The following is a 72,089-nucleotide window of genomic DNA, read 5'->3' on the forward strand; positions in this document are numbered from 1 at the left end:
AGAAAACTCCCTGAAGGCAGACAGCTGCCTCAGGAAGCTATAGACCTGAAAATGCCCAAATAATGGTTATAAAAGCTGAAAAAAAAGTCCATGCATCACATTCAATCACCTGAAAATATAGCTGATAAAAATGCTGCCCACAGCTATTTAGTTTTATTTTATTTTATTTTATTTCTTAATGGAGGTTTCATCCCGCCATTGGATGAGGTTTGATGAAAAATGCGAAGGCCACATGGGTGATTAATCCATCCGCCAACTGTAAGGTTGGATGGGCCACAAAAAAGCAGACAATTGTGCCATTAATGAGCTTAATTGTTGGCAGGCAGGCTTCTAACTTTTGCATGCGCCCAGCCAGTGAAATATCGTGCGACTGCACAATGTTGTCAGAGCTCACCTGGCATCTTCCCCTGCAATTTTACGCTTGATCGGGTTGGGCACGCAGGATGTAAAATTCAGCCCATAGGTTTGACAGGGCAGATGCTGAGAAAAAGTTTCCACTGACAGGAGAATCATGCAGAACACGGGGTCAGACTCAAAGTAAAGGGTCAGCCATTTAGGACTGAAATGAGGAAAAATTTCTTCACTCAAAGGGTTATGAATCTTTGGAATTCTCTACCCCTGGGAGCTGTGGATCCTCAGCCATTGAGTACATTCAAGACAGTGGTATCTTTGGTATGAAGGGGATTAAGGGATATAGGGATAGCTTAGGAAGGTGGAGTTGAGGTTGATGATCCACCATGATCTTATTGAATGGCCTACTCCAGCTCCTATTTTTTATATTCTTATGTAAAGATCAATATTTTTGCTTTCTGAAAAGAACAGATGGCAAAGCAGCCATCTGAGAGATGCAGCTGTGTAAAATTTGCCCTTATAAGAAAACTTATCCATCTGAACACTGTATTATCATTATGTAATATATTGAACAATATTATACACATGATGAGTGTGTATAGGCACATTCATGTAATGTTTAATGTAAATTATGCAATATATGAGGTAAAACATTCTTGATATTAGAGTGCAGAACTGCAGTGCGCTTCTTGGGAGGGGGCCCAATTTGGGACAGAACCCAAATCTGCCAGGTCTCCTCCTCAATTAAATTGTCCCCACCTACTCTGGCCCCACCACCAATGGGCACTTCTTAAGCAGGCTACCGTAATGTCAAAGAGTGACTTGGGGTTCTACCCAGTGCTCACCATGAATTCCACCCAGCAATTACCTGATAAGCCCTGCAAATCACGAATGCTCTCTAGTGGGCCAAGCAAAGTACACAACAAAAACCAGACTGGAGATACATGGTAAAGTTAGCCCCCCACCCCCATTTCTTAAGGGGATTCACTATAATTGGCTAAGCCCATTGAAGCCTCAGCTGCCCCTTGTTGGGGCAGCAGCATTACTTTGGATTTTGTCTCCTCAGCAGGGCAGATCAGATATATTGACTCTTCTATCATAGGCAGCCAGTCTGAATATATTAATGACCTTTCAAGAACATTTGGGATAGAGTAAGCGACACAGTGAAATGGTGGGTGGAAGTCTTGCTTCGCCACCTTCATGCCCCCTACTTCTCATTGTAGTTTCTCCTGCTCTGAATAACCAATGGCACTATCATCTATTTTAGGGCATTTCATCACACCAGGTTATGTAGTTAAACCACTGCTCACTGAAGTAAATCATTTCTTAGCAATTTGTGTGTAATATTGGTATCAAGGTTTGGGTTTCAAAAAGTCACAGCTAACAGTTAATAAAAATGTGTTGGATATATTTAATGCATTTCACCTCTTGTTTTTAATTTTTTTCTCTGTTTTTCTCTCCTTTTCTCCTGAAGGTGCTAATAATCCACAGACAATAAGTGCTGATCATCTTCCAGGTTATTTTATACCTTTTCAAATCATCAATGACTGAAACAATGCATACATTTTAAAGAAGGAAGGCCTAAGTTTACTTTAGTTATCAAGAATATCAAGTAATTAATGAGTTTTTACTGTTTCCTTGATTAATAAAAAATGTGCTGACCCCCAAATGTGGAAAGAGTCAAACACTTGATCAAATGCAAAATTTAGTATATTTTAGCATCTTCATTTCAGCCTTTCTCAATTACAGTTTAGGATGAAATAAACTATATAGTCTGTTGATTTAATTACAGAGACTGTTTTACAATTAATGAATAAAAGATTCACAAACTTGCAAAATCAGCACCAATTCCTAAGCAAAAAATATTTACATTTACAGTTCTCTGATTGCAAGGTTGCATATTGTCAAGAATTCACTAAACAATGGATTATTTCCTAAACAGTAGTGAATCTGTATGAATTGGTATTCAGCTTATATTTTTATGCTTTGCAAGTAGGCACATATATGGAACACAGAATCCCCTCCTTGGACCATGGAAGATGATATGCTTATCTCCTGCATATACTGTTGGCCCAATATACAATACCATGGATTGCAAAATGCAAACATCAGGTTCATTAAAGGCCTGTTATTGTGTAAAAAACATTGACAATATAGGTCCCCAGTGATAACAGATTTAGTAGCTGCTGGTAAACCCAACCATCATAATTACCATTCCATTCTTTGGTGATAATAGATGGCAAGCTAATGATTTTCAGTGCCACACCATATAATAATTTATTTTAGAATTAGTAAATGCAATCTATCACTTTGTACAACATTAAGCACTGAAAAGGGAATCAATAGGATATTCAGTGAAAATGTTCATCCTGCCTTTAACTTGACATTTGCAGTATATGTCTATTATCTGCAGGTGAGGTGGAAATGTTCATATTTCAGACATGGGACAACAGCAGACTTCACTTTCTAGTGAACTTCCATGATGTACTACATGATCACGAGTGAAGAAAAAAATTGATGAATAATTGTAACACTGAATGATAGGTGACTGCCACTTGTGTTGCAGTTGTCGTGTCCATTAAAGGCATATCATAACTTTAAAACATAAACTATACTCAGTGTGGAATCGTCTGGACTTTACTTTTCTTTTTAAAAAGGACACTGACGGGCTGCGCAGACAGCCACTAAGAGTCATTGGATTTGGTCTGTGAACTAAAAAAACTGACACACTGTCTCAAAAAGACATATTGCAGACGAGAGCTGTCAATGTCCTCCTCCTGAAGTCGTCCAAAACGGTATTCCTGACTTGAATGGGTCATTCTGAAACTAAGGGCAGGATTTTTAGGATGGTGGGGTTTCCCTTCCTGCTATGCGAAGAGCTGGCAATGAATACGTCCCCGCCAATACTGGCTGCCTCACAGCCAGTTAACATCAGGCAATCTCATTGGCCAGCAGCTTTCTAGTCTAGCAGCATCTAAATTTGCAGTGGACAGCAAACAGTCTCCAGAGTCTAATCCCCGAGAGTCCAGGACCAGTTAAGTGTGGGGATCTTAGTGTGGGGAGGAGAGGAAAAGCCCGGGCTGCGGAGGAAGTGGGCAGAGGGCATTTGCTACGGTGTTGCTGGAGAGGCCAGGAGGGACGGAGCACATGCAGAGGCCAGATTTTGTTGGGGGAGGTGGCGGGGGAGCACCTGATGTTGAAAGGAGGCTGTTGATGGAGGCACCCCTTCCTGCCTGATGCCTGAGCAAAGTCATTTTTCGGGCTCCCCCCTCGCCCCTGAACTCCTCTCACCAGCCTGAAAATTGAAGCTGGGCTGGAAACATCATTTAAGTGGTCATTAATTGGCCACTTGAGAGCCTCAACTGCAGCAAAGAGGCAGGCTTGTGGGTCTCGGCCTCACCCTACCCACCATAAAATTGCAGAGAGGTTGGGACAGGCATGTGACTGGGTGGGAAGGCCCACAAGAAATTTATGGGAACCCCCCCCCCCCACCCGCTGCAAATCCACTGGTGGGGCAACATAACATTCTGCCCAAATAATATAATTATCCCAAACCCCCAGTGTAAATGGCTGTAAATAATAAATCAGGTTGTGGCTAATCAAAGTAAGCCTAACACCTATCATCATATTTGGAAGGGAGCTGTGAGAAACCACATGGTAAGGCAGTAATGTTAAGCACTGTTTGCAAAAAGACACAACACAACTGTAGAAACAGTAGCAGCACACAGGGCAGCAACAGTTATGCTTTAAGAACTGAGACTGTAACATAGTAAAGTTTCCAAGCCTGTTCCTTTTCAAGTCCACCAATGTGGCAAACTGATCTCCTGGCAACAAGACTACAAGTAACTAACTTCGTGACCTGCAGAAGGCCCATTTCTTCAAAAGATTCCTGCAACAACTCTGGTATTTGACTTCAGCTATTGAATACATCTAACTACACTTCAGGAGTGAAAAACCTCTTCTTCATCCAGCCTGTTCTGAGTGTTTACCAAGACTAGCCAATCACGTGAATTACAAATTATTCTTTTGCTCATAACTTGTAAAAGTGCACTATTTTCTTCAACCGTATTTTCCTCAAGTACGTGTATGTTGTGCGAGTGGCGAGTAAGTGACGTAGTGCTAGATTTTGGAAGTGAACGCGTAAATAGAGAATCATCTTTATTTAAACTCACAAACAGCTTGCTGATGGTTATTCAGATTGTGCACGCACTAAAGGTTGAGAAGCACACAAATCTTCCTTTTCATAAACATACTCTGATTATGGACAGTAAGGGAATGGAGGAAGGGTTTTAGTTCTCTCTCATCTTTCTCCGCAACATAGTTCAGAGCTAAAGGAAGAAGACCTGCATTTATTCAGCATCATTCATAACCCCAGGATGTCACAAAGTTATTTGCAGCTCATAAATTAGTTTTCAAATGCAATGACTATTGTAGTGAACATGGAAGCCAATCGATGCACAACAAGGCCCCACAAACAGTGATGAGAGAATGATTCAATCTTCAGCTGTAAGTTTTTTGGAGGCATAAATGTTGATTAGCATGCCATCAATAAGTCTGCAGCTCTTCTTTGAATAATACCAGGGGATCTTTTACATCTGCCTGATAGGGTTAATGTCTCATCTAAAAGGTGGCAGCTGCAGTACTTCCCCAGCACTGCACTCAAACCCTAGCCCAGATTATGTGCTCAAGATGCTGGAATAGGACTTGAAACCATGATCAACCGACTCAAAGGTAAAGGTGACATCTGCTAAATTTGAACACCATTGTGCTGAATGTGCTAACATAGCTGAGGTAACAGTTGGGACTCTGAAGTTGTCTCAACATGCATCAAAAACAGGGAGGAAGATATTCTGCTTTGTAGTGTCAAGAATTTCAGAACATCTGTGATATCTTTTGCAAATACTAATCTACACTCAATGAGTGGTGGAACTGTCTGTTCTGAGTTTGGATCCTTCTGTCTTGGACTCTAGGGGCAGAAATTTTCACTCAGTGGATGCGCCCGACCCACTCAGCCGAGCGTGTCACGCGATAGCTTCAGTTGGCAGGCATGGGCTGGAGTCAGCAGCACGCCCCCTGACAATTAAAAAGTCTGTTAAGGCCATTAAGTAATCAATTAAGCGAAATTTTTCGCTGCCTGTCCGACCTAACGATTGGTGGGCAAGCGAAAAGGCCAAGTGGCCATTGCAATTTTTGGAAGCCTCATCTACGGGCGGGATGAGGTTTCCAAAAGCAAATAAAAATAAAATAAAAGTTTTACAATTGATTTAATAACATGTTCATGTCCCTGTTCATGTGACAGACCATAAGGAGACGTTTGATTACATCTTTATTTTCTTTATCATTATTTGTTATATCTCTTCACTTCCGTAAGGCAGCTCTGTGCCTCAGGGAGATTATGAAACACTCACTCGTGTGCATGCGCGAAGTCCACGGTCGGCCCACTCGCCCTCCTCCTCCACACAGGCAGTGCTCAGTGCTGCTGCTCGCATTTCACGCTGGGCAGGCCTTAAGTGGCCCACCAGTGTGAAATTGTGGTGAGGTGCTGATCACGGGCAGTGGGTGGCTTCCTGACCGCTCCCACCGAGCCTGCCCACCAAGGGCAAAATTCTGCCCTAGGTGTGGGACTTGGTTATTAGACAGTCAACATACTCTGGAATCTGCTTAATGCTTGTTTATTTGTACTACTTCTAAACAGGTTACAGTGTAGGCATGTAACTCTTAGGCATGATTCCAGTCTCTCTTTTGAGAGTCTAACATGACTGACTAGTGTCAGTAGCATATCATTATCTACATCATACATTAGCAAATCCCATCTGTTAACCCTTTATACTACACCTCCCCAGAAGTTTGCTGTCCTACTTTTTAACAATAACATAGAACAATCTCTTAACTATTTACATTGCATTTCTGCAATTCCAGTTTTTACAACTACTGATTCTACAGAATTCCAACTCCTACTCTTCCCTTCCCCAATGCAGAGTGCAGGGGGGTCCAACCACTCTCGGTACTCTCAGCCTGGAGGGAAACTGGCTTGGAGACATGAGAGCTTTCTTCTGCATCCAGTAGGACATCAGCATCTGCAGAATACGACAACACTTTAGCATTATTGCTGTCAGCATAGCTGGGAAACTGAGTGTAGGTTTCAGGATGACTGATTGCAAGGCCAACAAAAAGTTTTCAATGAAGGACTGATAGAAATGAGAAGACTGAAGAGAATTGCCCTTTGGACACTTTGGGACTAGATGAGAAAAACATAGGTCATTCTGAGGACCTTGTTGCTCCCTTGATGGACTCTGGGAAGAAGTTTCAGAAGAGGAATGATCTTCACCTCCCAAGAAGACTGTCACAGACTATCATCCACTGCAGCATTAAAGGCTAAAAAGGCATTGAAGATTTGAGATTTCCATGAACCTAGACAATGAATGAAAAAGCAACCAACTTCCTGTAAGGCTGACAAGAAAAAAAAAGATGATTTCCCAATTATTTTTGGGACGACTATCTACTTTCTGTAGGCAGTAGAAAGAGAGCTACACTTTGCTCTGTATGAGGTTGCTCCACTATGAGCAATGGGAAGAGCTGATGACAATATGGAGACAAACATCCTCATCTTTTGTAATGAGTCAAATTTCTTGTAGACAGTCAACTCAGAGACAAGATTGCTGTACAGGATCTTCAGCTTCAGATATGGTAAAGATTCTGTCACAGCTTCTGTGCTGACCTCCAGCTCTGAAGAGAAGACTTCCAGCTGGGAGTGAAGTATGGATGTTAGTTGACATTCACCCAGGACAGGTATCAGCTCTTGAGAAGTGTGATATTCTATGGACTCTAACTTGGCAAAGCATCCTCTATACAAGACTTTTCATTGACTATAGGAGATAATGTAGGCAATACATCAGTAGATTCATAGGAATTAAGATTTGAATGCGGCTCAGCCATTCGAAGCACAGCTGATTCCTCAAAACTGACAACAGAGAGATCATAAGGTGCATCTAATAATGGGAAAGACAAATCATCCTCTAAGACATCAAACTCCAACAGATCACTCAGTACTGCAAGGGATCATTCCTCATCACTGACTAGGAACAGTCAGCTCAGGTCCAGCAGGTCGTCATGGGGACAGTCACCATCTGCTGCAGTGCCTTCTGTATCCTTCACCTCTAGCCTTGCTTTGTGAAGAACTGAGAGATTCATCACTTCCTTCTCAGCCCTGGGCCTAGTGGATGGTGTCTCTGTGAAAGAAAGGAGCTTGCTGATGAGTGTATAAACTTCCTTTGCTTCTGAGGGCTGAATTTCCACTGCTTCTAAATAAAAGGTTGAAGGTTGTTGCATGAAAGGCAGTGCCCAGAATTTTTTGGCCCTGTTGGCGTCGGGTGTCATGGCGGGCAGAGGGAGGCAATATGGTGAGAAGGCCAAAAATCAGTTTCACACCATGAAGCCAGTTTGTGATCGTCTGCTCCACCCGTCAATGGCGGGCCGCGTTTCCTGCCGCTGCACATCATTAACCTAATTTCAATACTTTGGCATTTCATTACAAGCCCTGCTCACCGGAATCATCCCTCCCATGCTGGATCATCCAGGCACATCAACATGCAATCACGCTGACATGTTTCACAACCGTACATAGCAAGGTGTACCTGGTGAGCTGCACTTCGCCTTGGACTTCGAGGAATAAGCATTATTTGCTTTTGTCCAGGATTCCTAAGAGTATGCTTACCTTGTTTCAGGCAGCACTAGCAGTCATCAGCACCAGACTTCACAGGCAGCACCACATCACTTTTAAGGGGACTTACGGGCAGGACTCTACCTGCCAGACCAGCTGTAAGGCTTTTCAATGGCTGCAGGGCTAGGGCTTGCATGGGGAACAGGAAGAAGTGGCCTCAGGCCAGGGAAGTAGCTGCAGGACGAGGGCTGTACTGGGGAAGAGGGGTATCCCAGGGTGTGCGTATGAGGGTGGTGGTCGGGTGGGGGCGGGGGGGGTGGGGGGGTGGGTTGGGTGGGGGGCGGAGTGGGTGGGCACATGTTGATCTGTGCAAGTGGCTTCAAGCTGGTGAGAGCTGAGGAGGCAGTCTCCAGAGGAGATGAGGCCAGATGGTGATGTGAGGGAGTATGTGAGAGAGTGAGTGGTGATGTCCCTTGAGCTGGCAGTGAGTGAGATGCCAGTGAATGTGAGTGTGTGAGTTTAGAGTGATAAGATGGTTGCCTTACCCTGGCGGCACAGATGAGATCATTCATCCATTTTCTGCATTTGATGGCCAACCTCTTGTGTGCAGCATTGGCACTGACCACCTTTGCCACCACCTCCCAAGCTGAAGTGGTGGGACTGACGGGCCTTCTGCAGCCAGAGCGGGAGTAGAGGACATTGCGGGGGTGGGGCTCCACTGTGTCCAGAGGTGTCCCAGGGATGTGTCACTGAATCGGAGGGCTGCAGTCTTCTTGGCTTTTGGGGACGTTTTTACCAGAGCAGTCTTGGGCTGCAAGCATTGTGCAGGGTTCAGTTTAAATGTTGCGCCCTGCATGAGGAAATGGCAAGGTAACAGCATGGGGGGGCAAATCAGAAGCTACCTGTCAGTGCGTATTTCCTGTGCCTGCATAATTAATGAGGTGGGAATGGGACAATATGGCGCGAAAATCAGCCATTGCGGCCAGCAAGTAAAACAACTTTTTTCCAGCCCGCTACCTCACTTTGTGCAAATCTGGGACAATTCTGCCAAATGTGTCATTCAAATGATAAGCATTATTTGTTTTTTTTAGAATCCCTAGGAGTATGCTAACATCGTCAGTCAATAAGGACGGACATTGATTGTAAAGGACATAGAGAGAATCACAGACCTGTCACCCTGTATAGTTAAGAGGATCAATAATCCTGCCTTTGATTGGAAAGCCTATGCCACCTGGACCTTGTAACTTGTTACCTGATGGATAAAGGGTCAGTCACGGTCACATCTGCTAAAATGTTAACAGCCGCTTCAGTATTAACTTTAATAGAAGAATTGAAGCCTTGAACTTGAACTGTAACTGATTGGTAGACTGGATTAATATTATTGACTTCCCCAAGGAACTCTGTAGGGCCATTCTTTAACTGGACTTCCATTTCTTGGGAGATATGTGTTTGGTAAGTACTTGCTGGTCTGCGGCTTTGATTAAAATTTCTGGATTTGCAGAAATGCTTGAAATGACCAGTTTTTCCACACTACAAGCATCCCACGACTCCTGCTGGGCAGTCTTGGCATTTATTCTTGGTTTTGGCGCCACAATGCAAGCATTTCAAAAGGGCTGCCGGCTTGGAATTTCCCACACTATAAGTTTGTTTGCAGGGTTTCTGTATGGGTGGGGCAGCTGCCCATCGGCCTAACCAATATACGGAGTCATGTGAAGCTTCAGATTCGCCATAAATTATAGCTCAGTTCACCGCTCAGGGTTGAGGCTGCATCCCGTGCTGAACTGCCTGCTCAATAATGAGGTTCTGTGGCAGATTAAAAAAAGTATCAATGGCTTTAATAATAACTCAGAAGAATATTATCTGGTACTGCATCTGCTGCATTAGGAAAGGAACTAACTTGGAACTTTGTCTCTTTTTCATGAACTGCTCAGTAATGGAGAAAATGGCGTTTCCATAACTCTCACTGCTGGCCTCTCTGTAGGCCCTCAACACAGTGAAACGGGTAGGGTAGGGCAGGGACTGCACACTAGGCTTGATCATTGTTACCTCTCTCCAGAGTGCCCCATTCTACCACCAAAATTTCTTGAGCTGCTTTCAAAGGTTTCTTCACTCGGTGGTTCCTTTGATAACACACAGTAAAATAGTACTTAAGACTTGAGCTCCAGAACTTACCGCACTCTTAGCCAACCTATTCCAGTACAGCTACAACACAGGCATCTACCTGGAAATGTGGAAAATTGTCCGGGTATGTCCTGTACACAAAAAGCAGGACAAATCCAATCCAACAACAGTGTCATCAAGCAGCACTTGCTCAGCAATCACCTGCTCACTGGCGCTCAGTTTGGATTCCGCCAGCGCCACTCAGCTTCTGACCTCATGACAGCTTTGGTTCAAAAATGGACTAAAGAGCCAAACTCCAGAGTTGATGTGAAAGTGACTGCCCTTGACATCAAGGCAGCGTTTGACCGAGTGTGGCATCAAGGAGCCCCAGCAAAACTGAAGTCAATGGGAAGCAGGGGGAAACCATTCCCCTGGTTTGAGTCATACCCAGCACAAAGGAAGATAGCTGTGGTTGTTGGAAGTCAATCATCTTAGTTCCAGTACATCACTGCAGGAGTTCCTCAGGGTGATGTCCTAGGCCCAACCATCTTCAGTTGCTTCATCAATGACCTTCCTTCCATCATAAGGTCAGAAGTGGGGATGTTCGCAGATGATTGTACAATGTTCAGCACCATTCGTGATTCCTCAGATACTGAAGCAGTCCATGTCCAAATGCCGTAAGACTTGGACAATAACCAGGCTTGGTCTGACAAGTGGCAAGCAACATTCACAAGTGCCAGCAATGAGCATCTCCAACAAGGGAGAATCTAGCTATTGTCCCCTGACATTCAATGGTACTACTGTAGCCAAATTCTCCACTATCAACGTCTTGGGGGTTACCATTGACCAGAAACTGAACTGAAATAGCCATACAAATACTGTGGCTACAAAAGCAGGTCAGAGGCTAGGAATTCTGTAGCGAGTAATTCACCACCTGACTCCCCAAAGCCTGTCCACCATCTACAAGGCACAAGTTAGGAGTGTGATGGAATACAGTCCACTTGCCTGGATGTGTAGCTCCCACAACACTCAAGAAATTTGGACAAAGCAGCCTGATTGACTGGCACTCCATCCACAAATATTCACTCCCTGCACCGCTGACCCACAGTAGCAGCAGTGTGTACCATCTACAAGATGCACTGCAGGAGCTCACCAAGGCACCTTAGACAGCACCTTCCAAACCCATGGCCACTATCATCTAGAAGAACAAGGGCAGCAGACACATGGGAACACCACTGCCTGGAAGTCCCCCTCCAAGCCTCTCACCATCCTGACTTGGAAATATATCGTTGTTCCTTCACTGTCACTTGGTCAAAATCCTGCAACTCCCTCCCTAACAGCACTGTGGGTGTACCTACACGACAGGGACTGCAGCGGTTCAAGGAGGCAGCTCACCACCACCTTCTAAAGGACAATTAGGGATGGGCAATAAATACTGGCCTAGCCAGCGATGTCCACATCTCGTAAATGAATAATAGAACAATAATAAATAAAGAGCAGAGGAAGATCTGGCCCAAGGTCTGAAGTGAGAGCAAAAGTGGAGAAAGACCTGTGGGAGGATAAAGAGTGGTGGCCGATCATAGAACAGCAGGAAGTGCGAGAGCTGAGTTAGATTGACAAGGGGAGAACGAGCCGGGGGTTTTGGAATGAATCAGACACGTTCAAAAAGGAAAGAAAAATTCCAAGTGTGACATCACATGAAAACAGGTGAGTGATCGGTCGTTGAGTACTTCATTTTTTATCTCTTCTTTTCTTTCTCTAAACCAGGCATTCGCTTAAACTAGGGGCAGGAAATTGAAAATTTCAACTGGGGTAAATAAAATAGTAAGTGAATTAAGAATACAGTCTAAGCACAGAGGAGGTCTAAAGGTGTTAATTAGAATTAACAGTTTGCAGAAGGTGTTAACTCAATTATAAAAGAGGGAATGGAGATTTTTTAGATAATGAATGGGCAACTGTTGCTTGCAATTCCTGCCCCATGCAAGAACTTCAGGACTCTTCATGTGTCCCCAGCTGCTTAATATTAAGCTCAGACTTTCAAAGCTTGAGGGGCAGTTGCAATCGCTGTAGAGCATCCAGAGAGTTACCTGGATTGTATGTTCCAGGAGGACATGCGGAGAGAGTTCAGTATAGTAGAGGATGGCCGTCCGGATATGTAAGAAGAGGTAGGAAGAATAGGAATGTTTGGAGCATGTGCCACCCAGCATTGGAGACTGCTAGGAGTGATGAAGGAGTGCAGTTCAGATAATGGCAGGAGATTTGCCAACGTGACACCACTATTTAAGAAAAGGTTTAAGGACATTCATGGTTACCACCTGTTGCTCAGTTTAATGTCAGTGGTAGGTAAGGTTTCATAAACAGCGAACAATTTAACAGGGACTTGGGGAGTTTTGAGTTTATTAAGGAAAGCCAGCAATGATTTGTAAAAGGCATATCATACTTGACTAACCTAATTGAATTTTTTGATGAAGTAACAGAGAAGGTTGATGAAGGGAATGTGGTAGATGTTGTCTATATGGCTTTGAAGAAAACATTTGACAAGGTACTACACAAAAGGCTGGTTAACAAAATTGAGGCTCATGAAATAGGAGAACCAATGCCAGCTTGGATGAAATTTGACTTGACAGAAAACAGTGAGTTGTGGTAAGTGATGATTTTTAATCAGTCTGAAAGATGATAGCCAGTGGTGTTCCCCAAGCATTAGTGATAGGACCACAGATTTTTTGACAGGTCAGGTGGCATCTGTGGAGAGGGAAACAGAGTTAACATTTTAGGTCAAGACGGCCTTTCAGCAGAACTAGGGGAGCCAGCATGGATTTGTATAATGCGGGTCATGTCTGGCAATCATCAACTGATTTTTTGAAGAGGCAGCTAATGTAGTGCAGAAGGGAATTTTTATGAGTGTTATTTAAATAGAATTCCAGAAGGCTAAGCCCCCCATAAAGGACTGTTAGCTAAAGTTGAAGTCCATGGATTATTGACCGCTTAGCAAATTGGCTGAGTGGCAGGTGCAGTGAGTGGGGAAAATGGGCAGATACAGTAATTGGCAGGACGTCCTGCCAGTGGTGTTCTGCAAGGATCTGTCATGGCCCTCAAATATTCACCCTATTTATTAACAATTGAGGTGATGGCATAGAAAGCCACATATCCAAATTTGCTGATATCATAAATATAGGTAGCATTGTAAACACTGTAGATGGAAGCATAAAATTACAAAGAGATATTGGTAGGATAAGTGACTGGGGAAAACTGGCAAATGGATTTCAATGTAGGCAAATATGAAGTCATCCACTTAGGACATAAAAGCAATAGAACAGGGTACTTCCTACATAAGTAAAAGCTAGAAATGGAGGTCCAAAAGGACTTGGAGATCGAGATAATAGGTCACCTGGAATTTGACACCACCCCCACAAACCTCCCTCCCCACACCCCCTGCACGCCTCACCAACCCCATGGGAGTAGACAGTCAGGCAGAAGGGCCATCTGATGACGTCTAGAGGGGTCATCAGGGGGTGTGGTGCCAGTCATCTACCCATTTTCACAAGGTGGGTGTTGGGCATCCTGTGCACTGGCAAACAAGAAGCTTAAGTGGTTAATTAATGGCTACCTAAGGGCCTTTTCTCTTCTTCTTCTGCCGCTGGTATTTTACCAGTGGCGGGAGGTGCTATGCCATTGGGGGAGGTCACCAGGTAAACCCTGGTGGTCTGGGTGTGGGCTGGGTTGGAGGCCCTTATGTTTCGACCCTTGTGCCCAACAGAGGACCCCCAATAGTGATCACTGCCCACACTTGTTCCTCCCTGCTGCCCTTTCATTCATGGCCCCCACAGTCCTCTCAATGGGGTTTGGCTGGCTGGCCCTGGTGAAGCTGCCTCACTTACTTTGCAGTCCAGCCTCCATGCTGCTCCTCATCAGGGAGTGACTGCAGTCCCAGCAGTGGCCAATGCTACACGTGGTGCTGCTGAAACTGGAGAACTGCTGACCATCTGATTGGCTGGTAACTCTCAGAGGCGGGGCATCCTCTCAGATGGGGATGAGCCAATTAAAGCCAACAGCCGTAAAATCGGGGTGTGACTTCCCGGCCCCGTGAAGGTGGGCTCACTCCCTACTTTTAAGCGAGGGCGGGTGGGACCACAGTTTCCAGAAAAATTTTCGGCCTTCATTAAAATACAAGTACAGAACATAATCAAAAAGGCCAATGGAATGCTGGCCTTTATATCTAATGAACCATAATAGAAAGGGGCCAAAATCAGCCTTTAGCTCTACAAAGTCCAGGTTAGAGCACACCTGGAGTATTGTGAGCATTTCTGGGCACCGGACCTTGGGAGGATGCATTAACTTTGGAAAAAGTGCAGCGTACTTTTATTAGAACGATACCTGGATTGCAAGGGTTAAATTATGAATATGACTAGGGTTGTATTCCCCAGAATTTAGAAGAATAAGGGGTGACTTGATCAACATTTTCCAGATATTATGGTGGAATGGATTGAGAGAAACTATTTCTTTTGGTTGGAGAGTGTAAGACTAGAGGGCATAGTCAAACAAAGTACAGCCAAATCATTTAGGAATGAATTTAGAAAACACTTCTACATAAACAGGTTGAAAATCTCTTCCACAAACAGCTAGACAATGCTAGAGGAATAGATATTTTTAAATCTGAGATTGGGAGATTTTTGTTAAGGGACATGGGGCAAAGAGAGCTAGGTTGCAGATCAGGCATGATCTCTTTGAATGGGACTGGTGGAACAGACTCTAAGGACTAAAGGCCCTACTTGTATTAGCACAGGCTGGATTTTACAGTTCCCTGACGGGCGTGGTTTTGGCGATGGGCACATGAAATATAAAGGGTGACTCGCCCACTGCCTTCCCGTTCCTCATAAAACAGGCAGCCCGCTCGCCATTTAAAAAACAAAGCAGTACACCCCACCCCCAGTAAAATTTAGCCCTTTGTTCCTAGCATGGAGATCCTACATATCACCAGAAATCCTATGTGCATGATAAAATGCCACTTAATTTTTTTTATGAATAGGTAAAATGTCTCCTTTCTCATGTTGGTTAACATAGGAAACATAGGAACTTGGAAGCAGCAGTAGGCCATTCAGCCCTTGAGTCTGTTCCACCATTCAACTAGATCATGGCTGATTATCTACCTCAATGCTACTTTCCCACACTATCCTTATATACGTTGATGTCCTTAGTATCTAGAAATGTATTGATCTCTTAAACATACTCAATGACTGAGATTGCTCAGCCCTCAGGGGTAGAGAATTCCAAAGGTTCATCATCCTCTGATTGAAGAAATTCCTGCTTATCTCAGTCTAAGTAGCTTGGCCCTTGGTTCTAGATTCCCCAGCCTTGGAGAAACACCCTTCCTGCTTCCACTCTGTCATGCCCGTTAAGAATTTTGTAAGCTTCAATGAGATCACCTCTCATTCTTCTAAACTCTAGAGAATACAGACCCAGTCTCTTTAATCTCCCCTCATAAGACAGTCCTGTCATCCCAGGAATGAGTCTGGTGAGCCTTGGCTGCAAGCTTTCTATGGCAAGTATATCCTTTCTTAAGTAAGGAGACCAAAACTATAAAAACAAAAAAACTGCGGATGCTGGAAATCCAAAACAAAAACAGAATTACCTGGAAAAACTCAGCAGGTCTGGCAGCATCGGCGGAGAAGAAAAGAGCTGACGTTTCGAGTCCTCATGACCCTTCGACAGAACTGTCGAAGATACTCCAGGTGTGGTCTCACCAAGATTCTATACAATTGAAGCAAGACATCTTTACTCCTGTACTCAAATCCTCTTGTGATAAAGGCCAACATACCATTTGCCTTCCTAATTGCCTGCTGCACCTACATGTTAGCTTTCAGTGACTTCTGAACAAGGACACCCAGGTCCCTTTGGACATTGACACTTCCAATCCCTCACCTTTTACGAAGTACTCTGCACCTCCATTCCTTCTACAAAAGTGGACATCCTCACACCTACCCACATTATATTCCATCTGCCATGTTCTTGCCTGCTCACTAAGCCTGTCCAAATCCCCTTAATGCCTCTTTCATCTAGTTTTGTGTCATCCACAAACTTGGAAATATTACATTTAGTCCCCATATCCAAGTTATTGATATAGATTGTGAACCGCTGGGGTCCAAGTATTGATTCTTGTGTTACATCATTTGTCGCAGCCTGCCAACCTGAGAATGACCCATTTATTCCTGCTCCCTGTTTTCTGTCCGTTAACCAATCCTCAATCCATGCCAGAATATTATCCCCATGCCATGTGCTCTAATCTTGTTTACTAACCTCCCATGTGGGACCTTATCAAAAGCCTTCTGAAAATCCAAATACACCACATCCACTAGTCCTCCCTTATCTATACTGCTAGTAACACCCTCAAAAAACTCCAACAGGTTTGTTAAACATGATTTCCCTTTCATAAGTCCATGTTGAACCTGCTCAATCAGATTTATTTTCTAATTGTTCAGTTACTGCTTCGTTTATAGTAGATTTTAGCATTTTCCCTACTACTGACATCAGGCTACCAGGTCTGTAGTTGCCCATTTTCTCTCTCCCTTCCTTCTTAAACAGTGGGGTTACGTTTGCTACCTCCCAATCTGGAGGTACCATTCGAGAATCTATAGAATCTTGCAAAATGACCACCAATGCATCCACTATCTCTATAGCAACCCCTTTCAACACTCGAGGATGTAGATCATTGGGTCCCAGGGATTTATCAACTGTCAGTCCCTTTAATTTCTCCAATGCTACTTTTTTATGAATACCAATTTCCTTCAGTTCCTCATTCTCACCAGTTCCTTGGTTCATTATTATTTCTGGGGGATTTCTTGTATCTTCCTCCGTGAAGACAGACACAGAGTAATTACTTAGCTTCTTGCCATTTCCCTATTCCTCATTATAAATTCTTCTGTCTCTGCCTTCAGTGGACCCACATTTGTCTTTGCTAATCTTTTCCTCTTTGCATACCTTTTACAATCAGTTTTTATGTTTCTCGCTAGATTACATTCAAATTCTATTCTCCCTTTTTTAAAACAGTTTCTTGGTCCTCGTTTGCTGAATTTGAAAATGCGCCCAATCCTCGGTCTTGGCAACTTTATAAGCCATTGGTTTGGATCAATCTTCTGTCAGCACAAGCAATCTCTTAAATTCAGAAGTACAGTCCAGAAGGAAAGTATAGTTTCTATTAGGCCAAATTAAGTGAGCAAGGATTATCTACATAGATATCATTTGTTTGTTTACTGATACAACAGTACAGTTGTGATGTTTCAAATCTTTCCAGCCCACCTTTAAATCTTCAGGATACCCTGGAAAATAGTGATGGCTACACAGGGACAAACAGGAATGTTTGGCCAAAGGATGAATCAGGATCCAAGGAATTCTGGTGATGAAATGAGAGTATCATGCACTCTGGATGATGTAAAGGGAGGAGATAGAGCACTTTATGGAACAACAACAGTCCTTGCGATGAGCCCTCAAGGTGCGTTGCATCCAGCTTTAGACGACCCAGAATTATTTTATTCTTAAGGCTGGCAGAAAGAAGTACCCTTTTAGTCCTTTTACAGAATTTGAAATTAAAATTAAAAGTCTTTTGAACCTCTCCTTTTTATAAAAATGATACTTGATTTGCTTCATTAGTCATTTAGTGACATTGCAGCTGGAGTATTTTTGTACTAAACTGTGTGCAAAGTTAAAATGAATGTAACTACCTCCTTAATAATAAAACCGTGTTCAAATTCAGCTTCTGCTCGTGCGGCAATAACCAGTTTCTTAGCCAATTACACCATCTAGTGGCAAACCTGCCCACTTGTTTTCTAGTATTCACTTGAACTTAAGCCATTTTAATGGCCCAGGGAAGCCTGTGGGGACATGATACTGGCAATTACATCAAGGGCTTTCTTGCCATGAAACAGCTGTGGACGTTTGTGGGGTGTGAGGAGGAGCCTCCGGGGAGTAAGCCATCCATCATGTGCACCCTTTTCTGTGGCACACCACCCAACTGAAAGTCCTGGAAAGCACAGCATGTTCCACTGCTGCAGTAGTAATTGGGACGGTTGGCGCTGAATATAAAAAAAAGTTATCATCCAAACCATAATCCTAAATTGAATAAGCAGTAAGGTATTAGTGATGACTTATGGTCTCAGGAAGCTTTGGCTAGCTAATCATTAATATTGGCCTTAAAGTAAAATCACTGGATCCTAGGGAAACCAGTAGCGCTGGATAGAAAATTGGAAATGAAGGGTAACCATAAATGAGAACATTTCAGGCAACAAAAGATTATGATCAACGTAGGCTCGTTGGAAAAAGAAAACACAAAATAAAGAGTTGATCAAAAGCCCTTTGGAATACAGAATATAGTAAAATCATTGTAACTAGATAATTTCCCTTGAAAATATAAAGACTTGAGCTGAGGTGATTTGATCCATTAGGAATTTAAACTAAGGGCAGGATTTTCCCCTCCATCCACTAAGGGCGGCAATGAGCTTGAAAAATGGAGTTTTACACACAGGCCACAATGGGTGGGTTTTCACACCATATCGTCCACTTCCTCTCTCATTAAATATGCGTGCATGGGAAACGTGTTAGATCATGGATGGGCAGCCTCTGATTCACCTGTCCTGCCGCCATCGATCCCTCACTCCGGGCACCATATCTAAACAGCACCCGTGTCCAGCTTTTTCAATGCCTGCAGCCCAGGACTGCTGCAGGAGAGAGAGATGGCCTCAAAGGGGGACAAGACGGCTGTGCCTTAATTCAGTGATGCTTCCCTGGAACACCTGCTGGACACAGTCGAGGCCCGCTGGGATAACCTCTACTCCCGTGATGGTCGGAGGAGGTGCACCAATCTCACCACTCTGTCTTGGGAGGTGGTGGCAGTGGTGGTCAGTGCCAACACATCACAGAATAGGTCAGCCACCCAATACAGAAAGGGGATGAATGGTGTCATCCATGATGCCAGGGTAAGTTAATCAGTTCATCACTCTCGACTCACAATTCACCCGCCCATCAGGTATTCACTGGTATATCACATGCTGCCAGATCAAGGTACATCACCACTCTCTCTCACACACACCTTCACATAGCCATCTGACCTCATACCCTCTGCAGTTCATGTTGGCATCCCATGTATGGTTGCACTCACCACCCACACATGCCAGGCATCCTTATCACCACCCTGGCATGCATCCTGCTTACACCATCCACCTGTCTTTATGGAGGACAAGCTCACACACAATGAAAGGGGGGGTGGAGTGGCCAAAATCAAGGCCCTCACTCCCTACGAGAATCGAGCCATCAAGGTGGCCAGAGAGGGTGAGGGCCGTGCAATGTGAGGTTGGCGGCACACACACAAGTGAGAGGCATGCATCAGCTCAGCCCTCAGAGAATCATAGTGTGAGTGCATTGTCCAGTTTTAGAGTCACCCTCCCTGCATTACTTATCTCTTCTTTCTTTCATAGGCACTTCTGGAATAAGCTAGGCCCTCAGCTCCAGCTCCGACAATACCTCCAGAGGGAAATCATGATAGAAGGCCCATTACAGCGTTCACCCGCACCCTCCAGCATCACAGAGACACATGCCTCAGTGAGACCGAGTTCTAAAGCAGCCTTGGGGGTCACAATCTGGTGAACACAGCACACAATCTGACATGCAGAGGCAAGGACATCTGAGCTCATTGGCACTCGGAGGATTGTTGGAGGACAGGAATCTGTGGAGTCCTAGTCAGTTGACAAGTCTCCGGACTTGACCCTAAATCAGTTGCCAGAGCTGCAGTGACAATCACGGGAATATCGGGGAGGGATATCAGCTGCACTCCTCAGATTGCAACAGGCGATTGAGGAGACCATCCGCATTCAGTCTCAGGCGATAGCACCGACATGCTAGTGCACCAAGGTCACACTGGTAGGATGGTGGCTGCCATGGAGACCTTGGTCCAGCACATCGGCCCTGCACTGCTGCAGGAGCAGTGCTCCACCACCATAGCCATTGGTGGCTTCGATCAGTGGCCATGCGAGGGTGGGGGTTGGCACCTAGATCTCACTCCAGCCCTTTCTCCTCAAGGAGTCAGCCAGGGGCCCTTGGGCGCCCATAGGGAGGAGGACCAGCAACGGGGGCCATTCACCCAGGTGACTCTGGGACTGTCCAGTTGATCCCAATCCACTCTTCCTGTGACCCGATCACCTCCAGCTCCACAGGCTGAGGAGGGTGCCCTTGCCCCACAGCAGGACCCCTAAAGTTGGCCAGGGCCCCCCCAGCTTTTCACCCTCCAGAGGGTGCCCACCAAGGTCATCACAGACAACATGGCACAGCAGTCAGCAAGCTGCCTCCACCTCCACTGTGGATGTCGGGGAAGTACCTGGACAAAGCGGTAGGGTTAGGAAAGTTAAAAAGATTTAGGAGAACAGCAGTGCTCGGGTGTTCATAACATGTATATAATGTATACAAATGTAAATAGAATCGCACCCTTTTCACATCTCCTCTTGTGTATGCCTCCATTTTATGATGAACTGTGTTGCTGTCAATCAAGTATGTTACCAAGGTCCCTCCCTCCCCCCCACTTATCGCAGATGGTACTATCATGGGTCTCATGTCTATGTGGTGTGCTGTGTAGTGTCACCGCAGCATGTGTCCCTTTTGCACATCATTCCCAATATCAGTGTGTTTGTGGAAGAAACCTCGTTCACATGTTTTGCAGGGCCATGTCATGTTTATTCTTGGCTGTGTAAGATTGAGGCTGAGGTGTTCTCCTTACTTGCCTGCATCCTTCAAAGGTGAAAGTGTAGTGTACAAGGGGAGATAGAGAAGGGTCATATATCGCATAACTCCATGTGCTCCCTGTCTCTTGGCAGGGTTTTCATGCTATGAGCCCATACTCAGAGCTCGTGTGTGCCCCTGCCTGCCAATCACATTTCCAATTTTCCGAGTGTACATCTGCCAGAGTCGCCAACAAGTGGGAGCACCATGCCACCTCGAGGTGCTGAAGCTCTGCCCCTCTCAGCCACATTATTGCCCTGGCGCTCGAACCTACAACCTTGAGCATTTCTCAACCTGTAATTGTCTGGATTGCAGGCACAACGCTGTGGACACAAGTTTGGGGATACAGCGCTGTGCATCCCATCACCTGAGCACTCGCCGAGACCTGTGATGCTAAGTGTAAACAGTGATATTTGGCAGTCAACAGAGCCTTTGAGCATGCTTTGAAAGCGCACGCTGTAGCTTTAGATAATGTTGAAGGGAGCAATGGGTTAGGATCAAGGATGCACGGAAGATGAAGTCTGCTCTTTATTAGCAATGACTCATGTCCTTGAGGGCTTCATGGTGTCTGGGCATTTTGGAGTTTGTGAGGGCCAGGGCTGGCCATGAGGGCACAATGTGTGTCTTAAAGAGGAAGCATTTTAATTTCTGACATGTAAGTGGTTGAACATCCTCATCCTCAGCTGGTCACATGGATAGTAAGGTGAGGATAAAAACAGGCCAGCATCACTAACTGAGAGTGTTGGATGTTAATGTGATAGAGAAGAAGGTGACACAGGGGATTGAATCGTCTCTGAATAGATGCACACTTGCAGAACATCCTTGTCCAAATGTCACCTATCCGTTTCACCAGTGAGGATACACAGAATGTGTCATGCCATTGCTGAAGATAGATCTCCTTGCAGAGCTCTGTCACATTGAAGACATGCAGCTACGAGCCCACTGAGGATAGTGAAATAGCTTCTGACTATTGTAGGCTGCCGTTGCAACTGGGATGCTGGAGAGATGTTTGTAGAGGCAGCACCTACTGATGTCTGATGCCAGACTCCCTCCTCCAGTTAGCATCTCATCTCAGCAAGGACACATGCTCCCAAGGTTTCATCATCATCTAAAGGATCAGGACAATGTGAGCCTGATATGTAAATATTCACACTTAGATTGAAGCACATGGTTGAAATGAGGGAATTAGCAATGCTGGTGTTAATGTTGGTCCATGATGGAGGACACTTGTCCATGTGGGTACTCACTGCAACTTGCCATCCTCCTCGTGGAATCTGGCAGCTATGAACGCTTCAAGTGCATGCCTGCCTCATCTGGCCTGCGCCACAGCATCTTCCCCCACAGTCTTGGCTTCCTCAACTCAACACTCTGAGCCCCTTCGATATCCTCCTCATTGGAAGAGACGAGCAACTCCTCCATGTCGGTATCTGGCACACCCTCCCCGCTTCGTAGCACCAGGTTGTACAGCGCACAGCAAGTTATGATGATCCATGAGACCCTCTGGGGAGTGTGTAACTGGAGTGGTCCACCAGATCTGTCCAGACATCGGAATCACATCTTTAAGATTTATATGGTGTGCTCTACCAATGTTCAGGTAGTGGCATGAGTTTTGTTGTACCTTCTCTCTAAAGATTTCTACGGTCACCACAGAGACACCATCAGCGACATCCTTTGCAGGTACTTTTTGTCACCGAGGAGCCAGCCCTGGGTTCTGTGTGGTCCCTCGAAGATATCTAAGATCTGCAACCTACTCAAGATATATGAGCCATGGACACTTCCTGGGTATCTGGCGCAAACCTGCATGTTAAATTTCTTGTGGTCACAGGACAATTATATATTGAGCGAGTGGTAGCCTTTCTGGTTTATGCATTGCAGTGCCTATTGCTAGGGAGCTTTTGTAGCCACATGAGTGCAGTCGATGGCACCCTGCACCTGTGGGAATCTGGAAATCTCAGCAAAGCCCAGTGCTCTGGCATTCCAGCTTGCTTGATCTCTGTCAAAGTTGATGTAATTGTGGGCCTTGCAAAAAGGGCATCTGTTACCTCATGTATACATTTGTGCATGGACGCCTGAGAGATCCCACAGAGGTCCCCATTGGAGTCCTTGAAGGAGCTTCTGGTGTAGACATTCAGAGTGGCCGTTACTTTCCAAGCCACTGGCAATGGATGCCTTCCCTGTCCCTGTGGAGCCAGTTCCTGGGGAATGTGGCAAATGTGAGTCACCAGATACCTGGACATGCGGAGGAGTCTGCGACACTGTCTCTCACTCATCTGCAGATAAGACATGCGAGTTCTGTACGCCCTTGGTCTTGCGAGTCACTTACACACAATGTTTCTGTGAGCCTCATCCGCTACATCAGAGGAGGCCCTGCTGCCCCTTGGTCTTCAAGGTTTTGTTCCTCCCTTTGATGATCCATGTGCCTCCGTCACAATCGTCTCCTCCCCTGCCTGTATGCGATGATGTAGCAGCAATAAATCCAGGCTCCATCTTCCTGATGGTCTCCTCTCTGCAGAATCAATGAGAAACAGATATGAGTCAGCATCAGTCTGCAAAGGCCCTATATTCATTAATGACTTGCCAGTAAATGTGGGTTCAGGGGCTTTGTTCCAGTATCGGCAACTATTCATCCTGAATTCCTGGACAGCGCAGGGTGTGTTTCAAGGTGCTCCTTCCCCACCACCCCACCCTTTACATGACTGACTGCTATGAGATTGCTTTAGCTAGGCACTGGTTTGCTTTCAGTCTAGATGCCGGGGTCCTCATTCACTGCACTCAAGCAGTACGCTCTTTGGACTAAGCATGAGGAAAAATGTTCAGTAAAGACATGAGATTATTTGAAGGGGTCCTGAGGCTGCTGTTTTGTGAACCTGACAGTGCCATGATTTTAACATGCCTCTGAAGATTGTCCAGTCACCCAATTGCTCTGGAGTTCATTATCACTCCAGGAAATTTCTTTGCTGTGAACAATGGGTTAATACAAGGAGATTAATTAATACCACTTTGCGGGATTAGTCTCACATGAATGTGCATCATTGCTTCACTTTCCTGATTCCCTGCATTGTCATTGAAAGGCTCTGAACATATCTCAGCTGTGCCTCTCTCCTCATTTCAGAATGCACAGTTCAGTTGGATGCCCCTTTAATTGGCTGCCCAGTGCATGTACCTGCTCTCCTATCCATCCACAGAGCCCTCACGAGCACCTCCTCATTTTAATTCTGTACTGTGCCATCACTGCAGGTTTGAAGATGGTGGTGCTGAGGTTTCACTGCCAGACCAGCTTGAACCCCTTCCATTATCCTGGAGGAGCTTAATATTCAGGTTTCCCTTCCTCCAAGACCCCTCAATCATCCCTCTGTATCCCTTGATCCCATTTTGATTGTCATGTATATCTATTTGTTAACCACTAAACATTTTGAGGCAGATGTGCCTATGCCCTGTGTGGAGCTCTCCCTTCCCTATCTTGAGGCCATTTGCACAGTTAAACGTATACCCCACCAACACCTTTGGATACCCTTAAACCTTTTCCCCATCTATCAGCTGATGATGCCTCCCCTGACTGAGTATGTCATCTACAGCCCAGTATGATGCCAGAAACCTACGGACTGAGGTGCACAATGTTACGACAATGCCCTGTGCACAACGTGTTGGACATGACTGAGACTGGACTGACAAGCCCACCCCCTCCCTGGACTGGGACAAGGATAGTCTTTACAAGCTCAACATGTAAACTGAAGTGTTTCTTCACTCAGCGATCCTCCCATCCTGGACCCAATTGGCTTATGTCATTCTGTAACATACTCTCTCCCCATCCTGACACTGAGGATGCTAACCTCCCCGCCCCCCTCCCCCGGTCATGTGACTGAGTGCAACCTTCCCAACTCTTACCCCCCACCCCGGTGGAGCCCTTACCCTGAAGCCCTTTCCTATGCCTCAGACCAGTTTCTCTCCTTCCCCAATGGATCCCTAACCCTGCAGCCCATTAAAAGACACTCCCACCTTACTGATTGCCTGGTAGGTAGAGTCTTGCCTGTAACAACCTCCCCTGAAAGTAATGTGGTGCTGCCTGCAAAGCCTGGTGCAAGTGCTGCTCGCTGCAAGGTAGGCAAATGAACCTCAAGGCCATGAGCGAAGTGCAGATCGCTTATATACTGTTGTGAAATACGTCATTCTAATGCCCTGATGATCCAAAGTGAGGGTATGATTCCTGCGAGCTGTCCTTATAATGAGATGCAAATATATTGAAATGACATGCTGATGTGCCACATTGGGCAATGTGGCCTGCTATTGTAGGCTGTAGCACACAACTGCAAACTAGTTTTATGACAACGTAAAACTGATTTTTTGGCTTTTGGTGATATTTTCCACTTCGACCTCCCATGATGCCTTTTGCAGGAGGGAGCAGAAAATCCTGGTCAAAACAAAAAATGTTAAGAAAACTGGGCTGATTTAGAAAAAAAATGGTTGTCTTTTAGATTACCTGAAACTTACGTTCTGAAATTCAGTTATAAAGGTAAAGTAGAACTAAGAAGGGAGTCACATGGAGCATTCACACCTATGTTGTGGAAGAGGTTACTGTACAATGATAGGGAAGCAGACAATTTATCTGGATTTCTGGATGGAAGGGAAGGGAATCAATGCTTATAGTGAGAAGGCAATGAGGTGTGACTATCTCTGAAGGAGTTAAAGACTTGTTTGAGCTGGTAACTTGTCCTGTTTCCAAGTGTTGTTTTGCATGATGATTACACAACAGCACTGGTCACCATGAGATTATTAATACAAGTTTATTGAAGTTACAATTTTTTGAAGATACAGTTTAGCAGAACAGTTAACTTTGTGGTCTACAAAATATCACCAATACGTCTAAATTTTAAACCCTACTGAAAGCCCTAACTACCAATAAGCCATAAGCAACCATTTTCATTGTAGGTGGCTTTGTTCATCTATTGCTACAGCAGGCCTGGAGTTTAGAAGTTCTACAGTTTACTTCACATTGATCTTTGAACTGAACTCAGTTACAGGAAGTCAGTCTGTTTTCTTGAAACAGATCGGTACGGTATGAAAGCACAAAAAAAGTCAGATAGCAGAAGGTGGGGCTCTTTGGGGTACTGTTGATACATCATAATCTGAGTACTGTTGATACGGAGTCTGTAAGAGAGGTTGATTCAGCTCACTTGCAGCGAAGCGTCTTCTTTTGTTGCGTAATGCTAATGTAGAGACAGTGAAAACAATAGCCACCAACACTAGAGCAGCCACAATCCCCACCGCTATTATCTCCAACAACGAGAGTGGCTGATCTGTAGAGGATAGGTAAAGTTAAAAATATTTCATCCAGTCCAAATTGAACAGATATTCAGCAGGATGTATACATGTCCATGATGATGCACAATCTCTCTCCTCCTCTCTCTCCCGGTATTGTAATTTGACATGCTAAAATATATACTAAAGGTTACATCAGCTGGTAGTTTTGATCATTTAACAAGCTCTGATGGGTGTCTCACAGAAAAGTAATGATTAGTCTGGAATTCAAAAGCTTTTTACTGAGAATACAAACTGTTTAATACAGGCCTGTTCAACATTGGTCATCAACCTTGAAGATAAAAACTTAGAAAATTGACATTGGGGAGTAAAAAAGTAATTGTTTTCCAAACAAACAAAACAAGAATGTTTAGTAGTCAGAATCAATGTTGAACATTTGCACAATTAGTTGGGGATGGGAACAAGTTGCCTGGTCATTAGAATGATATGCAGTACAGCTGATGTGAAAAAAAGGCTGATGACTAGCTGAAAGCAATTACATACTGAAAATGGATTAGCAAAGTAATTCTGACATGTACTGTAAATATGCTTTGTCTTTGAATAAGGAGCACGGTTCCTCATTATCCCCATTTTCTGTGCACTGATCTGGTGGTCATCTTAAAACAGTGGTACCAATTATGGAATTCCATGAACCTATATTAGTTGTATTGGGGATTTGGTACATTTTTTGTTTCTACAGCAAACTAATATAGAGGCATTAAACTGTTAATTGCTAGAACTATGAAGTGAATAGTGGCTTTTAAGAGACAAAATCTTCAAGTATGCTTATCCAGGCAAAGGCAACATACCTTCAGTTCCTTTTTTTAAAATTAGCTTAGGCCTGGATAAAAGCTGCACAAATTAGACATTTAAAAAAAAAGACGCTCAAGATTGTTTCTCCTTAGTAAGTAGATCCTTTGATAGTTGCATAGTGAACTTACTTGGCCATTGAACATCATAGGTGTAGCCAAGATTTTCAGCTGCTGTCACAAACATTTCTGCATTGGTAACAGGAGGCCAAAAAGGAACCATACTGTACTCTCGATTATGTCCTATGGGAGCATTTTCAAACGGAAAGACAGATAAATCTGGAAAAAAAACGAGGAGGAATAGAAGCGATTTTTATCAACAGGGTGGCATAAACTAGGTAGAGTGGACAGCACAATTTTATTGTATTACCAAAAAATAACTAAATAGTATAGATGCTGGAATTCAAACAAAAAGTGTTGCAATAACCCAAAAAGTGAAGAAAGGAACAAGATGTTTTGGGGGGTGAGCTCTTTCTCATTAATGGAAGATTTGAATATTGCTGAAAAAAAGAGACATGCTGTCAAAGCTTTTCATCTTGCACTCACCAGGACAGCGTCACAAGAATACAAATTGTAAAGGGAACAACAATTTATACTGCATGAGCAGAGAATGCTGATTGGTCGGCAAGTGGATTCTGATTGGTAGAGGTGTTGCCATAGAGAATGCACCAGGGAACAGTTAACTGTCAAGCTTTTGTTTCAATTCAAACCAGACAGGTCGACTGATTGTTCAAGACATTGCCCTAGGCAATGACCCCAGTTTGGCTCACTTGCAAGTGTTAGAAGCTGCATATATTCACACACAGAGCCCTGTCCTTTTCAGAGAGGAGTATGCCCATGTATTGCACTAAACAGCACTAAAACAAAAGCTTGGGGGGTGCGGGGGAACGGTGGTCATTCCCCAGGGCAATGATTAAATGGAAGATTATTATAGAGGAACAACATTTAAAAAAGAACTGGACAAAGAGAAGGAAAACATAATGTAACCACAGGAAAATAAATAAAATGACATGCAGAATGCTTGAGCAGAGGAAACCAGAGCATGACTAAAGGAAAGGGTGTTGTGTTCTGGTTAAGCAAGGCATGAAAATGAACCAGTCTGCGTACTGAGGACACCCTCCATCATATTGTGTGGCACTATCACCATGGGGCAGAATTGCAGATGGGCAATCTCACAGGGTACCCATGAAATGCTGTAACCATCAGCAGCAGCAGAATTGTATTCAATCACAATGCAAAATGTCTTGGTCTGGCATATCCCTCACTCTACCATTACCAGCAAGTCAGGGGATCAACTTTGGTTCAATGAGTGTAGGAAAGCATGCCAGGAACAGCACTAAGGGCACCTATAACAAATGATGCCAACCCAGTGAAGCAACACAGGACTACACGCATGATAAACAGAGGGAACAGCATGCTATAGACAGATCTAAGTGATCCCACAACCAATGGATCACATCAAAGCTCTGCAGTCCTGACACATTTATGAATGGTGGTAGACAATTAACCTTTACAAATCTTTAGTTAGGCTACAACTAGAGTGTTGGCTTGGCCTAAATAGCCAAGTGGTTATGGTACTGGGCTTGTAACCCCAAGATCAAGAGTTCAAATCTCACAATAGCAAAACTATGAAACATTGTAACTTCATCTGAATAGGAACAGATGGAAACGTGTTTGTACTCGAAAGAGTTACAACTAGAGTGTTGCACGTAGTTCTGGTCATCACATTTTAAGGTCCTTGAGGGTGAGGATGAGGTTTACTAGAATGGATCAAAGGATGAGGGAACTTAACACAAGGTTACCTTGGAAAAGCTGGAATTATTCTCCTTGGGGTAAAGGAGGTTGAGGGGAAATTTTATAGAGGTGTACAAGAGTATGACAAGTTTGGATAAAGAAAATCCTTTCCCATTAGCTGACGTTACAAGGGCTAGGAGTCAACAATTTATGGTTTTGGCAAAAGATATGGGGGGATGTGAGGAAGAACACAGCGAGTGGTAATGACCTAGAAATTGCTGCACAGGGTTGGTGGAAGCAGAGCTGAAAAATGATTTCAAAAGGAAATTGGATAGGCACTTAAGGGAAATAAACTTGTCGGGCTACAGGGACAGAGCGGGGCAATGGGACTGATTGCATTGTTCTAGAGAGACCTGGCATAGACTTGATGGTCCAAATGGATTCCTGCTGTGCTATAATGCCCCTATGACTGTAACCAACTTAAGGAAGAGGTTTCAAAAATATTCCCATTCTCAATGATGGTGGAGTCCAAAACCTCAATGCAAAGACAAGGTTGAAGCTTTTGCAACCATCTTCAGCAAGAAGGGCTGAGTTGATGACACATCTCAGCCTCTTTCTGGGGTCCTCAGCATCACAGATGTCAGTCTTCAGCTAATTCTGTCCATTTGATGTGACAACAAGAAACAGCTGAAGGCACTGGATATAGCAAAGGCTACGAGCCCTTACAATGTATAGGAAATAGAAGGATAGAACAGATGAATGCAAGACTGGAGGGATAGCACAGGAAGGAGGGCTTTAGATTTCTGGGACACTGGGTTGGGTTTTGGGGGAGATGGAACCTGTACAGGTTAGATGGATTCCATCTTAACAGAGTTGGGACCAATGTCTTTGCTCATGCTAGAGGGGAAGGTTTAAACATCTGGCAGGTGGATGAGAATAAGGAGGTAACACTAGAGATGAAGATCAAGGTGCACAAAAAAATTAGGAGAGACTGAGAGCAAGAGTAACTAATAATAAGGAACAAGGTGGGGTCAGTGAAAGGAAATGCAATGAGACCTAAACTTGGTTTATTATACATGAATGCAAACACACGGTGTTTAATAAGGTTGGTAAGTTTCAGGTGCAGGTAGCCATATGGGAATATGACAACTGAGACCTGGCTCCAAAAAGGACAAGACTGGGTAGTAAATATTTCTGGCCACAAGGTGTTTATGAAAGATAGGGAAAGAAAGAAGAAAGTAATGTGGGTGGTAATGTTGATTAAGGATATCATTACAGCGCTAGAGAAACAGAATGTCCTAGAGGGTCAAGGACAAAATCTATTTGCTTAAAGCTAAGAAATAATAGAGATGTCATTATACTACCACATGTAATCTTTGGGTTTCAACTATTAGGAAAGACAGAGGGACAAATTTGCAAGAAAATTACAGAGAGGTGCAAAAACTAGAGTTGTTATAATAGAGGTTTTAATTATCCTAATATAGATTGGAATAGTAATAGTGTAATGGGTAGAGACAGAAAAGAGTTTCTGGGATGTGTTTGGGAGAATTCTCTACAGTAATATGCCTCAAGTCCAATGAGGAAGGAAGCATTGTTGGACCTAATTCTGATGAATGAGGTGGGGCAAGTGGGTCAAGTGTTGTTGCGGGGGGAGGGTGGTGGTGAATTTAGGGGACAGTGATCATAGTACGGTTTACTACGAAAAAGAACAGAGAGCAATCCAGAGTAAAAGTAATTAATCAGCAGGGAGTGGGATGCAATTTAAATGCAGTGAGAACACGTCTGGCTCTGGTAATGGAATAAAAGATTGGCAGGCAAAACTGCAACTGTAACTTAGAGAGGAGATAGCTCAGGTAAATTGAGGTAGATTTGCACGAGGGGGAAAGCTGGGACAAATAAAGCCAGAATTCTCTGGATGAAGTAAGATGAATCAGAAAAATTGTGCATATAACAGATGTCAGATTGATAACGTAAATGAGAACTTGGCTGAATATAGAAAGTACAGAAGAGAAGTCAAAAAAGTAATAAGTGCAGCAAAGAGAAAGTATGAGGAGAGAGTGGCAGCTAACATAATATGGAAATCCAAATCTTCTGTAGGCATGGAAGCAGTAAAAGGATGGTAAAAGGAGCAGCAGGGCCATTTAGGGACCAAAAAGGGGATTTACACATAGAGGTAGAGGGTATGGATGAGGTACTAAAGGAGTACTTTGCATCTGTCTTTACCAAGGAAGAAGCTACCTTGTAGTGAAAGAGGAGGTAGTTGAGATGCTGGATGGGCTAAAAATTGATAAGAAAGGAGATACTAGAAAGGCTGGCTGTACGTAAAGTTGATAAGTCAACAGGACTGGACTTGATGTATCCAGGGATACTGAGGAATGTGAAGGCATTGGAGAGGGCACACAAAAGATTTACGAGAATGGTTCCAGGGATGAGAAACTTCAGTTACAAGGATAGATTATATGGATAGATCAACCTGACTTGGAATTGTATCATCATTCTGTCACTGTTGCTGAGTCAATATCCTAGAACACCCTCCTTAACAGTACTATAGGTGTGCTTACACCAGGTGGGCTGCATCAGTTCAAGACGGCAGCTCACCACCACTTTCTCAAGGTTAATTAGGGATGGGCAATAAATGCTGACCTTGCCAGTGATCTCACATCTCATAAATGAATGTAAAAAAATTGTGCTGACCAGCAAACAACTATCACAAAATGTAACATTGCAATTCCATGGATATCAGGCATATGTTGAAATATATGCTCATAATTAGATCTAAGAACAACTTGAAATCTGCACAGAAAGATTTAATAAAGTACAGCAACAGTAATTGAAATTAGATTGTGTTACATTACCTGCCTTACTCCTCTTCAACCACTCATCAAATATTGCATCAGTAAATGTGTGCAATAAAACAAAGATAGGGTCATTTGGGGACAAGTGGGTTTGTCCGCCAGTGCCGTTCAGAAATAAATGTGCCAGATTATGTAAACTGCGAACTGTTGGATCATACCTTCCTGAAGGATCATTATAACCTAGAAGACGGACCACAAACAATTCATAGTAAAGAAAAAGGGTTAGCAAGGCAATACATTTCAGATCATTCTAACCTAGCACAAGAGACCTGGTATTTGAGTATGCTATTTAACCCCTTGAGCCCATTCCCCTATGCACTGACAGCATGGCTGAACAGTGACCTAACTCTATTTACATACCTTCACCCCATATCCTTTCATACCTTGAAGGAACTAAAATATATCACTCTCAGATTTACAATTTACCATTTATCTGCAGCATTTTTTAATTGTGGAAGAGAGTTACAAACGTTTACCAGCCTTTACGTGTAGAACTGCTTCTTAATTTCACTCATGAAAGATCTGGCTCTAACTTTTAGACTATGGTTGGAATATTCTGGCCTTGTTGGCATTGGGCGTTATGCTGGGCGATATGGTGAGAAGGCCAAAAATCGGTTTTACACCGTTGTGAAACCAGTTTGCGATTGTCCGCTCTACCAGTCAATGGCGAGCCGTGATTCCCACCGTCGGGTGTCAGGAATGTAATTTCAATACCTTAGCATCTAATTATAAGCAATGCTCGCCGGAATCATCACCCCATATGAACTTTACCACCCACAAGACTTCAGAATGACATGCTTCACGACTGCCTTCAGAAGGCATGCCCCTGGCGAGCTGAGCTCGGAGGTGAGTAGTGAACACAACCTTGTACAATGCTTGTGAGTATTGCCTGTAGAACATCAAGGAAGAGGCACTGCCCATTTGTGGGGGTGGTGGGGGTGGGAGGGGGGGGCGCACAGGCAGCTCGCTTTTACCTGGCTGGCTTTCAGTGCGGTGCCAGGACAAGGGCTCCAGTAGGGGTCAGGCTGGGGGTTGGGGGGCAAGGCAGCACAGACTGAAAGAAATACACAAGCACATGCCGCGGGGTGGGGGGGTGGTGGGGTGGTGGGGGTGGGTGGTGGGGGGAGGGGATGGTGTTGCTGGTGGGTGAGGGAAAATGACTTGAGAGAAGTGACCACCACTTGGTAAGGCTTGTCAGAAGTGAGCATTCTTGCACAGCTGAGGCCGTTCAGCTGCAGCTCCATTGACATGCTTGAAGCCAGGCCTCTGAAGATTTTATGGCCATTCAAGCAACGTAAAAATAGAAGTCCCACCAAATGCTCCAGAACCTTGCACCCCTTCGGGCGCAGGCTGCAAATTACCGTACTTTTTTGGGCACAGCCGAGTAATTGGCTGACAGGGCAAGATGTGCAATCCTCTTACTAAAGCTGGCCATGGTGCAGTCACTGGTGGAAGTACTCAGAACCCCTTGCAATGTCTTTATTAAGGTTTGGACCAGTATCACCCACGATTCAAGCTAACAGTGCAGCCTTGCTGTGCGGGTTAGGGGAATGCCTGTGTCTGAGCTGAGACCACAGCATGCAGTCCAGTGGCCAAAACTGCAGCCAATCGGTCAGGTGGAGAAGGGGGGAGAGTGGGGGGATGGTTTCGGTCAGCCAATGAGCACACTACACACTGGGCATCCAAGTGGTATCTGGCACTCTCCCGTATGCGTGAAGGGACTTACAGACTTAACCAAGAGAGGCTCTTAGGTCACATATGCTAACCCATGTGTCCCTCTCTTTGGTCCTGCAGGAGCAGAACATCATGGAGCCTGGTGATTTAGTAGTCTACATCGTAGGAGGAGGAGGAGGAAGAAGAAGGAGAAGGAGAATAATAATAATAATAATGCGGAGGTGATGCTCAGCAGAGAGAGGAGCATCTCCCTCAATGAAAAGGCAGCAGGACCTGCTGTGCATGGGGCCGAAGATCCAGGGAGCTGTTGCTCGTAGGTGCCTAGCTAGAACCAGGGCCTACAGATGGTGCTTGTCATTCCTACAGATGTCGCTGAATCAGTGTCGCTGAAGACTGTGCATATCTAGGGAACTGGTCAGACATATGCCACTTGCTGAAGGACTTGGCACCATTGGGACATGGAGGGCATCCACTGCCAGTGGCTGGGTAAGTGAATGCAGCGCTCCATTTTAATGCTAGTGGCTCCTTTCAAAGGCTCCAGAGGTGACCTGTGCAGGATCTCGCAAGCCTCCACACACAAGTGCATCCAGGAAATCACAGACACCATCTTCGCAAAGGTACAGAACTTTGTGCATTTCACCCAGGATTAGGAAAGCCAGGATGCAAGAGCGCTGGGATTTGCGCAGATCTCAGGTTTTCCACAGGTGCCGGGTGTGTTCGGCTGCACTCATGTGGTGCTTAGATCTCCTTGACAACAAGAAATCAACCACATCAACTGCAAGGATTTCCACTCGCTGAATGTTCAGCTGTGTGTGACCACCACAGATGCATCCTGCAGGTCTGCGTATGATCCTCAGGGAGCGTCCATGATTTCTACATCCTTAGCAGGTCTCAGACCCTGGCATCTTCCAAGGTTCGGAGAGGCTGCAGGGCTACCCACAGAGGACATAGCTGTTGACGCCCGTGCAGCGGCCTCAAACTGCAGCAGAGCAATGGTATAACGAGGCTCATGCTGCGACCCAGACTTTGGTGGAGCAAATGATAGGCATTTTTAAAATGAGATTCAAGTGCCTTGACAGGTGTGGTGGAACACTGAAGTACATTCCACCGAGTGTGCCGCACATCATCACTTGCTGCATGCCAATGGGGGCGGCGCAGAACCTAGCTGAGGAGATGGAAGAGCTGTACGTCACCTCCGATGAGGAGGATGCTGAAGGGGATGACGGTGATCAGGTCCTCGAAAGCGAGGGTGCTGGTAATGAGGCTATTGCACAGACCAGGTGAGGCAGGAGCACTTTGGAGGCCCTCATAGCCACAGGATTCATGGAGGATGATAATGAGATGCAGTGAGGACAGTCCTGATATCCTCACCTTTCATCTGACCATTATGTGTGGATGATGGCAAGGCATATACTCTGAGTGCTCAGCCTCATGTCATGGAGACACAGTAATAGTTGCTAGATTCCAGGATGATGATGACAACATGCAGTGAGGACACTCCATAGATGTCCTCTGTGAATGTCTGACTCCCATCTGGCTTAGGGAAGCTCGCTTGCGCTTTGTGATCAGGGTCATATCATGGAGACACAGCCATGAGCACAGAGAATGATGGAACTCTGTGATGCCTCCCCATGACATTCTGGTAGCAATGACAAGCACCATCGAGGTGAGGGATCATTAATGTGGCCAGGGTGTGTGAAGCCAGACCATCACTTTGGTCTGAAGGTTACACACTGCACAGGGAGGGGGCCCTGGACTGAGAAACCTGCCTTTATTTTGTGCAGGAACCAAGGTTTCACATCTAGTGACATGAACACTGCTCATCATAACAAGGAGCCATAGGCAAGGAGACATTCTTGGGAGTTTATTTATAATAGTGAACATTATGTACAAGTGATTAATACCCAGATCTAGGCTAGGCCCCGGCCTGCTTTCAGGGTCCTGCTGTGTGGCAGTGGCACCCTCCTCGGCCTGTGGAGCTGGAGGTGACGGGGTCATGGGAAGAGGGCCTTTGGTTGGGCTGGACGCTCCCGGAGTCACCTGGGTGGATAGACCTGGGAAGTCCATGCCTGCTTTGGATCAGACAGTGTGATATGCTCAACAGATTGTGACCCCGTGGCTATTCTAGAACTAAGTCCCACCGAGGTGTGTATCTCTGTGTAGGTGAGCGCTGGGACGGGACTTCAATTATGGTGTCATCAGATTCTTTTTCTGAGGTGTCTTCAGGGCTCAAGTCGAGGACCTGGCTTGTGGACCTCCTCGGCTGCTTCTCAGATGTGGCTGTGAAAGCGAGGAGAGATAATTAGTGCATGGCAAAGGACTGCGGAATAGGGGAACTCACTCACAGCATGGTGGATGTTGCACTGCTGCATCCTCACTTGGTTGAGCACTCTCCACCTCGCCATCAGCACAGGAGTGGTCCAGATTGTCACCGGCCAGCTGGATTTTCAAAGTCTATGAGGACCTTGATATCGGGCATTTCTCCACCAGTCTGCAACCTCTCCCTTTTATTGTGTGCCAGCTTGTCCTGCATGAATACAGATGGAGAGAATGTGGGCAGGGTGCCTGCCAGGCCAGATGAGAAGGATACCTGGCACGTGTGGGTGGTGAGTGGTGCCATGGACTGGATGAGGATATGATCTGCAGGGCAGATGAACGTGTGTGCAAGAGAGTGAATGGTGATGTCCCTTGAACTGGCAGTGAGAGGGGTTCCTGTGTATGTGTGATGGGTTTGAAAGTGTGTGAGTTGAGAGTGATGAGAAGAGTGATTTACCTTGCCAGAGCAGAGGAGATCATTCATCCTCTTTCAGTACTGGGTGGCTGTCCTCTTTTGCAGGGCGTTGGTGCTGGATTGGTGACCTTGCTTGCTGGTCTTTGCCCAGAGCGGGGGTGGATGACTTCACGGCAGCTCTCCACAGCGTCCAGTAGGGTTGCTCGAGGGAAGCGTCCCTAACATTGGGGGCAGCATGTTTTCTCCCTTGAGCAACCATGATTTTCTAGCAGCTTCCAAAGCGAGTGCCAGCCCTGAGGAAAGGCACCATTTAAATATGGAGCTCCAATTACTGAAGGCCTGAGGTGACCATGGGGTGGGCAAATCAGAGGCCGCCCCACCAGAAATCTGGTATGTTTCCCGGGAGTGTAGTATTAATGAGGTGGATGCACCGGGAAAGGGATGATACGGCGCGAAAACCCACCACTGTGGACGGCAGGTAAAGCATCCTTTTTCACAAATCTGGGACGATTCCGCCCTTTGGCCCAGATCCTATACTCCCTAACCAACAGAAGTAGCTTCTCTATTTGTCCTATCTGTTCCTCCTAATACCACGAAAATTTAAATTACCCATTAAGCTTTCATCCCTTTGCCACAGTTTGGGTCATTCACTTAATCAATCAATATTCCCTTGTAATTTGCGTCTTTTCATCTACACTGCTTTCAGTGCTTTGTTATCTTCCAAGTTTGGATATGTGTCTTTCCATCTCACTTTCTCAGTTATTAATAGAGTGAATAGTTTAGGCCCCAAAACAGGTCCTTATAGAACACCATTAGTTGCATTCTGCTAATTAGAGAGTCAACCATTATCCCTATTGTCTGTCTCTTTTTGATCAGCCAATTTCCTAATAAGGTCAATAAGTTGCCTCCAATTCCATGGGCTTCAACTTTAGCTAACAGTCTCTCAGGAAAGACTTCAGCAAATGTTTTCAGCAAATCCATCAAAAACTTCCATCAGTCTCATTAGACATGACCTACCTTTTTTGGCTCTCTGCTCATTTTCAAGATTTTCAATCACATCTCAATCCTTAATTATAGAGTCGGCTAATTTACCAGATGTTTGGCCAACTGCTCCATAATGTCCTGGTGTCTCTCCATTAGCTTTCTTAAATAGTGGAAGGGCATGCCAATGTTTCATTCTAAGGTACAGTTCCCGAATTAAGAGAATTTTGGAAAATTATAATTTGGATATCTGCAATGATTTTACCTAGTTTCTTTAAACCCTGAAATGGAAACCATCTGGCCCTGAGGAGTTGTCACTCTTCAGTGCCAATATTGTCTTCACGACCATTATTTTCATTGAATTAATTTTGGTGAGTCCCTGTGCCTGATTTATTATTAGATTCCTTGGGATCTTTGCATGCTGAGTTCTTCCTCTAATTAAAGTGATGCAAAATAATTATTCAACATATCCACCATTTCCATACTTTCATTCACAATATCACAATTATCAGTTTAAGGGGCTCACATTGTCCCTGATCACCATTCTTTCCCTAATATAATTGCAAAATATTTATGTATTGATTTTGATATTCCTTGCAAGTTTTTTTTTCTCAATATACTCGCTTTGTTTTAGCTATTATCTGTTTTGCCATCCGTTGTTGTTTTCTGCATCTTTCCGACTTGCTATCTGTGCTAGTTTTTGCATTTTTGTATGTTCTGTTTTATATTGTCTCTTACCTCTTTAGTTGTCCGTGGCTTTTTTTTTTTGGAAAATAGAGCTTTTGCACCTTTGTAGTATAAATGGTTCACCTTATATTCTTTTTCAAACACCTCTCTCTGGCCCTCTGTCAGTTTGCCCAATAACAGACTTGCTCAGTTTACTGTGGACATCCTCTACCTCATCACACTGTCAAGTAAACTTTACCTAAGCCTAGAATCTTAGTAGCTATTTTGTGTTTCTCCCTTTCAAACACTACACTGATCACACACTGTTAGGCTGTTAACTAAATTACCAAATAGGAAGATAAAGGCAAAATAATGTGGATGCTGGAAATCTGAAAAAAAAAAACAAAAAACGCTGGAAAAACTCAGCAGGTCTGACAGCATCTGTGGAGAGAAAGATAGAGTTAACGTTTTGAATCTGTATGACTCTTCTTCAGAGCTAGAGAGATATAAAAATGTGGTGAAATTTATACTGTTTAAGGGTGGGGGGCGGTGGTGGAGCAATTGAAGCTGGATAGAAGGTCAGCGATAGGTGGAGGCAAAGGAGAGATTGCCAAAGATGTCATAAACAAAAGGTCAAAGGGGTGTTAATGGTAGTGGAACTGGCTAAGGAGGTGCTGATGGTGACATTAACAGTAGAAAGCAGAATGTGATAATGGCCAGACCAGGGTAAGCACTCTGGAAAGAACAACATGATCAAGTGACAGATGGCCTTTGTGGGAGTTGGTAAGGGGGAGGGGACGGTGGTGAGTAAAAAGGTTGAAAATAGGCTAAAAGGGGGGATAAAACAATGAACAAAAATGAAAATAAAAAAAGAAAATAATAAAAATGAATATTGAAATAAGGGGATAAAAAATAGGGGTGAGGATGGAGGAGAGAGTCTCACCCACGGTGTTTGACAGGGCCCTCAACCGTGTCCAACCCATCCCCCGCGCCTCTGCCCTCACACCTTCCTCTCCCCCTCTTCACCATGGATATCCAATCTGTCTACACCTCTATCCTTCACCAGGATAGTCTGAGGACTCTCTGCTTCTTCCTTGAAGAGAGGCCCATCTGCCAGCACTTTCCTCCATCTGGCTGAACTTGTTTTCTCACTTAAACTTGTCTCACTTCCTCCAAATAAAAAGTGTGGCTATGGGTACACACATGGGTCCCAGTTATGCCTGTTTCTTTATGGGGTATGTAGAAAATTCCTTGTTCCAGTCCTACTCAGGCCCCCTCCCACAACTCTTTTTTTCAGTACATTGACAGCTGTTTTGGTGCTGCTTCATGCTCTCATCTGGACTTGGAAAAATTGATCAATTTTGCTTCCAATTTCCACCCCTCCATCACCTTCACATGGTCCATCTCTGACACCTCCCATCCCTTCCATGACCTCTCTGTCTCAATTTCTGGTCCACCAATATTCATTACAAGCCCACCGACTCCCACATCTACCTCGACGACAGCTCCTCACACCCCGCTTTCTGTAAGGACTCCATCCTATTCTCTTAGTTCCTTTGCCTCTGTCATATCTGTTCCAAGGACACCACATTCCAAAACGGTGCTTGTGACATGTCTTCCTTCTTCCTTAACTGCGGTTTCCCACCCACAGCGGTTGACAGCGTCTTCAATTGCGTCCGACCCATCTTCCGCTGCCACTTTATATAATTATTTTTAGTACTTGGTTTTTGTGATTCATGCCAAACTAATTAATAGTGTACTCGTTGTTTATTATTAGAAGATGTTAGCTAGTTTATAAATCTGATCATATCCTGTTCATTTATGGTATTTGGCCCATCACTGTATTGTAAGCTGGGACTTGTTCCATTGTATTATCCACTGAGTTGCTGAACAATATGGATAGGTCAGGCCATTGACACTATCCCAGATCATTGCTAAAAACTCTCTGCCCTCACACCTTCCTCTCCCTCCCAGCACCGTGATCAGGTCCCCCTTGTCTTCACTTTTCACCCCACCAGCCTCCGCATTCAAAGGATCATCCTGCACCATTTCCGCCAACTCCAATATGATGCCACCACCAAACACATCTTCCCTTCACCTCCCCCCCAACTGTCAGCAATCCATAGGGGCTGTTCCCTCCTGAACACCCTGGTCTACTCCTCCATCACCTCCAACCTCAATTCCCTCCCAAGGCACCTTCCTAGCAATCGCAGAAGGTGCAACACCTGCCCCTTTACCTCCTCCCTCCTCACCATCCAAGGGCCCAAATACTCCTTTCAAGACTTGCACTTCCCTCAATTTAGTCTACTGCTTTCGCTGCTTCCAACGCAGTCTTCTCTACATTGGAGACACCAAATGCAGACTGGGTGATGCTTTGCGGCGCATCTTCGGTCTGTCCATAAGCATGATCCAGACCTTCCTGTCACTTGCCATTTCAACACACCATCCTGCTCTCATGCCCACATGTCTGTTCTTGGCCTGCTGCAATGTTTCAGTGACGCTCAACGCAAACTGGAGGAACAGCACCTCATTTTCTGATTAGCACTTTACAGCCTTCCGGGCTTAATATAGAGTTCAACAACTTCAGACCATGAACTCTCTCCTCCATCCTCACCCCTTTTTTATTCCCTTTTTTCAATTTTTATTTTTAAATTTTTTCCACTTATTTTTATTATTGGTTTTATTTATTTTCAATTTTATTCATTGGTTTAATCCCCACCTTTTACCCTATTTTTGATCTTTTTGTCCCCACCACTGTCCTCTCCCCCTACCCCACCGCACTAGGGCCATATGTCATTTGCTCATGTTGTTCTTTTCAGAGTGATTATCCTTGTCCGGCTATTGTTACATTCTGCTTTCTATCTTTAATGTCACCATCGGCACCTCCTTTAGCCAGTACCACCACCATCAACATCCCTTTGACCTTTTGTTTATGACATCTTTGGAAATCTCTCCTTTGCCTCCATCCATCACTGGCATTCTATCCAGCTTCACCTGCTCCACACTCCTTAAACAGTATAAATTTCACCACATTTTTACTTCTCTTTAGCTCCGAAAAGTCATAAGGACTCAAAACGTTAACCTGGTCTTTCTCTGTACAGATGCTGTGGAGTTTTTCCAACATTTTTTGTTTTTGTTACCTAATAGGAACAAAGAACTTAGAAGTAGGAGTAGGCCATTCAGCCCTTTGAGCCTGCTCCATCATTCAATAAGGCCATGGCTAACCTGGTTGTGGTCTCAACTCCACTTTGCTGTCTGTCCCCTATAACCTTGACTCCCTTGTATCAAGAATCGGTCGAACTCTGCCTTGACTATGATCCAGCTTCTATTGCTTTCTAAGGAAAATAATTCCAGATACTAACGACAAGTTGAGAGAAAAAAAAATCTCCTCATCTTAGTCCTAAATGGTAGACCTCTTATTCTTAAACTGTGTCCCCTGGTTCTAGTCTTTCCCACAAGTGGAAACATTGTCCCATATAACTTATCAAATCAACTCAGGATCTTATATGTTTTATAAGTATATTCAAGGCTGAGATTGACAGGTTTTTAATCAGTAATCTAGATGCTACTAGATCTGCTTAGTTGTTCCAGCATTTTCTGTTTTTGTGCCAGTGAATGTGTGATGAGCTTGAGTGTGAGAGTTTAGAGTGATGAGATGGCTGCCTGGATGAGATCATTCATCCTCTATTGGATGGCCAACCTCTTCTGTGCAGCATTGGCATTGATATGCTGGATTGGTGATGCTGCTGCCTGTTCTACAGCCAGAGCAGGAGTGCAGGCCTCCACGGTGTCGAAAAGGCATTCCAGTGAAGGGTCATTAAACCTGGGAGCTGCAGTCTTTTTGCCTTTTGTGGATGTCTTCCCTGCAGTGGGCTGGAAGCACTGAGATGTGTACGCGTGGCTGGACTTTAAATATGGTGCCTGGCATGATGAAGCGGCAAGGTGATGGCATGGTGGGCAAATGAAAGCCTGCCCGCCGTGGAAATGGCATGTTTCCTGGGAATGCATAAGTAATGTGGCAGCTTTGGGATTTTATGGCTAAAAAACCTGCCAACACGGCCAATGGTAAAACATCATTTTACCCGCCCACTACCGCACTTAGTGCAAATCTGGGATGATTCTGCCCATTGTTGTTTACATTTCCCAAGGTTTGTTATGACAGCTGAACCTATTCTGAATGTGTGGATGAGTTGCAAAAGGGCCAGACCATTTATTTCAACAGGGGGCTATATAGATTTTTTGACTGACAGTTTAAAGGGGTTATTAAAGGATTAGCTGTCTTTAATGTGGTTAGTGAAAGAGATGTTTGTTTATTTTTACAACAGATTGACCCACTTGAAGGGATTTATATTTTTGAATGGTTTCATGAATGAATTTATTTTTTCACTGCCAGATGTGTGTATGTGCGGGTCAGATCTCTGTTAGAATTTTCTTTTTATCCCCACTTGGATCCTGAGGTCTTCCCATAGTGGATACTGGCTGAATGGCCAAGGAGGAAGAAAGGGGAATGGAGAATATGAAGGGATACAGTGAAGGCATGGGGGTATGGAGGTGAGATGGGACATGGGAAGTGTGGGGGGGGGACATGAAGAGTATGGGGGCATGGGTGTAAGAGGAGGCATAAAGGACTTGAGGGTGGGTGGGGAATGAGGGATAGGGGGTCTTACAGCCTTTAACGAAACTGGGCCAAAATACTACAAAACCGAGGTAGACCTTCTAACCAGTTCGCCTCTGCACTCACCCAACACCATAGTTGCCTCTGAATTGCTTCCAGGGTTAGCAGGTCTGACTCTATCTCACCCCCACCTCCCCGGAACAAAAATAAAGTGGGTGGGGCTTTTTGAAACAGGAAGGTCTGCCAGGTTGGGAAATTTCCTGACCCAACCTTTCTGCCTCGTTAGCGAAAAATAAGTTCCTCCCTAATTCCTGAAGCTCTGAATGCAGGACCTCAATCCATTTCATTTCTATGTCATTGCTTCCAACATAGGTTTTAACATCTACCTGCCCTCCTTCCCTCTGCAGAATGTTCACACGCAGTGACAGCCTTTACCCTGACACTACAGAGGCAACACACCCTGTGAGCCTCACATCAGTAGTTATAAACCCCCTTAAATCCCCTATGACTACAGCATTAATGTACCTTGGTGTGCCCCCTTTTGCAGTCATTTGTCCCTTGATGCATGCTCTGGACCGCAGGCCTTTGAGGTGTTGTTGTCCTCACTGCAAACCAATTTCTGAGTGCCACATGCCTGGTGAATCCCTACACCGTCTGCCTCTTCTTATTCTGTCAGATGGCCACCCACTTACTCTCCTGTAGTCTCTATGGCTGTGGGGTGACCACCTCCTGGAATGTATGATCAGTGAAACTTACAGCCTTCTGAATACCCTGTAAAGACACCAGCCGTTCATGGTCAGAAACTTTGAGCTTGAGTTCTAGGCACACCTGCACAGATGGTTGTCCAGCACATACAAACATGAGGTTCTCTCACATCTCTCACATGTGCAGGGACTGGGCCTCAGCTGTCCCAGCTTCTTACTTAAAATTGGGTTTTATTGTTTGAGATTGCTCCTGTAAAAGCCACAAATTAAGCTTAGAGTACTTCACCTTAAACATTTTACTAACGAATATCCAAACACTCTAAATAAACTTGCCTTCCACTGTGTTGCGGAAACTGTCTGCTGAATTGGAGTAGAAGGGTGGCGTGTCATAAGCAGATACATCTAAACATTTTGCTACATCCTGGGCGTCAGGGAGACGCTGCACCATCGGTCTTGCAAAATTCCCACCTGGATTCCGGCGGATAGGACCACCTTCAGTGTCTGGAAACATTAATAGTACGGAGAAGTTAGGGCAGGTTCCCAATCATTGCAGCAAGGAAGTATAATTTCCAAACAAAGGGAGGATTGTAAATCATGGGTTTGGCACCTTGCCAAGACCTATACCAATACTTGCAGTTTACCCCACCCATTTTGATCAAATATTGCAAAGCATGGAGAGATCATTTAAAATAACAATTTTAATTTATATTTCACCTTTAATGTAACAAAATGTCCCAAGGCACTTAAGAGCAGAATCAACAAAAACATTTTTGATACTGAACCACAGAAGGAGATAGCAGCACAAAAGGACTAAGAATTTGGTCAAAGAGGTAGATTTTAAGGTACACACTGGAAGAGGAGAAAAAGTGGTAAAGAGGTGTAGGATTTTTGGAAGGGAATTCCGGAACTTAAGGCCAAGGCAGCTGAAAACTTGGCCGACAATGGTGGAATGACTGAATCGGAAATGTGCGCGAGGCCGGAATTAGAGGCCAGCAGAGATCTCAAATGTCTCTAGAGCAGGAGGAGGTTACAGAGATAGGGAGGGACAAGGCAATGGAGAAATTTTAAAACAAGGATGATGATTTTAAAATTGAAGCATTGTCAGACTAGGAGCCAAATTATAAATAAAACAAATGAGAGATTAAAATATACAACATGTCTGGAAGGATGATGCAGGAGGAAGGCTTTAGGTTCTTGTGACATTGGGACCATCTCTGCAGGAGACGGAACCTGTACAAACCGGACAGCTTGCATTTGAACAGAGATCCTTGCAAGGTGTTTTGCTAGTGCTGCTGGACAGTTTAAACTAACTTGGCAGGGGTGTGGGAACCAGGAAATAATATCAGAGAGAAGTATCAGGGTGCACAGAACAGGACCTTTTCTTTTTACATTTTTGATACACCACCTTTCGAAAAGTACCAAGTGTATGTGAACAATTATACAATGGTGGTCAATGCAAGGGTCAACTTGCATTTGCAGAACGGATCCATATGATGAATCACTGCATTAAAATATATTACCTGATAGTGACGTTTGAAGATGTTAGAATGTTTTACACTTTGTTTCCAACATCGCAGCAGGATTTCCATTTTCCTCACGAACTGAAACCTGGCATGCTTTTACTGTACTTCCAAACCCCAGACCACCAGGTGAAAATGGTACACGGGAGAAAATCCAATTTTTGTCCCTGATTTAAAATGGGGAACCCAACCTCAGCAGGGGTGGTTATGTATTTTGCACACTAAGCATTCCTGACCTGAAAAAAGGCTAGAGGAAAACTGCATGAGGTTGGTAATGCAGAGGAAAATCGGATTTCCTCCAAATATAATCAAGTGTGGCCATTTGTGTGCTGATACGTGCCTCTGCACCAAAAGAAACATTCAGACCCAGGTGTTCAGGGAAGGAAAGAAAGGAGGAGGGATAGCAATGTTGATAGAATAGAAGATTACAGTGCTAGGGAGAGGGGATATCATAGTGGGGTCAAGGACAGAATCTATCTAGTTAGAGCTAAGGGACAATAGAGATGTAATTACATTGCTCGGTGTTTTCTATAGGACAATAATTAATAGGAAAGACCCAGCAGAACAAAGTTGCAAGGAAATTACAGAGGTACAAAAATTATAGTTATAATGAGGACACTAATTATCCGAATATCGATAGAGATAGTAATAGTGTGAAGGGCAGAGCTTCCAAAGTGTGTTCAGGAAAATTATTTACATCAGTATGTTTCTGACAGGAGGTATTGCTGGGTCTGGTTCTGGGGAAAGAGGTGTGTCAAGTGTTAGTACGGGAACATCCACAGGACAGTGATCATAGTATCATAAGGTTTATATTGGCTATCGAAGAGGAAAATAAGCAATCCAAAGTTAAATTAATATATTGGGAAAGTGCCAACTTCCATGGGCTAAGAATGGAAACTGGAATCAAAGTTTGGCAGTCAAAACTATAATACAACAATGGGCTGCCTTTAAAGAGGAGATCGTTCAGGCACAGTTGAGATATATTTCCATGAGGAGGAAAAATAGGACAATCAAAGTAGGATGCCCAAAGGTCCCTAAATGACAAAAGGGATAGAGAGTAAAATAGAGCAGAAATATGACAGATATCAGATGGATAATACAATTGATAACCAGGCTGAATATTGAAGGTTCAGAGGGGAGGTGAAAAAAACAGAAACAAAGGGAGGGTGTACAAATAGACTGACAGCTAACATAAAAGGGGAACCTCAAAGTCTACAATAGGCATATAAATAGTAAAAGGGATGAGTGGGGCCAATTAGCAACCTAAAAGGGGATTGGTGCATAGGGACAAACAGCATGGCTGAGATATTAAGTGAGCACTTTGCATCTTGTCTTTACCAGGGAAGATGATGCTGCCCAAGTCATAGTGAAAGAGGAGGAAGCCAAGATACTGGATATGATATAAATTGATAAAGAAGTAGTATTAGATAGGTCAGGTCTACTTGAGACGTCATGAGGACTGGATCTAATGCATCTGAGGATACTGAGGGAAGTGAGAATGGAAATAGCAGAGAGACTGATTCGGCCTCAGCTGGAGTATTATGTTCCATTCTGGGTACTGCACTTTAGGAAGCATGTGAAGTTTTTAAAGAGATGGTGCAGAAAAGATTTATGAGAATGGTTCTAGGGATTAGGAATTTCAGTTGCGTGAATATATTCAAGGAGTTGGGATTGTTCTCCTTAGATAAGGGAAGGTTGAAAGGACAGTTGATAGTGGTGTTCAAAATTGTGAGACATCATGACAGAGAAGATAGAGAAACCGTGCCCATTGGTGGAAGAGTCCAGAACTAGAGGACATCAATTTAAGATGATTAATATAAGCACCAATGGCCGTATAAAGAAAAGTTTTTTTTTTAAAAAAAATGCAGTAAATGGTTAGGATATGGAATGCACTGAGTGTGGTGGTATCAGATTCAATTGTGGCTTTCAAAAGAGAATTGGATAAGCACCTGAAGATTAAAGAAAAGGGCTACAGGGGAGTGGGACTTGTGAAATTGTTCTCGCAGAGAGCTGGTACAGAGTCAATGAGCTGAATGGCCTCCTTTGATGCTGTAACCATTCTGTGATTCTAAGTGAAAGACATGAGGATAGATTTCTGGTCTCCAAAAATTCAAGTTGTAACTTAAATAGGTTGGAAGAGAAAACGGCCATCCGGTTTTTCCAGGTCCAATACTTATTTCAAGGGTTCCCCTTAAAGAGGGCAAAGTCATCTAGGTTCTAATCAGACGAAGACATATTAACGTTTAATTTCATACAATTTTGCCTTCATTGTATTTTTAAAGCAGTTACCATTGCAAATAGTTCCCAGGGTATCATAGTCTTCCAAATTTTCACATAGGTTTCGCCACCGGGAAAAGATTGAGTTAGAACCTATGAGGATAGGGTCAAAATTGCTTCTGGCTCCCATCAGATCATCAGTGCAGATGTCACAGGTATTCCTTCCAGTGGCAAAATTCCAGTATGGGAGTGCAAAAGTGGGGTCCCGCAGCATTACCTATATTAAAAGAAAAACTGTTGTTATTTGGTAAACATGATATAGATGTTATTACAATCGCAGACTAGACCCTCAAATGTTATTATGGTCATAGACAAAACTCCCAATTTCTGTTATGATCAAGTGAGGGACCAATACCTTTTGTTTTAAAGTAGACAAAATTAGGAATCCTGGTTACTCACAGAGAGAATAAAGCCACATTTTCCACAGTTTTAAACAGAAGAATTATTATACATATGAATTTACAAAGCAAACAGTCAATACTTTCTATCTTATACTCTAACATGCAGAATTAACATGAGACAAACGTGGATTAACAGGCAAATTGTGTCAAATACACCACCAACAGCACATTAAATGGCAGACAACTAGAACAGATTCCTGTTCAGAAATCTTCTCAGCAATCCACCCAGACGTCAATGAGTCACAAAAAATCTTTAAAGTCTGTCTTCCTCACAAAGGATTTCAGCTCCTCTTTCAAAGATCCGGCCTCTGATTTCCCTTAATAGCAGCTCCTATTTAGCCTACAGGCCTTCCTGCTTCTCTTTTCCCTGCAAGTAGCTGTCAGGCAACAGGATTCAAACTTAGAAGGCACACCTAACTGCTCAACCTCTTCTCCTGAGACGGTGTCCCACTGCATTTACAAGGCTTCAGCCAAGCATCCAATCACCAGCACAATCCCAGCTTTCCTTTGCCTCAACTGTGAGCTTCAAGGAGCTATCATATCACCCCACCCAGGCTTCTATAAGTCCCAGCATCTCAGAGCAAATGACAGCACTTCAGCTATACGAACCTAGTAACCTTCTGCTCCAGACTAATCTGGTGTCCTGTTAAATTTTACAATAGCACTTGTCCCTGTTCTGAGGCTGAGTCTAATGTATCAACCTTTGTGCATTCTGTGCCTTAAAGGTTACAATTTCCGGTCACACAAAAGTCACCCCCACAGGTGCTAACGTATTAGGGCTTCACACCAAAAAAACAGACAAAAAGCCCTCACAATGTGTTCACCTAAACTTTGATCGGGAAATAAAGACTCATTTTGAAGTCCTTAAAAGTTATCAGCAGGCAGCTTTAGTATAGGTTTACCAGTGAGTTTACAATGAGGATGATACCAATCAACTCTTACAAAACATAGGCTAGCAGAACAGGCAGAAGAATGGTAAATGGAATTTAATACAGAGAAGGGTGTGATGATGCACTTTGGCAGAAGGAATAGGGAGAGTCAATATAGACTTAATAGCACTGTTCTAAAGTGTGCAGGAACAGATGGACCTGGGCATTCACGTACATAGATCTTAAGCTAACAGGGTACATTGAAGAAGCAGTTATCTTGAGCTTCATAAATGGAGATATTCAGTACGAAAGCAGGGAATTCATGCTTGGCTCAGCAAGTCCAATTTCTGTTGGACATCCATACAATTTATAATTGCTTAATTGACTCAATTAAGCCAAGACAGCAAAAACAGTGGTCCAATTTGCACTTTCAATTTCGATTTCCTCCCAGCCCCAACACCTTCTTCCTTCCCAAAATACAACCAGTCAATTCTGTGACCTGCTCTCATTGATACAACATATACTATTTTATTTTTGTAACCATTTATTTGGACCCAACTCAAATAGGGAAGGTGCTGTTAATTTTGTCCTGTATTATTGTTTCTAAAAAGTTTTCCTAACCCACTGCTTTTACCAACCTCATGGGCAGTGAGTTCCAAGTCATTAAAACTCAATGCATAAAAAGCCTTTCTTCACGTCCCCGCTGTATTGCTTGCCCAAAACCTTAAATCCGTGTCCCCAAGTCCTTGTATCATCAACTAATGAGAATAGCTTTTCCTTGTCTATCTTATCTAAAACTGCATTCATCTTATCCACTGGTATCAAATCTCCCCTTTATCTCCTTTGCTTCAAGGAGAACAAGGCCAGATTTTCCAACCTAACCTTCTAGCTAAAATCTGCCATCCATGGGACCATTCTGGTAAATCCCCTCTGCACCCTCTCAAGGGTGAGGGTAGATCATATTCTAAGGTGACGAGAACTGTATGCAATACTCTAGTTATGGCCTCAAAGAGCATTCCAAAGGTTCAGCACGACTTCCCTGCTTTCGTACTGAGTATCTCCATTTATGAAGCTCAAGATAACTGCTTCTTCAATGTATGCTGTTACCTTAAGATTTATGTGCGTGAATGCCCAGGTCCTTCTGTTCCTGCACACTTTAGAACAGTGCTATTAGGTCTATATTGACTCTCCCTATCCCTTCTGCCAAAATGCATCATCACACCCTTCTCTGTATTAAATTCCATTTACTATTCTTCTGCCCATTCTGCTAGCCTGTGTTTTGTAAGAGTTGATTGGTATCATCCTCATTGTCTGTCACACCTCCAAGTTTGGTATCATCAGTAAATTTTGAAATACTCTGTACTCTAATATCCAAGTGGCTTAAGTACTTAAGCATCTGGAACAGTACTGGCTACCATTCTCTAGTCTGAAAAACAACCAGTTGCTGTTTTCTGTCCTTAAGCCATTTTTTAAAAATCCAAGCTGATACTGACTTTGCTGTTCCACGAGCCTCTATTTTGATCACCAGCCTTTTATGTGGTATTTTGTCAAATGCTTTTTTAAAATCCATATAGGCACAACATCTACCACATTCCCTTCAATCTTCTGTTACTTCCTCAAAAAATTCAATTAGATTAGTCAAGCATGATCTGCCTTTTACAAATCATTGCTGGCTTTCCTTAATAAACTAAAACCTCTACAAATAAGTGCCTGTTAACTTTTACCCTGACTATTGTTTCTAAAACCTTATCCATTACTGATGTTAAACTGACCAGCCTGTAATGTTCTTACACCTTTTTTTTGAATAAGGGTTTCACATTTGCCATCCTTCAATTCTACAGTGTCTCCTCAGTATAGAGGGAAGATTGGGAGATTGTGACAAGCTCTTCCACTATCTCCACTCTCACTTCCTTTAGCAACCTGTGATACAAGCCATTTGGACCAGACAATTTATCCACTGTATACATAGCTAGCCTTTCCTGACCCAAATCTCAGGAAGAGACTCCTCCAATGTTGAACCAATGAAGTATCCTTCTTTTACGGCCTGTACACCTTTGCAAGATGGTTAAACATGAGTTACGCTTTTCCCTTGAGCTGGACATGGTGTTGTGACCCGATGAGCATTTCCACAATTTGGGCAGAATTTTGAAGGCACCTGACCGTGATGAGGCACATGTTGAAAAGGTTTCTTCGTCCGTAACCTTTACACTTAAGCTGGTTTGGTAAGCCGTGTCTGCAACACTGAGCATAATGATGCATTGCTGTGAAACCTCTTTGAATCAAACATGGCAGATTTGATTTGGACTTCCAAAGTTGTGACTTTTTCCAGAGTTAAATCATCATCCTCCATGAGGAGACATTCGCTAATTCGTGGAATTGAAGTTTTTTTCAATTAATTAGTCACGGATTAGTTAATTGGTTAGTGTGCCAAATTTACACATGGAAGCTAATTGCCACAATGCTGACATGCATTGTTTTATGGGCTCACTATTTTCCTGGCATCTCTGGTGGAATGTGTCTCATTTGACCATCACAATTTTCTTTGGCCCAAATTATTTTTTTTGAGAGTGGTTATTGCAGTATTGAACATAGATGTATCTTCTGTAAGCTGTTTGAATACTCGCTGGCCTTCTGCTCCAAGACAATGTATGAGTATTGCCTTCTTGCGGATCGCTGCTATATCCGAATTGTCCACCTCTGTAGTGAGTAAGTAGGTGTTGAAACCTGAAGGCCATTGGTCCCACGGCATGGGAGGATCCTCCAGTGATGAAAGAAATGGTTCTGGAGCTGGTAAAGTTGAACTTTTCTCAAACTTCCTTGTTGCCAATTTTGTTATGTATTCACTAATTTGATGTATATTTTATATATCTGATTTACCTCAGAGAAATGCAGAGCTGACTCTAGTTCTAAATCTACAACAGATTTATTTTCAGTGCTTCAAAAAAATCTCTTCAATTACAAGATATCTCCACACATGTCCAGAGCTCAGGTCTTTCCCTGGAAGATTCTGATAACTTTATCTCTCAAAAGGCTCCACGCAGACTTCAGCAATCAAGCACAGTGAACATATATCGGTGAACAAACTAACATAATCAAACACAGATCAACCGAACACTATACCCCAAGGATCTAAGCTTGACCCTCTCAGCAACATCATCTGAAGCACAGTTTTAATTTTCACATGTATGTTGATGAAACCCAGCTCTATCTCTCACCACCTCCCTCGACAACACCACTGTTGCCAAATTGGCAAGTATCTAGCATTGAATGAGCAGAAATTTCCTCCAATTAAATATTGGGAAGGCTGAAGCCTGTTTTCAGTTCCTGCTCCTAGCTCCATTCCCTAGCTATCAAGACCATTCCTCTCCTTGCCAATGGTCTGAAACTAAAGCAGTTTCTGGCAATCTTGGTGTCATACTTGATCCCCCCCCCCCCACCCCCCTCCCCCCTCCCCCCCACCCCCCTGACCCACCCCACCCCCCAAGTTGAGCTTCCAGCCATATTTTTGCACCATCGCTAAGGCCACCTATTTCCATCTGCGTAACAATGCCCAAATTCACCTCTGTCTTAGCTCATTTGCTGCTGAAGCCATCATTCATGCCTTTGTTAGCTCTAGTTTGACTGTGTGAACACACTTCTGGATGGTCTCCCATATTCTACCCCCTGTAAACTTGAAGTCATCCAAAATTCTATACCCATGTCTTAAATGGCACCAAGTCATGATCATCTATCAATCTTGTGTCACTGACCTTCACTAGCTCCCAGTCAAGCAAAGCCTTAATTATAAAATTGTCAACCTTGCTTTCAAATCCCTCCATCTCCTCACCCTTCCCTCACCCTATACTCTCTGCCAACACTACAACCCTCAGATATCTGCACTCATCTATTTTGGCCTCAAGTATCCCTGATGTTAATTGCCCCACCATTGATACCTACGCTTTTCATTGCTAAGGATCTAAGCTCTGGAATTGCCTCTTACACCACTCTGCCTCTCATTTGTGCTTTCCTCAGTTTAAGACATTCCTTAAACCTTACCCCTTTGACCAAGCCTTTGGCATTTGTCCTAATAGTTCTTCATGTGGTTCAGTGTCAATTTTTGTTTACAATGCTCCCGTGAAGCACCTTTGGATACTACAATTTTGTACAATTTGTTATTGTAAAGAAGCCAATAACTATGCCAATTCATGATGGTTGATCACTTCTCTGTGCCAATGCTTCATTATTTAAATGCACTGATCCCTGATCCAATGATAAAGTGGACCCCCTCTAGAAGTTAACACACCTTTTAAAAAAGAACATAAAGCAGAACACTAGTGCTGAGAAACACATTTTTGCGTTTAGAAGGATTGTATCACACGCTCAACTTGCCAACTCCCCCATGCCATTCTGCAGTGGGTGAAGGGTGATGCCCTTACCTGCATGTCCCGTTCTAGCTGCAACAGGTGGTAGCGATGCCAGGTGAGAAAAGCGGGCCCCTCATGAGAGAAGTCGATGCCACTGAAGGTCCGCCCTCCTCCCAGGTAGGTCTTACTCACCGAGTAGTAGTGAGTCCAGACGAACAGGTTGTAAATGGAGATGTTTTGGAACTGCGGGCTCTGACCGTCGGGCCCGGTGATGTTGGAGAGGTGGCGAGTTGCCACCACCAGCTCGGGGTGAGGGGTGAGCTTGGCGAGGTGCAGAGCCTGGACCAGGCGCTGCCTCTCCCGGGGGCTCAGGCTGTGCACGTCCCGCCGCTGCACCAAGACCGGCTGTTGGCAGTTGGCCCCGCTCCAGCCGAAGCGGCAGCTGCCGCAGTTGTGGCCGTGGAAATTGGCGGTGCAGCGGCAGCTGCGGTTGAAGAAGCGGAGGGGCCAGCGCTCCCGGTCATCCAAGCCATCGTGCGGGTACTGCGGGCCGTGCCGAGCCGGGTCAGCCCGAATATCGGCGCAAGTGCCCCGGGCCAGGCTGGAGCCGCAGCGATCGGTGGGGTCGGCGGTGAGGGCAGGGCAGCACTCCCCACTCAGCAATACCTCCAACTGCACACACTCCCTGGGGAACTGGGCATGGACTGTCACTATGCAGACCACACTGAACAAGTAGGTGAGCAGCTCCACAGAAATCATCTTTTTAAAAAAACCTTTTATTCTAACTTTTTAAACTTCACTAATCCTGGTTAATAAAGAGAATGAATAATGGTTCATTAATCGTCCCACAGAACTGGTAGCGCTTGCAGCTAATCCTTTCCAGAATCCTCTTAAATACCCAATTATCCCTATGGCAGAGTCTGGTGTTCATCTCGTGATAATTCTTTTTTTGAAAGTATATGCTCAGGTTAATGATGAAACAGAAAGTTGCTGAGTGATTTTTGAGCAATGCTGCTGTATAAAGCGTTCCATTGCCCTGCCAAGTAAGAAACAGCTGAAGTATGAATAAAGAAAGACACGAGTTTCATTCCTGTATATAAACTGCCATTGGCTCGCTGGGAACATCCACAAGTACTCTCTTCCTTAACCTTCATCAAACAAAGAGCGCTAAGAAAATAAGAAACAGAAAATGCTGCAAAAACTCGGCAGGTTTGATAACATGTATGGTGAGAGAGAAACAGAGTTAACGTTTCGAGTCCATGTGACCCTTTTGCAGAGCGCTAAGAAAATGTCTGAATTGAAATCTTGAAGTAACTATAAGTGAAGGATCGAGTCAATGAACCAGTTGCAGTGGCCAGTCATTGTGTGAAGACTTAGGGCAAACAAGTGGACATAGCTCTAAGATCACCTGGTGGGATATCTACACTTACCAAATGAGAAAGCAGCCAGGTAGTTCGTTCTTTATTAAAAAGCCAAGTAGCTTTAGACATTGTGTGGATTCATTTTGCAGAAAAGGAAACCTAACAACCTCCTCTTGACATTCAATGGCATCACCATCGTCAAATGTCCCACCATCTACATTCTAGGGGATCACCATTGACCAGAGACTCGACATAAATGCAATTGCTATTGGAACTGAACGTTTGATGCCTTGGTTAGTCAAAGTCAAGGTGTATCTCCAATTCTTGTTCTCCATATTCACTTTCATTAGGAGTCAGTAGATTTTGAGCAGGAGTGGAAATCCTAGTCCTTTTCCTCCTGTGGACATAAAACATATCAATTTAGCACCTGGGAAGTGTCAGCTGTGGTTCAGCTGGCAGCACTGTTGCTTCCCGGTCAGAAGGATTGTGAGTTTAAATTCCATTCCAGGACATGATCATAAAAAAAAATCAAGGCTGACATTCCAATGCAATGCTGAAAGAATACAGTCTTAGAGGTATGGTCTTTTGGACGGGATGTTAATCTGAGGCCCTGTCTGCCCTCTCAGGTGAATACAAAAGGTCCCAATGTTTTGAAGAAACCAGGGGAGTTATTCATGGTCAGCTGGCCAATATTTATCCCTCAATCAACAAGTCCTGTCCTGAGGTAGGGAAAGATGCTACATAAATGCAAGCCTCTCTGTTCAGATATATGCATCACCAAACCTGGGCCCATTTCACACTCCATTTTAGCAATCTTGGATGTTGTAATTGGAACTGTATACATCAAAAAAATTGTGACACTTCAGGGTATACCTCCTGACATACCCGTCCCTACCCGGTGCAACCCAATTTAAAACAACTTGGATTTATATAGCACCTCTAATATAGTAAAATGTCTCAAGGCATTTCATAGGAGCATTTAACTACCAACACAAAAAAGATTGGACACTGAAGAAGGTTTTAAGGAGCGTCTTAAAGGTGGGAAGGAGGCAGAAAGGTGTAGGGAGGGAATTCCAGAGCACTTAGGGCTAAGGCAGCTGATGCTACACCCTTCTTGGATCTGGTTCCACAAACTTTAGGCATACATACAGCCTACCAAGGCTAAATTCTCATTTCTCACACTGAACCATGCATTTTACCTGAAGAAATTCTAAATTAGACTCTGTCTAAAATTGTAAACTACTTAGCTCATTGTTAAACCATGGGCTGTGAGATTTTACTGTGACAGTTTGAAAAAAGTAAAATAAACAGCTTCGCTCAGAACTTAGTGAGCGGACCTTGCCCTGCAGTGCAAAAACATTTTATGCAGCAAATTGCTGGGAGTGTCAATTAATAACAAGACAGATGAACAATGGGACCAACCTCTCACCTCCTTAACCAATGAAATATAAGGATAGGGAAAGAAACAGAGAAATGAACTGAGAAGGAAATGGAGTGAATGAGACATAATTAGATACAGAAAAAGAAATAGAGAAGGAAAAAGAAAGATTGGATTAAGAGAGGAAAAGGGAGTCAGAAAGGAAAAGAAGGCAAATATATTTCAATTTAAAACAAGCTCTCATTTTTTGTGAGATAATGATGGGTTGGTTGCCTGGTTGGAGAAATATTTGCAAGAATGTGATTCTACCCTCACTTTAGAGATAACTCAGTGCTTAGCTGTAGCTGATTGTTTGAAGCCACTATATGGGGAGTTGTGTACTTGTACATAAACACATACATTGCACTCAGTCATCCAACTTGTTGGATCCTCAATATGTTGCATCATTTTCTTGCGCTAGTGAAAGATTATTTAGTCATTTGGTAGTACAGAACTTGAGTATTGCTGAAAAAAGAGACTTGTCGAGACGTTTTGTCTCACACTCATCAGGACACTTTGCAAGAAAAGCAATATAAAGGGAAAACAACAATTTATACTGTATGAAAAGAGGGGCCCTGTGTATTAATGTATGCAGTTTCCAATACAGGCAAATGTGCCACACTGCAAGCCCGACTGACAATCTTAAATTGGTTGTTAATGTAATTCTTAGAACATTGAGGATTATTTAGCAAGTGTTGTCCAATCATCCAATTGTTGTTTTCCTCTTATACTGGCATTCTTGCAAAGTCCCCTGATGAGTACAAGATGAAAAGCTTTGACATGTCTCTTTTTTCAGGAAGATTATTTTTAAATGTAAAGATGGAATACACTTACCACTCAGCTAGACTTTTTACTTTCTTCTATCTATCAAGCGAGACCTGTACTAATGTAACTTCTAAATTCCATTCCATTGATATTAGCATTTTGACTATCATCATGAGGCTATGCCCCTTTATTTTTCAATAATATGGTTTTTCACCTTTCAACTAACTGGAAATTTTGCAAGTTCAACTGAGACAGAGCAAGCTGATTTCAAAAAAGTGCAAGGCCACATTCCAAGGTGAAGGTGAGAAACAAACAAATCACCCCCTGGGGAGTGTGAAGAGAGAGACATTTCCTATAATCCTGAGACCCATCAAAACTCATAGTTATCTTGGAGGAGACATTAAAAATGCATAGTACTGGATGTTGAAACAATGACTACCACAGACATATACACACCAAACCTCTTGGAAATACACAGTGGGTAAAGTATTTTAAGGCAAGGCTGCCCAACCACTAGAGAAAGTTTTTAAGTGACATCGGCAATGTCAAGAAAGTCTTCAGCAGAGAAAACAGGCTGAAGGCTGCTCTCTCTCTCTCCCATGCTTTTGGAATAAGTGTGTCACCTGGCTTAAGAAGCCAACTCTACCAGAAACCTACAGCAAACCAAGATATTGTAATATTTGCAATATCTTCTACATCCAAGAAGCCAGCTAACTTTATCGGCCACAATGTTTAAAATCTATGCCTCAAGGACAATCAAAGGACATTTAACCATATATTCTTTTACCTTTGTTTGGACTCTAACTCTCCTTATTTCTGATGTGTGTGTGTGCGTGTGTGTGTGTGTGTGTGTGTGTGTGCCCGAATGGCTGCATGAGGGCCGAATGCTTAACATCACATTTTTATTATGTTTCTCTGGTTTAGTGATAAATAAATTTGCTCTTTCTTTGACTCAAGAAAACCTTGTTTGATTGGCTCCTTGTTGCTCACAGCTTAAATAGTTAAATGCATTTAGATTCGGAAAAGGCATATCCTCATGTAAAAGAAACTTAAACCTTTGTTGTGACCAAATGAGGAGGTTGAATAGAGGGGAGCCAATTCACCCCTTCTCACGTGGTTGTAACAGTATGTAAATTGGCTGTTACAACTAGCAAACAAAGATTAAGAATTTAAATTGTCTACAGAAACCACTGCTGTCAGAGTATTGCTGAAAAAAGACATTTTGTCAAAGCTTTTTGTTTTGCACTCATCAGGATAATTGCAATGTCCCTTTATCTGTGACCGGTTCTGCACAGCATGAATTGCCCAAATGCTTAGGCACATTGTTACCACCGCTTTTGAACAAGTTTTTTCAGATACAAGGTGAAGGATTCTTTCACACTTGTGAAGACCATACAGCACTTGCATATCAATAGCAATGTTGTGTCCATGTGCTCATTTGACATTGCTAGCTTATTCACCAATGTTCCACTAAAGGAAGCCATAGATATTTGCACTGCAGCACTATATCATGGTAATTTAGACCTGTCATTGTAGCGTGAATAAGTATTTATTGAACTTATGCACTCAGCAACTCACACAATTGAGTTCAGCTTCAATGGCACCATGTATGCTCAAATAGATGGTGTTGCCATGGGATCCCCTCTAGGCCCAAATCTTGCAAACAGCTTTGTTGGGTTACTTGAGAAATGTGTCTTTGATGGAATGACACCTAACCTCCTACCACTTGCATATTTCCGATATGTAGATAATACGCTTGCCATATTTAAATCCGTGGCAGCAGGTAATAATTTCCTTGCATGTCTTAATGGACTCCATCTTGCACTCAAATTCTCCTTTGAAATGGAGCAGTCAAATGAACTCCCTTTCCTTGATGTACTAGTTGAGAAATCTGCAAGGGGGTTCTCTATGGCTGCCTACAGCAAGACTACTTTCACTGGCCAATACACATGTTGGGATTCTCGTAATCCCTTGCACTATAAGATTGGTCTTATCCGCAACCTTGTAAATGGGGCTCAAGTCATTGGCTCACCATGCTGAAATAGGGCGCATCAAAGACATCCTGTGATATAATGGCTACCCTGATCATTTCATGCTGTATATTGTGCAAACTTATGAATGGGCCTAAGGCCATCACCTTCAGCCCCGAAAAGTGCCCAGTCCACCACAGGTTACCCTGGAAGGGCAGGGTATCTCAAAAGTATGAGCAACAGGCGAAGTTAGCAGTTTCACGCTACTACTATGCAGTAGCAACATGAGTGGTATTTGCCAGGAACAGGATGCTACCGTCAAGCCAAAAAGACGTTCTGCCCATCTCACTAATGAGTAATATGGTATATGAATATCAGTGCCAGTGTGATGTTAGGTACTTAGGCCATACATCCCAAAGAATATCATTTCAAACAGCATGTCTCTTCCGCTGTTTGCAATGGGCAGGGTACAGACCATACCCAACCAGCCCATGCTTGCAAAACTCAAAACACAGTGTCCAGCATTAGATGTGATTCCGTAATTGGAAAACATTTGCTAAATAATCCTCATTATGCTAAAAATTATGCTGACACCAACTTAAGATTGTCAGTTGGGCTCACAGTGTGGCGCATTTGTGTGTACTGGAAGGTACGTATATTAATACACAGGGCCCTGTTCTTTGCAGACAGAAAGAACATGTACACACATTGCACCTGTTTCAACTAAACAAAATAAGTGATAGCCATTTGCTGCTTCATTCCTCAGGACAATGCCTTAACCAATCAGAGTCAAGCTACCTGGTTTAAATTACAAACAACGTTTGGCAGTTAACTGTCAGTCACCATTAACAGGTGTGTTCTCCACCGCAAAGCCACTACCAGTCAAAGCCCACTTGCCAATCAATCAGCACTCTCTTCTCATACAGTATAAAGTTGTTACTTCCCCTGAAATTGGTATCTTGAGCTTGTCCTGATGAGTGCAAGACAAAAAGCTTCAACAAAACGTCTTTTTTCAGCAATACTCAAGTTCTGTGTTGCCAAATGACTATTGATAAACAATTACAAAATAGAACCAATTAATTTTTCAGCACAGAGAAACCATTTGGTCCATCACACATTCCTTGATTGCAGAAAAGAACTGCCCCATTCCCCTTCCTTTCCCCATACCTTACACTTTTTTTTTCAAGTATATATCCACTTTCCTTTCAAAAAGTATTATCCAGATTTTGCTGGAGCAGGGCCCCATTGTTCAACTTTTTCCCTTATCCTTCAACTGGAAAAATGTTGCACTGCACATTGCTGGAATTATAAGCTGGAAGTACAGAGCATCTGAGACCAACAGTCTAGCTCCTTAAACAATGAGACTGAAGGTTAGAGAAAGAAACAGGAATGCTGGAGAAGGAAATAACATGAATGATAGTCAAATCAGGTAGAGGGAAGGGAAGATTGGATTAAGAGAGGAAAGAAGACAAAGTCTTGAATTCTCGACTTGGCGGGCAGGCCTGGGAGTGGGCAGAAAACGGACTGCCAACCACGATTGGCCCCTGACAGCGATTTCATGCTGGCTGGCCAATTAATGGCCAGCCGGCATGAAACACGCGCTGAAAACCTCAGCTTTGCCAGGATGAGGGTGAGAGGAGGGCGGCAATGATGTTTCTGTGGGTGCGGGCGAATGTTGGCTGAATATGCAGGGCTTGGCTATAATCACATTACATTTACCTTCCCCATCCACAACCTGCTGTATGTCAGCAACAAATCTGCTTCTCTCATGTTCCTTTTGGGCTGTAACTTAAAACCTGATGATCTTAATCCTGAATTTTATTTTTTAAATTTTTAAAGAAAATCATGCTTTACTTTCTCCTAATTCTAAGTTCTGCATGATCAAGAATGAACATCAAGCTGCCTGTTAGTAAAAAAGGACAGCTGATCATTTATGACATACTACTTACTGGAGCACAAACACGTGAAGTTGTGCGTCAGAGAAGAACTGAAAGCCTGAGGTTACCAGGAAGACGAGCAGATCATGAGTGAAATAGCTGATGAAATGACGTGCTTTCCCAAGAATGAAAAGATCTATTCAGACAAAGGCTGCAAAACAGTGGCCACCAAGTTGGACTTTTACTTGTAATGTGCATGTGTGTTTTTTAAATTGGAAAATACTTTGCCTTTCTACACTGGACATTTTTTTATATATATAAAAGAGAATTGCCTCAGGGAACTGCAGACCCAAAAACTATGAAATGAAGTTTTGAAAATCAGGAAAAAAATGTCCAAGCATCACAATGAGGCACCTGAACATATAGCTGATGAAAATGCTGTCCATAGGTTTTTATTTTTATTTTATTTAATAATGGAAACCTCATCCCACCCTTGGATGAAGCTTCATGGAAAATGCAAAATCCACTTGGCCGATTCGCCTGTCCGCCAACCGTAAGGTTGGACGGACCATGAAAAATTTGAGTCAGGACACTCGCCCAATGTCTTCTCGCGTGATTTTACACCCTATCGGTTCAGGCTGCGCCCGCCGGTGGGACATAAAATCCTGCCCAAAGTTAAAGTAAGGTGAAGACTAAAAATGTAAAATCTTAGTTTGTAAAAAATTGTTAAAACAATTTGCTACTCGTAGGAATGAGACTCCAAGCTTTCAATTGTTCCTTTCCTAGACTGGAGAGACTGAATGTCATTGCAGGAACACAAGTCTTGTGATAAAAGATATGGCAAAGTACTAGACCTAATTTTGTGTGATGAGTTTAATTAGAACAATACAGAGCATCATTAAACACAATGTTATTTTAGTAGTACATTGTGATTCATTGTGTATTCTGCTGGGACCAACTGGAATGCCATACTGTATCCACTGTAGCTACAGCAAGTCACGGTATTGTTTGTGATCTATCACAGAAATGTTCGGCTCATTCCAACACACAGATCTACTGCTTTAAAAGGTACAATTTAACAATCAAATTTTTCATAGCTGCAAAAGTAAAAATAAGTTATTTTATTTTTCTACTGGCACAGGAATGTTGAAGCATACACCTAGACTTGCAGAAAACTAACATAATGACCCTAACGGGACTTTTTTGGGGGGTCAGATTTGCTGCCATCAGTAAACTTGACTTTTAATATTGTGGAAAACAAACACATGCAATAGGATTAACTTGGTCAAGTTTAGCACACTAGTGCCATTTCTAGCTATAACTTTGCATTCACCAATTTACAGCTGCAGCTGAACTGTCTAGTTTTTAGCTGATTCTGGCATTCAACCTCATGTTATCATAAACATAATATAAACATAATATCCAAATTTGTCCATAACTGATTTTCTTTTCAAAATCCCCATTTACTCTGTGCCAGAGTATATTTCAACAATAATTACCAATTCTCACATTAAAGATTATTTTTTTTTAATTCTACCTTTGACTAGCTTGAGTCTTTGAGTAAATTATCTGATCAAATTGTTCCACATACTTCTGTATCCTATGATGTGGAGACAGTAAAATTAAGGTTTTTCAATTCATGTTCATAATTTGAAAAATAAACTTGAGAACTTAACCCCTAACTTCACTTCTATGACATTCGTTGTCTAGCTTTGTACTTTCCAAACAGTGGCATCATTACACATTACAGAGTTTGTTTTACTTTCTTTTAAAATATTTCCACCAATGAGTCATAACATTCTTAAAGTTCTGCTTAATTGTCCAACATAACTAAAAACAAAAAGTACTGGAAAAACTCAGTAGGTCTGGCAGCATCTGTGGAGAGAGAAACAGAGTTAACACTTCAAGTCCATATGACCCTTCTATAGAGCTAAAGAGAAGTAGAAATGTGATGGATTTTATACTGTTTAAGAGAGGGTGGAGCAGGGAGAGCAAGATAGGTCAGGTGTATGTGGGGACTAAGGAGAGATTGACGAAGATATCATGGACACAAGACAAAGGGAGTGTTAAAGGTAATGTTAAAGACTAAAGAAAGAGCTGATAGTGGCATAGAGGTAAGAACAGAATGTGTTAATAGCAGAACAAGGATCAGTACTCGGTGAAAGCCCAACATAGAAACCAGTGACAGGTGGCCCTGAGGGGATGGGGCGCAGTGGTTGTAGGGGGTCCGTTGTGGAAAAAGGATAAAGATAAAGTGACAGGATGGCCTGGGTCATACTTGCAGACTGAGCGAAGGTGTCTTTGACTTGACCATTCGTGTGAAGATAATCAAGGCTCATTAACCTGTCCTGATATTCCCTTGTGCGGCATGGTGTCAATTTTATTGATAATGGTCCTGTGAAGTGCCTTGAGACATTTTACCAAGTTAAAGGTGCTATATAGATGTTGTTGTCCATTAAAGGATCTTCCAGAATGCCTAGATGCTCTTTTATGAGTTTGGTATTAATATCAGTGAGCTTTGATCTGAATTACAGAATAGTTTTAAATCAGAAAGCCATATGGCAAGGTTGCATTGTGTCATCATGTTCCTTTTAAACTCCATAGTTAAAGGATCATGCAAGTTACTACTTGGATGGATAAAACAGGAGGATGGGTAAAATTGGAAGATGAAAAATTTGATCATCAGTACTGAAGCAGAAACCCAGCAACAACACCTCGTACTTGTATAGCATTTTTAACATAATGAAATACCCCAAGGTGCTTCACGGTAACATTATCAAATAAAATTTGACATTAAGCCTCATAAGGATATGTTAGGGCAGTTTGATCAGATAGGTAGGTTTTAAAGAGTCTTTTTTAAAGGAGCAAGGAGATTTGGAGAGGAGGAGAGATTTAGGGAAAGAATTCAAAAGCTTAGGGCCCAGGTAACTGAGGGCACAGCATTAATCGTGAAATAATTAAAGTCAGCTATGCTGAAGAGACCCGAATTGGACAACCACAGATATCAAGTAGGGCTGCAGAACGCATGGTGATCACAGGGATAGGAAGAAGTGAAGCCATGGAGGATTAGTAAACAAGGGTGAACATTTTAAAGTTGAGGTGTTGTTTAACCGTGAGCCAGTATAGATCAGTGAGCACAGGGCTGATGTGTGAAGTAGGCTTGGTGTAAATTAGGACTCAAGAAACAATGTTCTGGATGATCTCAGGATTATGGAGGGATGGACTTTGGAGGCAGACCAGGAATGCACTGGAATAGTCAAGTTTAGAGGTAAAAATGGCATAGGTGAAACTTTCAGCAGCAGATGGGATGAGGTGGGCAATTTTAGAGAGATGGGAAAAGGTGGTCTTAGTGAGGGTGCAGGTATGTAGTGGGAAGCTCATCTCGGAGTAAGATATGACACTGAGGTTGCAAACAGCCTGGTTCAGACTGAAACAGTTGCCAACGAGAGGGTTGTTGTTAGTAGCTAGGGGACAGAGTTTGTGGCAGGGTCCAAAACAATAGTTTGTTCGATATTAAGTTGGAGAAAAGTTCTTCCCGTCCAATTCTGAATCTCAGGGAAGCAGGTAATTCAGAGACAGTGGAGAAGTTGAGAGAGGTGGTGGTGAGGTAGAGCTAGGTGTTTCCAGCATACATGTGCTTTTGGATGATGTTGCTGAGGAGCAGCATGTAGATGAGAAATAGGAGGAGGCCAAGGATCGATTCTTGAGGGATGCCAATGGCAATGGTGCAAGAGAGGGAAGAGAAGCCATTGCAGGTAATTCTCTGCCTACAACTGGATAGATAAGAATGGAAGGAGGTGAATGTAGTCCCACTCAGCTGCACATTGTAGGGAGATTTTGGGGGAAGATGGTGTGGTCGATCATGTCAAAGGCTGCAGACAGGTCAGGAAGGACCAATGATAGTTTACCTTTGCCACAGCCACATAGGATTGTGACTTTGGGGCAGAAACATGATTGGAGAAATTCAAACATGGAGTTCGGGGAAAGATGGGAATGGATTTGGGAGGTGACAACACATTCAGATGCTTTGGAGAGGAAAGGGAGGTTGCAGATGAGGAGGGGGTAGTTTGTAAGAATGGTGGGGTCAAGGGTTGGTTTTTGAAGAGACAGGAGATGACAACAGATTCGAAGAATAAGGGAACTGTACCTGAGGAGTGAAAACTGTTCACGATATTGGGGCCATGAAAAGAAGTTAAATGGCCAGCAATTTAGTGGGAATCAGATTGAGGGAGCTGGCGGCTGGTTTCATGGACAAAATGAGTTCAGAGGGCATGAAGGAAGAAGGAGAGAAACTTAAGAATGATGCAAGATCAGGGTTAGGAGAAGGAGAAGCCTTGTGGAAATTTAGCCTGGGAGGTTCAGGGATGGGAGGAAAATGCCAGTTTCAGCTGAGTGGCTGGTCTCAATATTAGTGACTAAGAAATCTATGAACTCCTTGCATTTGCTGTTGGAGGTGAGGGTAGAGGATGCAGAACGGAAGGGTTTAAGAAGATTGGGCTGAGTTTAACGGTGGCGTTGGTGGGCCTAAAGGCAGATCGGAAAGCTGGTGGCAACACCGCTGCAACCATTTTCAGAAGCCTTGACATAATTATATGGCCAACACGCAGTTAATCGCCTGCAGTCAGGCATTTTGTCCCTTTAAGGGTGAATATTCTGCCTTCAAGAGTTGCTGGTCAGCAGGAGGGCTAGCATCTCTTCAGACCTAGCAGCACCACTGGGGACTGCTGGTACTGCAGCATGCCTGCAGTAGCCACTATGCAGGAGGCCCCAGGGCCTAAGTCAGGCTCGCTGGGGACAGTGAGGCTAACCCCACCAAGGTGGAAGTGGGAGGGGTGCAGTCATTGCTAAGGCAAGCAGGATGTTTCAGTAGGGGTGGCCTTTTACAATGGGCATGCCCTTCGTGGGCCACAGGGAGATTGATCAGGAATTTACTCCCTTGAGCCGACAAGGAGGCCACCAGCTTTTACTGGACAGCCTCCCCACGTGGTGTAAAGCCCTCCCATTCCTTTCAAAGGTATAATACCAATGGCGATAGGATAAGGTCCTTAAGTGGCCATTAATTGGCTACTTAAGGACCTCACCTGACCTTGAAGAGGGAAGGTCATCCTCAACCTATCTCAATCCTAACTGAATCGCAGAGGGTCAGGAAGGCGATGGGCACTCCTCTCCCATAACTTCCCTTCCAGTTCTGTGGCCTTCCCTGCCACATAGGCCACTCCCAAGGATTAGTTTAAATTCCACCCATACTTTGCAGTGGAGAAATGAAGCCAGGATTATCATTGCATTCCAGGATGATTCTAGGAGAAAATGTTACATTGTAAAGTTTCCCTTCTTAATCAAGGTTACATAAATTTTATGTAATATTAAGGTTTACAGTACCTTCCCGTCTTCTCCATTCTCAGTTGCTGGTTGGTGGATCATTCTTTAACTTGCTTAATGATGAGAAGGGAAGCCATTAATTGATTGGGAACCAACAGGGGGATGTGCAAGGGAAGGTTGGCTGTTTGCAGAACTGTTTTGATTTAGTGGCTTTAGGGAGTGGGCAAGAATGACGTTGCATATGGTCCTTATATTGGTCCACAGGTGCAATCAAAGTGAACCCTAGATTAATAAGGGAATCCCTGGCATAGTGGCTAGCAATGTGAGCAACTGGTGCTGCATTGTCCTCATTGCCTTCCTCCTCTGCCGCGGAATCATCCACAGACCAACTGTGCCCTGTGTTTGTTCATCCTGCTGGTCCAAATCATGCCTCTGTGCAATGTTGCACAGCAAAGCATGACCGTTCTAGACACTCTAGCTGGTACTTACTGAAGGATATCTTCAGGTTTGTCATCTCCAGCATGCTTAACAAGGCTTGTTTGATCACACATCTGTTAATCATTTTAGCACTTTTGGGCTTCATTGTTTACATTTCTGATGGGTGTCATCAGCCAGGTTTTCTCCTGGCAGCCACTTCTTAAGTCTGTTTGTAAGGTCCAAAGAGGTTCAGGAGCTTGGACTGTTGCAATATGAAAGCATCATGGAGCTTCTCTGGAATCTTGCACACACCTGCAGAATTTATTTTTTGGGGTTGTGGAGTGGAAGTCTTTGCAGTTCATGAATAATCCTGGCTGATCTGTGGTTGCCTGGATTGCCACTTGTGTATAGTCGATGACTGTGCAAAGCCAGCCAGAGCCACAAACGTTGAACACCCACTTATTTTGACTGGCATCTTCACAGGAAATGTTAAAATTATTGCCAGTCCTGGAAAACAAGCCATCACTCATCTGTCTTAAACATTTGTGCTGCTTTGTGTGCATTAGAGTACTTAAGTTGGAGTTTGGTGAGTAGTGAGTTCAGTGAAGAGGGAAGGAGGTGATTCTTTCAGGGGAAGCCTACAATGCAACAAGAGTTCAGAGAGATAAAGCCCATAATGCAGAGGAGAGAGAGCTGGGAGTCTACAGATTAAGGGCGGAATCATCTGTGCCCACTTTGGACTTTACAAACAGACTTAAGAAGTGGCTGCCAGGAGAAAACCTGGCTGATGACACCCATCCGAAACCTAAACAATGAAGCCTAAAATGCATGCAGCAAGACTAACAGATGTGTGATCAAACAAGCCTTGTTAAGCATGCTGGAGATGACAAGCCTGAAGATATCCTTCAGTAAGCATCAGCTAGGGTGTCTAGAATGGTCAGGCATGCTTGGTGACGTGAGCGGACAATATGGTGAGAAGGCCAGAAATTGGTTTCACGACATAGTAATTTACGTTTGTCCACTCAGCCCATCAATGGCGGGCCACATTTCCTGGTATCGGACATCAGGAACATCATTGTAATACATCTGCCTATCATTATTAGGCCAGTTCACCGGAATCATGCCTCCCACCTCACCCCACAACTGGCTGATTTCAAAATTTTCGATGATATGAAGATTGGAAATGTTATTACCTGTGATAGGGATAGCCTTGAACTTCTAAAGGACATAGATATACTGATGGATTGGACAGACAAATGGCAGATCAAGTTCAATGCAGAGAAGTGTGAAGTGATTCATCTTAGCAGGAAGAATATGGTGAGACAATATAAAATAAAGAGAGAGCCTCTAAAGGAGGTGCAGGAACAGAGGGACCTCGGTTTTTATGTACATAGGTAATTGAAGATGGCAGGGCATGTTGAGAGAGTAGTTAATAAAGCATATAATATCTTAGACTTTATTAATAGGGACATTGAGTACAGGAGTAAGGAGGTCATGTTGAACTTGAATAAGGCCTTATCTAGAGTACAGTGTCTAGTTCTGGGCACCATACTTGAGAAAGGATGTGAAGGCATTGGAGAGAGTACAGAGGAGATTCATAAGAATGATTCTAGGGATAAAAAACTATAGTTATGAAGGTAGATTGGAGAGGTTGTGACTGTTTTCCTTGGAGAAAAGAAGGCTAAGAGGAGATTTATTTAATGTATTCAATATCTTGAGGGGTATGGACAGGGTAAATAGTGAGAAACTGTTCCTACTCAAGAGAACATCAAGAACTAGATGGCACAGATACAAAATAATTGGCAAAAGGAGTAAAAGTGATGTGAGGAAAAGTTCTTTCGCCTGAGGTGGCTGGATACTGCAACAAACTTCCTGAGAGGGTGGTGCAGGCAGGTTCGATTGAGGTATTAAAAACAGGAGTTGAATTGCTATCTGAAAGGAAAGAACAAGCAGGGTTACGGGGATAAGGCAGGGGAGTGGGATTAGATAGAACGCTCTTTCAGAGAGCAGTGCAGACTCAATGGGCCTTATGGCCTCCTTCTGTACTGTAAAGATTCTGTGATTTGTGGGCCAGTGACTGCATGATCCTGGATAAGATTTGAGGTCTAGAAAGATCCAGGTAAAAGTATTGAGGGTAGGGATCAGTTTGACACCCACTAGTAATGTGTGACTATCAGATCCAGGAGACAGCAGGTTTTCTAGAGGGCTGCAGATCTCTGCTGCCACCTGACATGACAACCTGAGCATCCTGAAGCGTTGCTGTCCTGACATGTCAAGGAAACTCAGCCTCTTGTCCTACACTCTGTGTTGCAGATTGTGCCTCCTGCTAGCTGCCCCTCTCAGCTTCTCACACCTCCCTATTGTCCACTGCTGGCAGTGCTGCTTTGGTCATAATGCTGCATGTCTGAGGTCCAAGCTAAGCAAGCCAGGGCACCATCCATTGATTCAGAAAACCTCTGACGTGCATAATGTACACTCTTATCAAAAGTTCTGTGTACAAATACCTTCCCACTAGTAAGTTAGAAAGCACGTAGTACTGAGTATGCTTGCAGTATTTCTATGAGTTTTAATTAGCCTTCTCAGTTGTCATTGTGTTCTCTGCACAAGTGAAGCTTCAACTGAGGGGCACCATAGACCTTACCATAGACTTCTTGTGTTCTTAACAATTTACATAATAGACTAGTTTTGAAGTTCCAAAAAGAAAAGTTTATTGGATCAATGTAAAACTCCGTGTTTCATAACAAACACCTGGTGGAGGGTGCACGATCCATAAATTTACAGTTTAAACTAATTTAGGTTTGTAGTGGAGCATAATGCAATTGAGGAAGGAAGATGATATTCCCCATAAAGCTGGAGTTTAGGCTGTGAAAGTTTTGCCTTCAAACTCTGTGTCCAGATCAGATGGGTCTTGGGATTGCTCAACCATTGCTTCCTTTTCCACTTCAGAAAAGCATTGAGTCTCAGAAGTCTCCAGAGGAATTTTTGCTCTAAAATTTAAATAACTAAATTTAGTTGCACAAGAACTGATGAAATGCATATATTGAGTGTTTATTAAATCAAAGCACATATAAAAATAAACCTGAATTTAGCCTTATACAGGAAATGTTGCTGAAAAGTATTGAAATATTAATTTAAAAGCCAGTATTTAATTTTTCAAACTAGCTCTTTCTTCCCAGTTAAAGGGAAGCATAGTATCATTATCAGCAGGACAAGCCTGGAATCTTACTTCTGAGGATCCTATCATCAGATGGATAGACTGGCATCGGATGTAGATGGAGCCAGACATAATAACTGCAATGACTCACAAGTGCGCTGAATGAGGATATTCAAACTTTTGCCCACCCCCTCATGAAGTAGGCTTTCCATCCCCATCCGACCCCATCCATCCTGCACTTCTGCACTACCACAAGAGTGCTTAATTGCAGCAAGATATTTTACATAGGTAGTTTAAATTATAAATGTGCATGTGGGAATTTATAATGGGAATATAAAACTAAGGACACATTGTAAGTCTTTAAAATAGAGACCGAGGTTCATCTGTATGACTTGTCCAATATGTGCCAATCTTTCATCCCTGCCTCACCTGCAAGCCACACTGCCTTGTGTGCAATAGCACAGGAGTGAATGAGTATGTTAAAATTCTCACATCTGAGTATACTTTCTGTCTACAGATCTTTACTTTTTGTTGTCTAATTTTTGCTTTAAATTTTTCCTATTGTAGGTTCCCATGTAAACATTTGCGATGAAAACTGCCTATATAAACTGTCACACTGTAACTGCACCTTTTCACCAATGATGGCAGCAATCAGTGCTTCGCCTCTAATTCTCAGCTTCTATTGCAGAGAAATTCCTATGCTCCAAGCAACACTAGTTCTTTGTTCCCCAACTCAATGTAAGTAAGGCTAATAAATGATCAATAAATACTTTCATATATAATTTCAGTTTGCAATGCATTATTTTCCAATGGGCACTGAATTATTTCTTTGCATCCAGGTCCAATTATTTTAGCCCCCCCCTCCTCCCGCACAATTGCTTGGCTCCCCACAGGCAACTTTCCCCCTTCCAACCCTGCCATAGTTGAATGTTTTGCTAGATCTTTACTCCCTGGCCAGAATTTGATGTCCCGCAGGTGGGCACGTGCCCGACTGAATGGGCGTAAAGACGTGTGGAGATGATGTTGGGCGAGTGTCCTGACTTGTGTGATATTTCACTCAGCAAGCATGTGCACAAGTCGGAAGAGCACCCGCCAACAATTAAGCAGTCAATTAAACTCATTAACCGCCCAGTTGTAAGTGATTTTTCATGGCCCGTCCAACCTTACAGTTGGTGGATGGGACAATTGGCCAGATGGCCTTTACAATTTTGATCAAACCAAGGGTAGGATGGAATCTCTGTTAGGATTTAAAATATAAAGAAATATCTGGGGATTTTTTTTAATGAGGTGTGCTTTCAGGTGCTTGATTGTGCTGTATGGACACTTTTTGCAGCATTTTTGTGCTTCCTTTTATTATTTGGAGATCTGCACCTCCCTGAGGCATCTGTCTGCCTTCAGGGAGCTCAGTGGAAGCGCTCACCAGCACCTGCAGTAACTCGCCCTTGTCCCACCACCACCGGCAGTGCTGAGCCTTTCTCAGGGCATGATTCACGCTGGCTGGCCGTTAGTTGGCCAGCCAGCGTGAAATCACAGTCGGGGGCTGGTCACATTTGGGGGACCGTTTTCCGGCTCCCGGGTCCCCCAATTGTGCACGCCTGCTGAGGGAAATATTCAGGGCCCTGCATGTAGTGCCACAGGAAACCGATCATTTTACATTAAACATCTTGTCAATTCATGCATTTCTGTCCATGGACCCATGTCATACTGTTATGATTTTTGGCCACCCCTTTTATGTTAATACTTGGTATTGAAAATAACTGATCAGGAGAGTTTTTCCGTTTGCCTGACAGACATTTATCCATCAAACAACATTACTTGAAAAAATGACCTGGTAAACCTGGCCATTTATTTCACTGCTATTTGTAGAACTTTACTGTGTGCAAATTGGTGGCCATATTCCCCTAATTTACAATAACGACTGCATTTCAAAAGTACCTAGAAAGCTGTTTCCTGAGGTTGTAAAAGAGGCTATATAAATGCAAGTTCTTAATCAGCTATGATGGGAATTCCTAATACGAAACAGATCCATGTGACATTATAGTTGAAAACTCTGTCAACTAAGTATTATTGCTGTAGCCCTATTATTTCCTATACAACTGTATCCTCTCTCACTCCATGAGCAATGTCACAGCAAAACTACTAGTGTTACAGTTATGAGGTCTATATTATTGTTATGATTTGGGAATGTAATTTTAATTTAAAGTAAAATGAAGGGGGTCATGTGATCTGTTCTGAAGTCTGCCTGACAGCAAGCCTGGGTGGTTTGATTGTTGGAGATTAAAGGGGGCCCAAATATTGGGAAGAAGGTGCAAGCTCTTTACACTTAGAGACAATGGCATCAGCCTGTATGCTGACAGTGGTTAAACTTGAGTCTCCAATGTCCTAGAAAAGTGTTGAGAATGTTGGGTTGTAAACAGTTGTACTTTAAATTGTCCATTTAATTCCATGATAGAATAGAGTTTAAAGAATAGCTAATCAGCATTTCTACCTGAATTCAAAGCCCATGAGATTCATGTTGCCATGGAGATGGGCTTTGAAAGGAGAAGGGTTTCTACTAAATCACTGAAAATTCACAGACAAAGTTAATCTGTCAGAGTCCAGGAGAGAGCAGCTAGAGGCCAAATACCTTTATGGTTTACTATGCAGAAATTACAGTAAGAGCTCGCATTCAGATTGGAAAGACCAAATTTGTGAGGAGTTAAAACGGGGATGGAAGATTTGCCTAGCTTTAGCTAGACGGAAAGATCTCCAGGAAAACTCACCCTGTGAACGACAGCTCTGGAGTTAAAGTTTTCCAGCCGGGAAAGGAAAAGATCAGAAGTAAACACTTGGAGCTAAGAGTCGGTTTGGATTGGTTTTGGGAGAATTGAATGTCTACTTAAAGGGCAATGTAATATATACAGTAGGGGTTTTATCAGTTGCTTTAAAAGTTCTGTTCTGTAGTTTATAGCATAAGTTGCCGGAAAAAAAAATGTTTCGTCAAAATTGCTTTTGGTCTGTTTGTTACAGTAATCATCTTTGAAATATGAAATCTTATCATGTTAACCTTTTAGCTATTAATTGGAAGTTTGAATTCCTATTTTTTTAAAGTTATTGGTCTCTATGGGGATCATAACACTAAGATTAATAGTATAGCCAAAACATAGAAGATGAAGATGACCTGAATAACTACACGATCAACCAGACATGCATAATTTTATAATGTTATGTAATTCATGCTATTCTTATTCACCATTTGCTCACCATTACATGATCAAAGTTCTGCAATATATTGTTGATGGACTTACTGTGAGACTGTTGTGTTGTTTATTGTCACTGTATTCTCATTGGATTCAGCATTAATTGTTTCACCAGCCTCGCTGTCTTCACAGCTTTTAGCTGGTATTGTTTTTCTATTGGGGAAAAAAAGAGGTAAAGGTAATGGCTATTTTTTTCTGAAACTTTCACTTTTAGTATTGTACACAAT

At 43.4% G+C, this 72,089-nt stretch overlaps 1 protein-coding gene across 2 annotated transcripts; it reads right to left on the minus strand.

Annotated features, from left to right (window-relative positions):
* Nucleotides 1-25,631: 25,631 nt before the first annotated feature.
* LOC121277139 (5,6-dihydroxyindole-2-carboxylic acid oxidase-like) lies at nt 25,632-53,376 on the minus strand. 2 transcript variants are annotated; one of them, XM_041186203.1, is made up of 6 exons: nt 52,536-53,376; nt 46,743-46,947; nt 43,267-43,434; nt 31,563-31,742; nt 27,106-27,252; nt 25,632-26,163 (listed from the first exon to the last, which is right to left on the minus strand). In XM_041186203.1, the coding sequence occupies exons 1-6, from the start codon at nt 53,100-53,102 to the stop codon at nt 25,943-25,945; spliced, it is 1,488 nt and encodes a 495-aa protein (XP_041042137.1). In that variant the 5' UTR covers nt 53,103-53,376; the 3' UTR covers nt 25,632-25,942. The 2 variants fall into 2 exon arrangements, with proteins under 2 accessions (XP_041042137.1, XP_041042136.1); XM_041186202.1 differs by having other exon boundaries at nt 52,416-53,375.
* Between the last annotated feature and the right edge of the window lie 18,713 nt (nt 53,377-72,089).

The sequence above is a fragment of the Carcharodon carcharias genome, chromosome 4 (genome assembly GCF_017639515.1).
Source record: "Carcharodon carcharias isolate sCarCar2 chromosome 4, sCarCar2.pri, whole genome shotgun sequence".
Taxonomy (NCBI): Eukaryota; Metazoa; Chordata; class Chondrichthyes; order Lamniformes; family Lamnidae; genus Carcharodon; species Carcharodon carcharias.

Excerpts from the sequence above, each read along its gene's own strand:
- LOC121277139 (XM_041186202.1), bottom strand. The coding sequence starts at position 53,102 with ATGATTTCTGTGGAGCTGCTCACCTACTTGTTCAGTGTGGTCTGCATA. Across the intron at positions 27,253-31,562 it reads GTTGAAGAGGAGTAAGGCAG|ATTTATCTGTCTTTCCGTTT; the intron begins GTAATGTAACAC and ends TTTTTTTTCCAG. Across the intron at positions 26,164-27,105 it reads CTATGATGTTCAATGGCCAA|ATCAGCCACTCTCGTTGTTG; the intron begins GTAAGTTCACTA and ends TATCCTCTACAG.